Source organism: Mus musculus, chromosome 9, assembly GCF_000001635.26.
Source record: "Mus musculus strain C57BL/6J chromosome 9, GRCm38.p6 C57BL/6J".
In the NCBI taxonomy this organism is placed as follows: domain Eukaryota; kingdom Metazoa; phylum Chordata; class Mammalia; order Rodentia; family Muridae; genus Mus; species Mus musculus.
This window is the reverse complement of record NC_000075.6, coordinates 56,104,604-56,169,603: the sequence shown is the minus strand read 5'-3', so window position 1 is coordinate 56,169,603 and position 65,000 is coordinate 56,104,604. Positions and strand designations below refer to the sequence as shown.

Here is a 65,000-nt window from a genome sequence, read left to right as displayed (position 1 = left end):
ATAGGCGACCCCTACTCAGAGGCACTGAGAACTTTTATATATTTAGTTTTCTTTAATTAAATGGTTCTCTGTGAAATATGTAGTGCTCTTGCCCTTTTCTTTTGGGGATACTGAAGGTTAGACTCGGTGAACTGCAGCTATATCCATTGTCCTTTTGCTATTTATTTTGAGATTTGTCCTTACTCAGCTGCCCAGACTGGCAGGGAACTTTCGACCCCCCCCCCCCACATGGGTACTTGGAATTATGTGTCTGCAGCACCATGCCTGGCTCTCCTGATTTTTTTTTTTGTATGCCTGTTCGTGTACATGCACATGGGTGCTGGGTGGTTTTATGTAAACTTGACACAAGCTATAATCATTTAGGAACAGGGGGACCTCAACTGAGAAAATGCCACCAGGAGATTGACCTGTGGGCAAGCCTGTGGTGCAGTTTCTTGATTTATGATTGATGTGGGTAGACCCAGCTCACTCTTAGCAGTGCCATCCCTGGGCTGGTGGTCCCGGATACTGTAAGAAAGCATTGAGCAAGCCATTAAGAAGCAAGCCAGTAAGCAACACTCCTCCATGGCCGCTTTATCAACTCCTGCGTCAAGTTACTGCCTGAATTCCCACAGTGATAACATGTAACCTGAGGGTTGTAAACTGAAATAAGCCCTTTCCTCCTGTGGTGGTTTGAGTATGTTTGGCCCAAGGAGTAGCACTATTAGGAGGTATGTCCTTGTTGGAGTGGGTGTGGCCTTGTTGGAGGAAGTGTGTCACTGTGGGGGGCTTTGAGACCCTCCTCCTAGCTGCCTGAGAGATTCAGTCTTCTGTTTGCCTTGGGAACAAGATGTCAAACTTTCAGTTCCTTCTCCAGAGCCATGCCTGCCTGGACACTGCCATGCTTCCTGCCTTGATAACAATGGACTGAACCTCTGAACCTGAAAGCCAGCCTGGTTTAAATGTTGTCCTTTATAAGAGTTGTCCCGGTCGAGGTGTCTCTTCACAGCAATGGAAACCTTAACTAAGATACCTCCCCAAGTTGTTTATGGCCATGATGTTTTATCAAAACGATAGAAAACTAAGGCCATGTGTGCTCATACGAGAGCCTGAGTGCGTGCGCGTGTGTGCCATCAGAGGCCCGAAGTCAACAAGGGGCTTGTTCCTCAATCACTTAATCCACCTTAATTGTTGAGGCAGTCTCTCGGTGAAGCTGGAACTCACCAATTCTGGTAAGCTGGCTAGCCAGCAAGCCTCCTGTCTCCTGACACCCAGTTCTGGGCTTACAGGTTCTGCCTGATACTCCTGGCCTTTTCACATGGGTTTTGGGATGAAATTCAGCTATTCACACTTGCGCATTAAACACTTTACCCATTGAGCAATCTCCCTAGTCACTATCATTCCCATTTTGAAGAAAACGTTTGCAAATGATATTACTCATTTTGCAGATGAGGAAATGGGGGTCCAGGAAGTTTAATATGACTTAGCTAACGTCACAACACAGTTTGCTGAGGAACCAGAACCTAGAGTCATGTTTCAGCAGGTTGGTGTGATCTCGTGTTCTTTGCCACCCCACTGAGTCACGCTCAGTGCTGTTGCTGCTTCTCCGTTCCTGGAAAAGTGTTTCTCCAGCAGCACAGACATTCCACACTCGGGCACATCTGCACCATGTTTGATGGCACAAAAGACACTAACAGCTCCTATTGTGTTTGGCACTTGCCAATAATGCACAAAAATTTCAAGAACTTGGGATACTGAACTAGGAAAATAGCTGAATAAAGAGGCTTTTGTTTAGCCCAGGAGGATCGGAGTAGTGACGGACAGCACAATAGGCATTTCCACTGCCAAGACATAAGTGAAATGATTTTCTGCATCTTAAACCCAAATCCACTAGGGCTTTTTAATTGGCAAAGAATAATGCATTATGCAAATGGCAGATATTACCCCTAACACCTCTTCATATCTTTTTTTCCCCCTAAATTGGTCGTTTCTCAGTTAATTATGCATAAAACTGGGAACGATCCGTGTATTCTCAGCTATCATTTTTAGGAACTAGACCAAGTTTTTAGCAACAGTGATCACTGATTGGAGCTTTTTCTGCATTCTCGAATTTTTCTGTAATGAATATGTTTAAATTAGGCAAAAATGTGAAATCAGTTGAGTATACAATTTTCTCTGCCTGGACAAAGGACTTGGGAAGTGACCTGCCCCAAAAATTACCCCCAGAAAGAAACTCCAGCCAAGTGTACTGAGCACTCCCAAAGGCCAACGCAGTCCTCCATTGAGTCCCAGGGTAGTGGAGAGCAATTGCCTACCAGGTATGTCCAGTGTGGGGTTGGGGAGAGCCGTGAATGCAGCCCAGAACAAACTGAACAAACTCATTAAACATTACCTATTAAAAACACTTGTAAGGTCATGCTCTCGCCAACTCTGTAGGAAGTTCATTACAAGTTCCTTCCTATAGGCAGGATCATAATAAAGGCCAGAAGCCCTGGCACACACCTTTGAAAAAAATAACAAAACAGAACAAAAAAACACTTGTAAATGGATTGTTGTTTAGTGCTCGCAGGGATTTTTGCAACATTGTATCGAACTGTCAGAATCACAGGGTGGAAGGAAAGAACTGACTCTAGCCGGTTGTCTTCTCTCTCTCTCTCTCTCTCTCTCTCTCTCTCTCTCTCTCTCTCTCGCTCATACACACACACACACACACACACACACACACACACACACTAAATACAAGGTTAAAAACATTTCCCTCGGCCCATTATTTGCCACTTAATAAAATTAGAGGGCAAGCCGTTAGTTATCACCCATTTTCCATATAATTATATAACTACAACAATATTAGACTATGTAAAAGGTAAAAGACTGAAAAGCATTAGTGGATGTTTTGTTTTCTGGGTGTAGATTTTTTGTTTTTACTTCTACGTTTTGGAATTTTCCAATGTCAATCACCACATCTTGGTTATAAATGAACAATCAGACTCTGGCTGCCTTGGGCAGAGGGTTTACGGTGAGTACACTAGGCAGTCTCCGAAGTTTGCAGAGTATTGGAAGCTAAAAGAAGTTCAGCTGGAAAGGACAGGCAAGATCTGAGCTCAGGGACAAGCTGGTTAGGAGACTGTCAGGGGAGCTGGCCCCCAGCTGCAGTTGGGTCTCTCAAGCCCACACTGCCAATAAACATTTGCTGCCCTTTTTGTCACTTCAAGTCAGCGTTCTGGGCGGGGTCACCTGACTCAGCACTCCTGAGTGTTCTGGTGGTAAGACTGGTGCTTTTGTGTGGGTTTCCCCAAATGTACAGTGAAAGTCCTGGGGAACAGGAAGGCTGTCCCAGTGTGGGAAGGCTTCCAGGGCATTTCATACACGTGTTTTCGTTTAATGCAGACTCCACAGCTGGTCTAAAAACCAATAATACTCGCAAGCAAAGATGGCTTTTTTGATGGAGAGGGGGATCTCACTTTCTGGGGCAGGGGCGGGGGGAGAGGAATTTTATCTCACACACTGGGGAGTCAAGGAAAGTTGTTCACTGGGGCAACATATAAGTCGATAAAAGAAGTGACCTACGCCCACTCTGTTCTCTCAAGTTGGGGCTGGGGTTGCAGACTGTAGAGGAAGTGAGAGACTCCATTTGAGAAGTACTGAGTTGCTCCAGGGCCAAGTTGCTCCTCCACACTGTCCCTGTTTTGTATCCAGCAGCTTGCTCACTGTTCCCAATTGCAATTAAATCAATAATTAGGGTGGAATCTCTGCTTTGGATGGCAAGCTGGGGTGGAGGGGCATGGCTGAGGCCTAACCACCTCATGGCTATGTAGCCCCAACACCTGGCTCAGCAGCGTAGATAACCAGCACATGTGATGAGTTAGCCAACTAATTCACTGAGAGCAACACAGTGACCAGTTACTGCAGGGGCAGGGCATGATACGAAGGCGCCCCTGTGTGACAGTGCGAGCTCTGGAGAGCCCACACTTTGGTCACAGCCACATCCAGAGCACTGTGGGGAAGGTAGGTTGAGAAAACCAAGACTTAAGCCTGAACTTTGGGGAAGGGCTGTGAGGAAGAGAGGTCCTGGAGAAGCAATCATAGAACTAAGAAATGATGTGTTTACAGAGGGGAGGAGAGAGCTTTGGAAACAGAGAAGTCAATGGCGTCCAGTGTGCCAGGGCTTGTAAGATAATGAAGGCTGCTGCTCATGAAGCGTGTGTGTACCAGGAACTCACCAGCTTAATGCTTACAGCATCGGTGGGCACAGCATCATCACCATCAGCACCAGCAACATCAACCCCAGGCCTTCCCTACCAGAGCACAGAGAGGCCATGGTGTTTCGTGAAGGGTGGTATTGTGAACCTGGGCTCTGTGGTGAGTGGGGTGTGGGCTCTCCACCAGGACATGTCCTCCTGAATACATTTGTGGCTGGCACAGGATACTCAACCCTGGGTAAATTATACAGGAAAGCAAGTGGAGTTTTTGTATGCTTGTTTTTTGAAACAGCATCTCACTGTGGAGCCCTGGATGGTCTGAAACTTGCTATAATATATAGGCCATGCTGGCCTTGAACTCACAGAAATCCACTTGTCTTTGCCTCATGAAGGCTGGCCCACCACCATTCCTGATGAAAGCAGTTTGTTTTGGCTCAGTTCTAAAGGCTGGAGAGTCTAGGGTGAGATGGCCTCACACCCAGCTTCATCTATTGAAGTGACCTCACTCTACCTACCTAGTGCTGCAGCCCCTTTCATAGAATTCCTCATGTTGTGCTGACCACCAACCGTAAAATTGTTTTTGTTGCTACTTCATAACTGCAACTTTGCTACTGCTATGAATCATAATGTAAATATCTGATATGCAGATGGTCTTAGATGACCCCTCAAAAGGATCGTTAAACCCCTCGAAGGGGTCACAACCCATGGGTTGAGAGCCCATTGATCTATTATGGTGTCATGCTCTTTCAACTCACAGTGGGGAAACAGAGGGGCTAGTGAGCGCCATCAGAAGGAAAGTGTGCCATACAGCTTCTCTCTGAGACAAAAGCTCACTTTAAATAAACAGGCATTAATTCAGCCCTTCCAACAGTTGAATATGGTGACATAATCCTGTCATCCCAGCTACTGGAAAGGCTGAGTCAAGAAGACTTTGTTGAGTTCAAGACCTGCCCGAGTAATTTAAATAAACCCTGTCTCAAAACTAAAGAAGGGCTGGGGTGGCAGAAGTCAACATACGGGAAGCGCCGGGCTCCAACCCAGCTACCCACCATCTCACACTCAGAGGAAATGCCCCACAAAGACCCAGCGCTTCCACAGTAGCAGTCTTGAGAAGGGTTTGTTGAGGATGAACCCCATGGCAAATTGGCTGCCTCGCAGGTGTGTAATCCGTCCCTCGTAACTGGCAAGGGCACTTTCCTTGATACTGTGGGGCAGTGGCACAGTGGGGGACCAGAGCAAGTGGAAGCTTGGGAGTGGAAGTCAGAAGTACAGCCACTTGCTACAGACAAGTGTTCTGTTGCCCCGATGACACCTGGGTGCTGTTAGACTTGTACACCCTGAATCAGACCCTGCCCCTGAATGGCAGAGTCTCAAGTGACCTTACACCCAGAGAACTCAGAAACAGTGTGCAGGATGAGTCTTTCCGGAACTTGGGGGGATGGGCTTCAGGAAAGGAGGGCAGAGGGGGAGACTGAGTGGGAGAATCAAGTGTTAAGTGAGATTTTTGTTTCTAAAATGGTCAATACGGCTATGCTTACCAGCTCAGAACAGTGTTGTGCAACCCGGCAGTGTATTAGAGCTGTGAGGGATTTCCTGACACCCACCCTAGGAGAGTCTAATGAGGTGTTTCTGCACAGCCCAGGCGATTCCCCTGGGGCAGGGGGCAAGAAGAAGACACAGGGAAGCAGGTAGAATGGAAGAGAAGCCCTGGTAATGAGAAGAGATGGGCCCTCCCTGGAGACATAAGAGAGGTGGGGTGAAGACAGGGAGAACACACCACAGTGTGGGAGGCAAGGAGGAGAAATAGGAAGAGGGAAGCAGAGAGGAGTTGGGGTTTGGACGGCTGGGGCATCGAGGACATGGACTTTCAAAGTATACCAGAGACCTGTGATTTTCCTGTTTTTAAAAACTCGTATGGGGCAGCAAAAATGGTAGTTTCATAATTTCAATCAGACAATATCACTAGCCTGCTCAGAGATTGGAGCATCTTCTCTTTATACGCAGATTGGACCCAGGTGTGTATAATCTCCCCACATCATGCCTTTAATCCCAGCATAGTGGGCTGGAGAGAGGGCTCAGGGTTGAGAGCACTGGCTGCTCTCCCAGAGGATCTGGGTCCAATTCCCAGCACCTGCATAGCAGCTCACAACTGTCTGTCACTCCAGTTCATGGGGATTCTGACACCCTTAGACAAAGCACCCAAAGCACATATCAATCAATCAATCAATCAATCAATCAATCAATCTTTTTAAAACAATCCCAGCAAAGGGAAGCATATCTCTGTGAGGTCTGGGGCAGGTCTACATAGAGTGCAGGACATCGAGGGCTACATAGACTAACCCTTCCTCAAACAAAACAAAACAAAACAAAGCACACAGACATCTTCGAGACATGGCCTTGCTGACTTATTTCTCTGTGCTGACCTCCAGCAGCACACTAGGCTCTCTGGTGAGTTGTTTTTTCTTTTTTTTTTTCATAGAGCACAGCAACTGTGATCCTGCCCCAGGGCCTTTGCACTGGCCATGTCTATCTCTGGGCTGTTCTCCAAGTGATCGCTTGGTTTGTTCCTCACTTCATATGATCCTCCCCCAGAGGACTCTCCTTAGAGTGTACCCTCCTGGGGTACGGGACTATGTTCTGAGCCAAACTCCCCTATCTTTATCAGGTCAGCTGGGCCCCATTACAAAAGATCATCACAGCTGGGCTTGTTCACAGTTGACATTCTTTCAAAGAGGAGTGAGGCGGGCTCTGGGACCCTTACCTGAGCTGCCAGTCACTCTTCCCAACCCGTTGTATACAATTCTACCTTAATTGTGGCCTTGGAAAGGACTAGGGGAGGGGGTGCCATCTATTCAGTGGGGGTTGGGGGACATCATCCATGTTGGGCACAGACCTTTCAGAATGGCTGCTTTAAGGTCATCCATTCTCCTGTTCATAACTCCTCACCTTTTGCTCTCAAGTAAGTCTTATATTAGTGAGCATTGGTGTACCCAGGTTTGTCACTGGGACCTGGGGAGGAGGGGTGGATGTTATTTATATCTCTCCCTGAGAATGGATTTAGCTGCACCTGTCACTCAGTACAGTGTTCTAGGTCTGACCCAACCATCGCGTCTCATGTCTGCTTGCCTCTTTGCTCATGGTATATCTACCCTCTTCTACTGGAATGAAAACCCCACATGGGCAAGCATTGTCTTCTTCCTCATGGTGGAATGCCATCACCTAGAATAGGTGCAGAGTGAGGTCTTGGGAACATGAGTGGGTCTTTGATAACATGGACATTGCTTGATACAGATGAATAGGATGCTGAGGTGCTTGGGTATTTCTGTGAATGCCCAGGGAAGATGATGAACCAGGGAGGCTACAGGAAAAAGAGATGTTTGAGGACAGGTAAAGAGGTCCCGAGTAAGGGAGAGTGCAGGACAGTGGCAGAAGTACTGTGTGTGGCTGAGGTGGCTTCTGCATTAGATCACTCTTCTATGTGTGGCTGCAGGCAAGTTTGGCATCCTTTCTAACCCTTAATTACCCTACCAGTAAAATTAGTCTGACAGTCATCTGAAGCTGGGGGAGGGGTAGTGGCATGAATGAACTAATAGTTAAAAGAAGCTAATATGCATGCAGCCAGCAGAGCGGAGGTCACATTGCCACCAAAGCTGATGACCTGGGACCCACAGGGTGGAAGTAAAGAACTGACTCCCAAAGTTGTCTTCTGACCTTTACTTCTGTGCTGTGGGATGTTTGTGGGTGCACACGCACATGCTCACACAGACACACACACACAGACACACACTCCGTTTTTATTTTTAAGGTGCTAATTGCTACCATTCATTTAAGATTACAGGAAAGAGCGCACATGTCAACATGTATGAAGATGTATCTGTAATTGCAAATCTCAGTCCAAAGAATAGAGCTGAAAGGGTGGCTGCCTTGCCCAACCATCTCTGCTTTGCTAGTGCGCCAGTGTTTTCTCCTTTCCTGATGATTTTTTTTTATCAGAGCTAGCAGAGCTTCTGGCATACTAAATTCTTCATAATCGTGTGTTGATGTCCACCGTATTTCTTCCCAACTTATATGGGGTGCTGCTTAGGTATCATGCAGTCACGAAAATCCTCATGTGAGGTGGGTCTTTCTAGGGAAGAGTAGTTAACAGAACAGAATTCTGTGGTCTTCCAGTCATTTGGTCTTGTAAAAGTAACTCAATAAGACGGGGAACGTGTTTGTCCCACTAGAAATTCCCCAGAAGAGGATTCTACACTCAAGGACGGTCAGAGGCCAGAAGAAAAGGCGCGGAGGCGTCGGCTCCTTTAAGAGGCGAGGCCACCTCGTTCTCCGCGGCGCTGATTGGCAGAAGCGGCCGCAGACGCGGGACTTAGTTGCCTGGGAACGGCCTAGGGGGCCTGCGGCGGGCTGCACGCAGCTGCGAGGTGCTTGCTGGGGCGGCGCGGGGGTCTGCGGGAACGCGGCTCGGGCCCAGCAGTTCTCAGCAGAGCCGCCGGCGCCATTGCCTTCTCGCTCGGTGAGCGCCGCTCCGCTCGCCCAGCCGGGCCTCCGCCGGCCGCCGGCACCATGGGCCAATGCGGCATCACCTCCTCTAAGACCGTGCTGGTCTTCCTCAACCTCATCTTCTGGGTGAGCTGGCGGGGAGACCGGACAGGGGAGGCCTCTGTGCGGCGCGTGGGGACCAGGCGGGCGCGGGAGCCGGCCGAGGGGTCGCCCGGGCCCTGCGGCCTCGGAGCTCTTGGTGAGGTCCTTCCAGGGCCCAGCAGAGGCCAGGACGGTGCCGACCGGAGGTCCCGGGGGGCCTCCGGTCCGCTGGCACGGTGCCAGGGTTACGCGGGTCGCCGCGGCGTGAGCCTGCGGGTCGCTCTGTTCTCAGGGCTGAGTCTGTCGGGACGCCAGGCCCGAAATGGGATACTCCCCTGTGAGTCGGGTCCGCTGTCTTTGTCTGAGTCCTCGCAGAGCCAGCGGCTGTCCCCAGGTCATGTAGCAGCTACGTGGGGACGCCTGTCGAGTCCCGGGCCAGGAATTTCGGCTTAGAGCTCTTTGTATAGAGTTGGTTGGCTGGTAAGCAGCCCAGAAAACGGAAAGGATTCAGCGTGAAACAGCAGAGCATTTCTTTGATCAAGAAAATCGCTGTTGTGGGGATGGGTAGCCTGAGGTTATAAACCCTTTTAAATGTATCAGCTGCCAGGAGATTTTTAAAGCAACCAATTCACTTCTATAAAAGGTTGCTCTTTGGAGGGGCTCGGGAAACCTGGCCCCAGAGAAAGTGCTTATAACCGACCTGTCTTGAGTCAGGTCATTATCTCACCTGGGACTTTTTACTAACCTGTTGTTCTTTGGCCCTCTCCTCCGTCTTGAATCCTTCTGGACTTTGCACCAGGAAAAAAAACTATCAAAAATGTCGTCTATCACATCTTTTTTTGTTTCTTAAAAAAAAAAAAAAGAACAGCTTAATATTAGAACAGTTCAACCTTTTTACTTTGGTACTCTTACTTAAAGTCTGGTAGTGTACTGCAGTATGACCCACACACTACTGTTGGGTGTTTTCTGATAAATTATTAATTATGGGCACACTACTGGTGATTTGGGACCCAACTGACCCTCAGGTTCTCAGGCTGGGATCAAGTTTCCTTTTTCCCAGGTTTGTTATAAACATTTGCCATGGGCAGTTTTCCCTGTCCACAGTACTCAGGATAGTCTTTGAACAGTCCCACTGAGCATACTTTAGTATATCATCACCCACCCCCACCACTTCCCACTCAGCTCCTGTCTCGGAAAGTATGCACATCTATTCTGGAAAGACTTCCCATTCCTCTGGCCTCTAACAAAGAATGAAACCTTTCATGTCCCAATTGCTGGTAGCTTAAAAGGATGATCTGGATAACGAGGCACTTGTGATTATTTGTGCAGGAGACTTGTGATTGGCCTCAGACAGAGCTGTTTGAAATCACCTGTGTGACATTGGGATTCCTGAAATTTCATTTCCCATTTAGAACAGATGTTCCTCATACTTTAAATTACATGCCTGTTTAAAAGGAAAAGTACAATTTCAGAGATCCCAAGTGAAAAACATTTAGTAGCTAATGAGACCCTTAAGAGACAGATACTTTATTTATTTATTTATTTATTTAGGGACAGGGTCTTTCTATGTGGTGCTAGCTGCCCTAGAACTCACTCTGTAGACCAGACTGGTGTTCAACTCAGAGATCCATCTGCCTCCGCCTCTGCCTCTACTTGTGTGTGCCACCATGTCTGGCTTGAGGTAGATAATTTGTATCCATAATAGTTCCTTGTGGAGTTATGGCATTAACTATTTGGTTTTGAAGAATGTTTTTTAGGTGAACTCTAGGCCATTCACACTGAAAGCCTATCTGTGTTAATCTGAGAAAATCCTGGAAATACAGGAGTGGTTTTCTTTAAATAATCAAAAGATTATTATATAATGTATATATGTGTGTGTGTGTATATGTATATATGTGTGTGTGTATATATATATAATGTATATATATCAGTTAATTCTTAATTCTGAAAGATTGCTTCTGAATCTTTGGAAAATGTATAAATATATTCACTCTAGTGAAAGTTATGTTGTGAACTTCTTAGTTCTTGCTGAGGCCAACATTGTATTGTTCATATAGTATACCTTTTATTTGAGTTAGTAATAGTAAAACTTTTGTGAGTGTTGAGAAGGAAGTTAAGCAGAAAATGGGGGAAAATACAATACAGTATAAACAGAGACAGCAGTATTTTAGTGTCAGGGCCAGTGTTCAAACCCAGGTTGTCCCATTGCTAGAGCCTGTGGTGTTAGAGGAACTTGTGCCTTCACGAGACTTGGAAAGGGCATGAGACTTGGGGATGACAGTTGTTAGGCCACAGTAGAGGCTCTTTTCTCTAAAATGTACTACGTTCACAATAATGTTTAGAAATTGTACCCACACTTAAACTAGTTAGCTCACTTTGCTAAAGAGTTTAAGTCCAGGAGGAAGTGCATTGAATTGTTAACAGGTTCATCTTGAGAAGTTGGAATACATCCTTCATTGTATTGCGTGTGTTCTTAGAAGTAGCCCCTCCCTCCTTGTACACGGAGAAATGTGTAACTGGAAGGGCAGGGATCCTCTGTACAGACAGCTCATCAGGTTGGTCCAGTGTAGATCCCCTGGGTAGCTTGCTTAGACTGAATCTCACTGTTGGGACTGGCTGACCCTTGGTTAAGTGCTAAAGTTTAATTGCTTTGGCAGAGCCTTATATCTTGATATACTGGTATCAAGTGACCTGTGATATGGAAATACAGTCTTACCAGTACACAGGCTTTCAGTAATGTGATTGCCAAACCTGTTAATGTAGATTTAGTGTAGTTTGTACAGTGTATCTCTTAAAAGAGAGACCGTTGCTTTTTTTCTTCTGTGTGTGAGCATGCATTCAGCATCACATATGTACATTCCACAGCATGCATACACACATATGTACACACATATGTCCACAACATGCATATGTGTGGGTGAGAGGGTGGCTTACAGGGAGTTGTTTCTCCTACCATGTGAGCCCAAGGAGTAGTCAGTCTTGGTGGCTGTTTCTAAAATTCTCTTCTTCAGCAAATTCCTAGGATATTAGTGCTTATAGCTTGAATGATAGTTTTGGACAAGGTTTTTTATTTTTTTAATGGCAACTTAGCACTTTAAAAACGTTTTAAAGCAGGGCATGGTGGTGCACGCCTTTAATCCTAGTACTTGGGAGGCAGAGGCAGGCAGATTTCTGAGTTTGAGGCCAGCCTGGTCTACAGATTGAGTTCCAGGACAGCCAGGGCTACACAGAGAAACCCTGTCTCAACAACAACAACAACAACAACAACAAAAATGTTTTAAACATTTAGAATGTTATGTGTATGGGTGTTTTCCTGTGTGTGTGTCTGTACCATTTCTATATCTGATATCCATGAAGGCCAGAAAGAGGGTGTCAGGTCCCCTGGAATGGGAGTTCAGCACAATTGCGAGCTGTATTATTGGTTCTGGGAATTGAACTCCGGTCTTGGGAGACCAGCGAGTGCTCTTAATCTCTGAGCCATCCCTCCAGTTCTGAATCTTGTTTATATAGAGCAGTGTAGCTTTAAATATAAGAGTTTTGTTGCTTGATTCATGAGCATTTATTAAAGGGACATGGGTTTGAGGTGAAAGACTACATCTGAAGGCTGTTATAATACCAGTATAATAGACACCTTTGTACAGAGGTCAGGTAGGACTCAAGATTTACTTTGCACATATTTGTTAGGCTTTACAGGGGCTATAAGAGAAAACTTTGCCCATGCTTGTTCTTGCTAATCTCGAGTGTCTGTTCTGTTTGTTGTGTTTCATCTATAATGAGAAGGAATTGTAACACCACAACAGCTTGAGGTTTAGGGAGAAGTCCAGCCAGAGTGTCCAGTACCTGTGCTAGCATCATTTATTCATAGGAAATAACCTCTGCATAGAGAGGCTGGAAGCTATATAAAATGTCTCCTGTTTTTAAAATAATTCATTTCTCTGTGTGAATGTATAACTAAGGAGAATTGCTTTGTTAAGCAAATATGAACATTTGCACACCTGTTCTTACAAAAAAGTTTTTACAGAACTTTCAAGTGGAACAAGACAGGCAGTAAAAGTACCAGTGAGGAAAGCCAGGGTGTGGATGTGACTTGGTGGCCGCTTGAGGTTGGCAGAGGCTTCTTTGAGGAAGTACAGTTCAGGGTGGAACAGAAGAATCCAGTGTGGGGTGATTGAGGAGAGGTAAGGATACTCAGTACTGAAGGAGTAGCTAGGCCATAAGCCAGGGTATACTTGGCATGTTCATATTACTAAGTAAGGGCATATAGGTTATACGTCAGTGCTCATGGTTAAGAACAAATAGGGAAAGGGGCTGGAGAAATGGCTTTGCATTTAAGAGAAGTTGTTGCTCTTGTAAGGGACCCACGTCCTCATGGTGCCTTGAAACCATCTCTATCTCTAATGACCTTTTCTAACCTCTGTGGGCACCAGGCATGCATGTGGTGCATAGACATGCATGCAGACAGAATACCTGCGTATAAAATAAAAATAGACAATTTTAAAATAAAAAGTTTACAAGAGAAAAATATTTTCCAGTCTTGTGACAAACCACGTTGACTATAGACCCTTTGTGTCTGCTGCTGTGCCCTGTCTGCTTAGGGAACGCGAGTGGGATATGCTAAGATCCTGATGTGCTTTTCCGTTTCCTGTGCTCACGCTGACTGTGTGACTGTTCTGAAAAGATTGTTATTATAACACATTGCGGCCAACAGGTTGTTTATTAAAATAGATTTTACAGTTTGTTAGGGAAAGAAGTTTAATTTTGTCAGGAAGCAAATCATGGAGCATACTGGAAATATGTTTAACTCTGTTTTTTCGAGACAGGGATTCTCTGTGGAGCCCTGGCTGTCTTGGAACTCACTCTGTAGACCAGGCTGGCCTTGAGCTTAAAAATCTGCCTGCCTCTGCCTCCCGAGTGCTGGGATTAAAGGCGTGCACGACCATATTCAGCCTCTTGTTTTTTTTTTTTTTTTTTTTTTTTTTTGACATGAAAGGATTTCTGACCCCACTGCATTATTTTTGGGTCATGGTTGAACAATCATTTAGGGCAGTGGGTCTCAACCTCCCTAATGCTGCAACCCTTTAGTACAGTTCCCTGTGGTGTGGTAACTCTGAACCATAAAATTAAGTTTGTTGCTACTTCATAACTGTAATTTTGCTGCTGTTACAAATTGTAACATGCACATCTGTTATGCAGGCTATCTGACTTGTGACCCCCAAAGTGGTTGTGGTCCAAAGGTTGAGAACCACTGATTTAGATAGAACTTAGAGCCCTCAGGAGAGCTCGGATTACAGTTTGAGAAGTCTCTTAGAATATTTATATTTTTAGAACTGTGTGGTGGTGGTACATGCCTTTCATCCCAGCACTTGGGAGGCAAAGACAGGTGGATCTCTGAGTTCAAGGCCAGCCTGGTAGCCAGGGCTACACAGAGAAACCCTGTATGAATAAACTAAAAAAAAAAAAAAATAAAAAAAATAAAAAAAAAACCTTTTATTTTTTAGACTAATTATTGTTCTTTGAAGTATTTTAATGCCACAAAATCTGATTCTAGGTAGAGTTTTTGTTTTGTTTTGTTTTGTTTCCCCAGAAAGTTCCATAACGTTTTCTTGGTACAAAATGGGTACAGTGTAAGAATTGTGTAGCCAGAAAGCAGTTGTGGAATGGCTGCTCCGCCTGTCTCAGAAACAAAGACAGTGTCTCTGCTGCTCAGCTAATGAGGAGAGAGGAGAGAGTCTTAACAGAATTTCATATCTCTGGGCACCCATTTATATCCATGGGCTGGTCTTTCTTTAGAAATGTGATCTTAATGGTTAGCAAACATAATTAATAGATTCAGAACTATAAATTGTCAATTTCTCATTATAAGTTAGTATTTGGCTTGAAAAAAAGATCTTTTCTTCCTGCCCCCGCTCCGTCATCTCCTTTTAGGTAGTTTATCAGTCAGGAGATGAGAACACTTTCGGGCTTATGTATTCACTTTTACTTGAAGAAGACTGTAGCTGACATTATGTATTTTACATTGTTGCTGCTCCCGATGTGAGCACATAGCTAGACTCTACCATGATAAAGCTTAAGCACTCCAGACTCCCAAAGTAATAACTGACTTTTTATACAGTTAGAGTGAGATACAGCAACCAAGAGTCTCAAAACACAATTTAAATTCCATGATTTGCTGGACCTTGGAGCCTGTGAGTCTGAAAATAGCCAGTTTCCGCACTGTTGCACTAGTTAGCCTGTGGCAATTAGTCTGACTCCAGTTTCATTGGGGTCTGAAATTTGGGGCTGTCAACTGATGGTAGGCATATACTGGATTAATTGAATCAACAATAAATATAAAAGACCAAATGAAAAGTAAAAATTCAGTAGAAATGAGGATATGACCTTTGTAATATCAACTTAACAGCTGAAAGGTATTAATATATTTAGGAATAATGGCAATGGTGTCAGTGATACAGATTGCTGAAGTAGCTTGTTGACACTCCAAGGAGGTTTTGACAAAGTTTTCTTTCTTTCTCTCTTTTTTTTTTTTGGTTTTTCGAGACGGTTTCTCTGTGTAGCCCTGGCTGTCCTGGAACTCACTCTGTAGACCAGGCTGGCCTCGAACTCAGAAATCCGCCTGCCTCTGCCTCCTGAATGCTGGGATTAAAGGCCACCACGCCCGGCTCTAAAGTTTTCTTTTTAGTAATATGATAAAGAAGTGTTCATCAGAAACTATCTAAAGGATGAATCAAAGCCAGACTTAAAAATAGCAATAAGTGGAAGCAAATGACAGGCACCTAAAATGTGGGATTGAAAAGAGACCTATTTTATGTGTTTAAGGGCAGACAGATCTAGGAATTAATCTGGAAAAAAACCCCCACACAATATAGTCTTAATTTCAGACATAATTTTAAATGTATTTTGCAAGTGTGTATGAATGTGTGTATATATGAAAACTTGAATATATTAGGAACAACTAAACACTTATAATTGCATCACTCAGACAGTATAGCTTTTCTTGAAAATGGTTTTGCACTAAGATGGGTAGTTTTCCCCCATTATAAATATACTAAGTTACAGGCTCACAGTGTTTCCAGGCTACAGTGCAAGCTCACCTCTTAGGGTTTGGGTTTTTGCTTTTGCTGTTACCTTTTTGTGGTGCTAGTTTGACAAATGTACAAGTCTTTGTTTCCATCTTCTGTACTTAGAGTTCTAGAAGTGTTACTAGGTATAAATGCTAAGGTTGGTGTGCTACAGACTGATACATTTTTATCACTGTACTTCCTCTGGTATAAGTTGAATTCTGCTTTACTCCATTACTGACCAACTTGTCAAGTAGAAAATGTCATTATCTCAGTAGCTTCACAAGGTCTTACGCAGAGGCGGCCTTGATTTCTCAGAGAGGGTTGCGGGTCTCTGGGGTAATCTTTTCCTGGTTGCTCTTGGAAAGATGGTAAGAGAGTGAGTGAAATATGTCTGCTGAGACTTAGTTATCTGCTGGATAAATTGTGCTTAGTGACACGAACCATTTTATCAGAGTAATTAGGCTGATTGAAACACAAAGGTTTACTATTTCTTAGGTAGTCTTAATGGCAGGAGGGTAAAGTTTTTGGGAAAGTTTCTTCAGGAAACGAATTGGCAATAAATTCCTTGCAGGAAGGTAGTGAGGTATATCCAAATCTAATATGGCTACACAGACTCAGAAGTAAATGTTAAACTGTGTGTGTGTGTGTGTGTGTGTGTGTGTGTGTGTGTGTGTGTTGAATACTTCTGACTCTCCCCTGCTTTGAACTTTTACTTTCTATAGTGTTTAGAGTACATAGCATTTTCTAGCCAGTTTTTCTCTTGACCATTTCTTCCTCCCAAGTTCCTGTTCTTGTTGATTCTTTGAGGTAAAAGACACTCTGAAGGAGCTGTTTACGCAGGGACACAGGATGAGGCTCTGGGCTTTGAGGTGAAGTTGAGTTGGTCTCCATTTTTGCCAGTTATAGACATGATTCCTATGAGCATACCCACAGTGACTTCGTTTTTGCCTCTGTTTGATTCGCATGTTCTATGGCACATTTCCAGAGGGAGGTTTCAGAGTGCTTGGTGAAAAAGGAGCTAGTTGGTGGGTTTTAGGATTTCACCGCCCTCCCCCTCTCTCCTCCATCCATCCCCCATAGAGGAGTTAACCTTCCCCCAAACAAGCAGAAACCACCAACCTAAGTTTGTAAACATCCTGACAGCAGTGTTAGGTAAGAATGAAACTTCTTACTTGAGCACATTCACATTTGTGTAGATGTAAAGAAAGACTAAAAAGACAAATAATGTCATTTGAACCTAAACAGCTCAGTTTATAGAGGAACAGTTCAGTACACAGGAAAACACTGGCCTCTCTAAACTAAAGCTTTAAGCTTCCATGACTTAATTTAAAATGTGAGCAAATTGAAAGAATAATTTTTGTTTTCAAAACCTCAGCCTTTCCCCTAAATTTCTCCTTACGTCTTTGTAAAAAGGATGGTTATTTTTAGTACGCTGCCCTGGCACAGATCCTCCTCATAGGCCCAGATTCTCTCAGCTGTGACTGTGGCTACTCAGCAGCTTCTAAGTTCCACTCTGCCCTGCCTGCTGCTGCACCCTCCTCCCTCCCCTCCTCCCTCCCCTCCTCCTCCGTAGCTGCTTTGTTGGCAAAGTCCTGATCCAGTCTCATTACCCTGCAATGATGCAAATTATTTACCTTGTTTGTTTAGCTCTTTTGATTGTCATTAAGGCAGATACTTAAAATTATTTAGGTTATTCAGCCACTGTTTGAAATGAACAATTACTCTATTTTCAGAAGTCATTTAGAAGAGACCAGCATTCCTGTTTATGCGGTCCTGTCAGCAGTGAGTGCAGCCCAGGCCTGGTGTGACTAACGGCTACATTACTTCCTACTGATGTTGAAGAATAGGCACTATTGCATTCTCTCCTGTGAGAACTGCCTGTTGAATGGTTTGCAGCAGCACGGACTGAGTAATCTGCCATCTTGCAGACAGTAAACAGTATTACCGAGTGGGATCCCATACCTTGGCTTTCCTTGGCTTTCTTACATCTAGTTTGGATTTGTTCTGCTTGAATCTCCCACTTAATTTTAGATGATGTGTCACTCTGGTCAGAGAGGAGCCTAAGAGACATGTCACTTGGCCCATTCCCAGGCACACTAAGTGTGAGTTTTACAGAAACCTCTTCAGGATAAACACTCATCTTATTTCCAAAATGCAGGTGGTTCTTCAGTATACCCTGTACTTTATATTAACTTTGGAATATCATTATCTTCCTGTTACATTTTTTTATTCAGATTTATCTAGGCTAAAACTTCATTTACTATCTGGTCCCTGTGACACAATCTGTTAGTACGTTATGTTTAAATAGAAACTTTAAAAAAATTGAATTAATTTTAAGGGATTTACTTTAATTATGTATACGTGTGTGTGTGTGTGTGTGTGTGTGTGTGTGTGTGTGTATGCAGTTGCCTGTGGAGACCAGAAGAGGGTACTGGATTGCCCAGAACAGGAATAGGAGTTATGGACAGTTTTGAGCTACCCAGTGTGGATACTGGGAACCAAACTTGTCATCCTCTGGAAATGCAGTACACATTTCTCTAGTGAATTCATTTTGAACAGTATTCATTTTTTATTTAATAGAGCATCAACAGACTTGCTCCAGTTGCGGCAAGACAGCCACTAGTCAAGAATTGCCTCATTTCATCTACAGACATAATACTGTCCAGGAAAAGGACACAATTACAGGTTAGGACAGTTTAGTTCTGCCAAGACAGAATAGGCTAGTCCTTAACTTCCTGTTTCTCTAAGGCCTGTCAAAGGATCTTAGGCCAGAAGGCTGAAGACAATGGATGCTCCAACTTCCTGACTTACTGGGGCTGTATAGGTAGGCAGCTGTCTCTACAATTTGTCTCAGTTCTGGAAGCTGTGGTAGGCTTCCTATATATTTTCAGTTAATGCTGGCCGTTCTCAGATTTCTGATGGGGTTGAAACACTACTTACAGTCTCACAGCCAAGCCAGGCTGTTTACTTTGAGAGAGTAGATTTGAGAGGACGGTTTTCAGATGGCATACAATCTAAAGCCAAGACGTAAGTCAAGGTAGAACCATAAGTCTTTTAATTTAAGATAGAAAGTGTGTGTATGTGTGTGTTTGTAGGGTGGATGTATTTGTTGGATCCCTTGGAGATGTGGGTGCTAGAAACTGAACTAAGGTCTTTTAAACATTTTTTTGTTTTATTTTTGAGATATTTGCCACATTTTTCACTCAGGCCCCTACCCTTTCTTTTTGAGGCAGGGTCTCATTGAAGCCCTCATGTACCTTGAAGTACTATGTGGACTAGGCAGGCCTTGAGCGCGTAGAAATCTACCTGCCTTGGCCTCCTAGATTCTGGACTTAAAAGCATTGCTACCGCACCTGCACCCTTCCCTACAAGCCTTTTAAGAAATAACTTTAAAGGATCGGTTCTTAATGAAAGCAATAGGCACAATTTGATTAATTCATGTTTAAGATTTAATTCAATTTGAAGACTGAATTATTTTCTTTAGTAAAATGCATTATGTATGTATGTTTGTGACATAAATGTAGTTAAGAAAATGTTTTAAAACGAGCATTCATGCTGGGCGTGGTTGCGCATGCCTTTAATCCCAGCACTCGGAAGGCAGAGGCCAGCCTGGTCTACAAAGTGAGTTCCAGGACAGCCAGGGCTACAGAGAAACCCTGTCTCCAAAAACCAAAAGAAAAAAAAAAAAAAAGAGCATTCATTATTAAAAACTCCACATACTTCCAGACTGTTAGGGCTCATCTTCATTGTTACAGACTCCACATACTTCCAGACTGTTAGGGCTCATCTTTTTGCTCATCTCATAGTGACATACCCCCAAAGCAAACCTGTGGGTGAATCCCTCACACCTTGTAGCTCTTAGCATAGCATTTGTTTTAAAGGTAAACTAGTAATTACAACTTATAGTCTGTTATAGAGATGGTGGCCATCAGAATCCAGTAAACTGAATTAGTTTCCAAATTGTATTTGAATAGTGGACTGACAACTGTGAGCATTGGCTGGACTGGTGAGAAAATATGTACAAGCCAGCCACAGCCAGCTGCCCTTTACGTAGAGGTGGAGGTTATGGTGAGATTTACTCTGTAAATTTTGATACCTGCTTGCATCAGGCAGTGTTTGGATACTTATGGTGGTGTAGAGCTGAAAGAGAAGCAGGCACAATTTGTGCCCAGGAGGTATATAAGAAATGAAGTATGAGTTTGAGGCCAGGACAGTCGAGGCTACATAGAGAAATCTTGTCTCAGAACACCCCACCTCCACCCCTGTGGTTATTTAAAAAAAAAAATGTTAAATTGCAGCCATTGTGGAAAATACCATTTGTGTTTGCTCAATATGTGAATGGATGAAGGGTGAATAGTTAAACCCTCCATAACGGGGCAGCAGATGGCTCAGTGGTTAAGAGCACACTGTTCTTCCAGAGGTTCTGAGTTCAATTCCCAGCATCCACATGGAGGCTCACAACCATCTATACTGAGATCTGATGTCCTCTTCTGGCATGTAGGTGTACATGCAGATAGAGCACTCAGATACATAAAATAAATAAATCTTTAAAAAAAATATCTTGACCAACAACCAGATAAGATGCAGAGAACTTATTTAAAAAGAAAAAGAAAAAAAAGCTTCTGTGAGGAAGCGGTGATCCTTAAGCTGCCTCAGAATTAGTGAGGCAGCAGCCGAGGTGTGAAGAAGTGAGAGGGAGGGGACGTGTATGTCAGTTTTACGTTTGAAGTATATGAGGGTGAAGTCTTCAGAATGCAAAGCAGACAAGACAGTTAGACCATTAACATTTTCATAATCCTCATTTTATGTGTTAGGTTTTGCCCTGTTCATATTTTTTAACAACAGTAACTATGATATAGAACATATTTAGGGGCAAAGAGGAGAGTCAGGGATTAAGGTTAAGGGTTGAGCAGGTTAATACAAGGGCTTCCGTAAGGCAACATAGAGTATATTGAGTGCTGGTTAGCTGGGACTTCCAGGCAGAAGTGAGGTGTGACAGCAGCACCCTGGAGCTGAAGACCCCATGATGAGAGGAGACATATCAGGAGCCAGGGAAGAGAAGAAAACGAAATAGAGGAGAGATGATGTCAAACAAACAAACAAACAAACCTTCTTTATTCTTATTTTTATTGTTGTTAATTAGTGTATTCAATCATGAAGCATAGTTTGAGTGTACAAATAAGGGTGGTGGGTAGGCAATACTTAGAGCACTGCCTGAAGTTTCTTTGAATTTAAAAAAAGTTGTGTGTGAGGTGGGCTCTGATGGCATACACTTTTAACCCCAGCACCTGGGAGGCAGAGGCAGAGGGATCTCAGTTCGAGGCCAGCCTGGTCTATAGATCAAATTCCAGGACAGCCAGTGCTACACAGAGAAACCCTGTCTCAAAAAACAAACCAAGTAAGGGGTGTGTGTGTGTGTGTGTGTGTGTGTGTGTTTGTGTTTGTGTATGCATCAGGTTACCAGAGCTGCCTTCTCCAGATGTGATTGTGACGCTGTGCTGTGCTGGGTCTGTGGTGTCTCAGCAGGCGCTGGACCTCTCTGCCTCAGACTGAGTTTTCAGGTGGAGAGGATTGAACAGTCATTAATGGTACTGTGGGAGCTGTGCACTAACTTGAAGATTTATACATTTAAGTGTTCAGAGATGAAGTAATGGTGCTTGTGTCAAAGTGCTGTGTGTTCTGCTCCTTAGAGCAAACAGTTTAGCGTAGCCTGGAACTGTGTCTGTCTCTCTGTATGCAAGTATCTGAGCACAGAGCTGGGGCCTCATGCTAACGAAACCAAAAGTGATAAAGAATGTGTGTAGGCCCCCTGGAGAAGGAAGGGGCCTGGAGCTGCAATAATGCTTTCTGCACCCGTGACTCCCAAGTGTCCAAAGAGTTTTTAATAATGAATCAGGAATGTTCTAGCTTTACTGACTTAAGAGTGATGGGAGTTAATAACCTCCTGGGTTGAAGACAAGTTCAGCTGCTAGAATGTGTGTATAATATGAGCAAAGCTCTGGGATAGAGCCCAGCACATCACCTCAGCTGAGGTGGTTGGCAGTGCCCACTGCAATTCTACTCTTGAAAGTAGAGGCAGGAAGAACAGAAATCCAAGGCTGGCTAGGATACACAAGACACAGTCTCAGAAAAAAAAATGCTAACCTGAGCAAGAGTAGGAACTTCGGGGTTGGGACTCAAACCAGTGTTTCACCTGCTCTTACAGGGGGCAGCTGGCATCCTCTGCTACGTGGGAGCCTATGTCTTCATCACCTATGACGACTATGACCACTTCTTCGAGGATGTGTACACGCTCTTCCCTGCCGTGGTGATCATAGCTGTAGGAGCCTTGCTTTTCATCATTGGCCTGATCGGCTGCTGTGCTACAATCCGGGAGAGCCGCTGTGGACTTGCCACGGTAAGTTAACACTCACTCTCCAATGTCAGACTATGGAGGGCTGTTTATCTGGACCTCTATCTTGAATGGAGAGCAAGTTCTGTAGATGTAGATGTCTTGGCTCTTCTAACTATACCAGAGTATTAACACATGCCTTAAACCTCTAGAGGTTGCCCCATAGTTTTTTATGAAGGGAATATTTAGAACTTTTTAAAAATTTTACTTAATTTCTGATGTTTATTTACAGTTTGTCTTCATCCTGCTCTTGGTTTTCGTCACAGAAGTGGTTGTTGTGGTTTTGGGATACGTGTACAGAGCAAAGGTATGTTGTCCACTGCGCCTCACCCAGAGCCTTGAAAGCTGGCTTAAGCTTTGCAGGTAGAGCAGGTTCACTTGATCAAAGTCAGCATTGCCATTGTCTTACTGCTGCTCTAATATACCTACGATTAACTGGCAATGACTTATACAACTTTTCTCAATTAGCTGGGGACAGATTTTTCTTTTTCCTGTAGACATTTGATAGATGCATGTGGGACATTGCCCAGTGCGTAGATGCTTGTCCCTTTTGAGTGGCTTGTTATGCTGGCTTCCTTTGCATAGTCCTTTTGAAGGCTATTAGCCAATGTGATGTAATAGATGTGAACTGTTTGCTGCTAGTTTGAATCTAAGTGGAACAGGAAGTCGTCTTCTCACTGTAAATGTACAGAATGCACTGGTAACACGTTGGGACCCGCCTCAACTGGTGTCAGGGAGCAGGGCTTTTGAGGGACGGACTCCTTTCTTGTGATTCAGGTGGAGAACGAGGTTGATCGCAGCATTCAGAAAGTGTATAAGACCTACAACGGGACCAACTCCGACGCTGCCAGCCGTGCTATTGACTATGTGCAGAGACAGGTGAGCTTCCCTGATGGTGTTCACCCCGACACTAGCTCGTCTCCTCCTGTGATGTGGGCTGTGTGAACCTGCATAGCCAGGATGAGCTCCACAGCTGTCAAAGCGCGTCCGCAACCCTGCCTCCACTTTTACTGCTTTTTCACAGTCTTCAATTTTTTCCCCTTTATTTTCTTAAAGTAAGTCCCACACATTTCAAACAAAATTTGTTGAGCATTTTGCCATTGGAAATGATACTTAATTCAGCTGAATATTAAGTATGTGAGGTATGAGTGTACAGGGGCTGAGCAGCTCGGCGGCTAGGAAACTACCTCTTTTTAGGAGATGTACTTTTCAAGTATAGATCCTAGAACTTATAATGATATTTAAATTGAATTGAATTCAGTTCTTCAGTCACACTAACCAGGTTTAAGTGTTGGTTCATCCCCAGTGTGGCTAGTGGTTACATGTTAGACTGTGCAGATTTGTGTTCTTCGATGTAGAAAGCTCTGCTGTGTATCACCGACCTGGAGTAGCTTGTTAAAGCTCTGTACTGCACGGAGCTCAGTAGACACCTGCAGCTTACCTAAGGAATCTCTCTCTTATCCAGTTGCACTGTTGTGGAATTCATAACTATTCAGACTGGGAAAATACAGATTGGTTCAAAGAAACAAAAAACCAGAGTGTCCCTCTTAGCTGCTGCAGAGAGACTGCCAAAAGCTGTAACGGCAGCCTGGCCAACCCCTCTGACCTCTACGCCGAGGTGAGTGTGACCTGATTGTCACTTTCTAGTCACTGCCTGGACTTTTTCAGTCTTTTTAATATGTTGTCTTTTGTTTTAATTGTGTGTCTGTAAATTGCCTTGATCATTAGTGCTCATTTCCATTGTTGTCAGTGATTAGTAGTAATCTGTGTGTCTGCTGCTTTCTCTTTAAAAACAAGTCTAATGAGCCTATGTGTTCCAGGGCTGTGAGGCTCTTGTTGTGAAGAAGCTACAAGAAATCTTGATGCATGTTATCTGGGCAGCGTTGGCCTTTGCAGCTATTCAGGTGAGCATGGCTGGCCAAGGAGCTGTTGTCAGGGGTGGTTTGTCTCTTGAGTCAACTGTAGTAGCTTAGCTACAAAGAAGCAGAGTGAATTTTCATGTACCAGCCACCAGTTTCTAAAAAACCCAGAATGCTTTAAAGAAACTGGTGATCTTTGTGGGGAGGGATTGTGTGAGGGACTGTTTTTTTTTTCTTTTTCTTTTTTCTTTTTTGAATGGTGTCCTTATTAATCAACTCAGAGGTAAAAAAGGCAATTACATTGTAGGTGTCTTAGGGTTTTACTGCTGTGAACAGACACCATGACCAAGGCAACTCTTACAAGGACAACATTTAATTGGGACTCGCTTACAGGTTCAGAGGTTCAGTCCATTTTCATCCAGGCAGGAGCATGGTAGCATCCAGGCAGATGTGGGGCTGGAGGAGCTGAGAGTTCTACATCTGTTCCTAAGGCAGCTAGGAGAACACTGTTTTCTGCAGCTAGTATGAGGGTCTTAAAGCCCACCCCCACAGTGACACACAGACTCTAAACAAGGCCATACCTCCTAGAAGTGCCAAGCATATAGGAACCATCACAGTGTGGCTATTCCTCTATGTTATTTTGTCAGACCTCCGCACACCTTTTTAAAGTACTGGTGTATCTCAGTTTGGACGGGGGACGCTTTCACTCTGGTGTTTGTGCACGGTTTCACTTTCTGCTTCATGCTTTTCTGTTCTTGAGTTTTGTTTTTACTCTAAAGGTATTTTTGCTGTACTGTAAATCAAACCTAGAATCCAATGTTTGCCAGACAAGTGCACTCCCACTGAACTATATATTTCAAATCATTACTTATAATTTTTTTAAAAAATTACTTCTATTTTACCTTACTTTACATATATGGGTGTTTTGCCTGTGTGGATGTCTGGGCGCCATGTGCATGCTTGGTGGGAACCAGCAGAGGGCATTGGATCCCCTGGGACTGGAGGTATAGGTGGTTATGAGCAGCCATGTGGGTTCACTCGAAGGGTACCCAGTGCTCTTAACCATCGAGCCATCTCTTCAGTCCCTCTTACTTGTAATGTTTAAATTATTTTACTTATTTATTTTGAGTTAGCCACTTGATATATTATCTAGGCTGGCTCCAAACTTCTGGGCTTAAGAAGTCTCAGCCTATCTGGCATAACAGGTGCACATGCTGTGCCTGATATTCCTTCTCTTCTCTCTTCTCTCTTCTCTCTTCTCTCTTCTCTCTTCTCTCTTCTCTTCTCTCTTCTCTCTTCTCTTCTCTTCTCTCTTCTCCTCTCTTCTCTCTCTCTCTCTCTCTCTCTCACAGTTTTATTGTTTTATAGAAAAGATCTTCCAGTAAGATTTGAGGCTCAAGCCTTCTCTATATTCGTTGACTTAGTTGTTTTAGACATACTATCATGCAAAAATGAAGCCCTGGACATCACTTGGCAGGCACCAGGGTGTGCTGTCCATTGTTGGCATCTGCTCTCCCTACTGCCAGTGAAAACAGTCTCTGTATTAAAGTTGGTAAAAGTATCTGGTGCTTGCTTTATTGCTTACTGAATTGCCTTCCATCAACCATGCACCCTCATTTCTTAGCCTCATAGGAAAACCATTAAGCTAGAAGGACAGACACCTTGCATGCAGCATAACTGTCCACATTCCTAGGTTCTTGGGTATATGTAGTATATCTTACAAGTTAAGTTGGGGCTAACATTTGGAGTCTAATTGAGAATAGCCAGCTATTTCTAAAACTTTTCTGTCAAATCTAGTCTGGGGGTTTTTTGATTGTGTGTGTGTTTTGTTTTGTTTGCTTTTTGTTTTTTAAGACAGGGTTTCTCTGTGTAACCCTAGCTGTCCTGGAACTCACTCTGTAGATCATGCTGGTGTCAGACTCTCAAAGATCCTCCTGCCTCTGCTTCTCAAGTGCTGGGATTACAGGTGTGTACCACCAGCCCAGCTTCTGAGTATTTTTCAAGGCTTTTAGTTCTTGAAATAGGAGTCTATCCTCAAATGTATTTTAAGACACCTTTTAATTGTTACTTTAAAGCCAGCATAATTGCTAGTTTAAATGTGAGTTGTTGCCAGGCAGTGGTGGCCCATGCCTAAAATCCCAGCACTTGGGAGGCAGAGGCAGGCAGATTTCTGAGTTCGAGGCCAGCCTGGTCTACAGAGTGAGTTCCAGGACAGCCAGGGCTATACAGAGAAACCCTGTCTCGAAAAACAAAATAAATAAATAAATAAATAAATATTTAAAAAGTGAGTTGTTTAGCCTTCCTGCTCTTTGCATATTTGAGCAGAAGCTACTATATATACTGGAAAGTATCTCTAAATGGCAAAGAACAATTGTTTGCTTTGCTGGTATTCAAACAGCAATGAAATGGTTCACTAAAAAGCCTAGCTCTGTATTTGCTATGGTCTCTGCCATCCTACAGATTTACTCTGTGGCTCAGAATAGCAGTAATCTAGCAGGGATATATTCCACATTTTGATTGTGTATGCGGGCACATTCATTTAGCCAAAAACAATAAAATAGAGCAGTCTTCCCAAGTGGAATTCTGGCCTGTTCATTTTTAGTAACTTTGATGACAAAGCTGTACAATTAGAACAAAGCAGAAAGCTTTTCGGTTGTGTAGTGATTGTTGCCCAGGAGATACACAGATGGGTGTGGAAACTGATAACAGGTGCCTATAAATGTTTCAAGGCTCTGATGTTCAAGATGTGGTGTGTTCTGAGTGTGGAAAACTGTGTCAGTAGCTTTTATACTTGTAACATGACATGGAAAAGAATAGAGATTCACCAATCCATTCTCCTTTGTTTTCTACAAATGTTAGGACAAGCAGGGTAATAGGACCATCACACAGGCAGTGGGAAACCAAAGCTGGGACTCTAGATTCCATTAGGATTGGAGTTTTCAGATGAGACGTATAAATTCTTATTTTGAACGCTGACAGATTGGCGCTGTAGCTGGGTAAGAATAGAGAGAAAAAATGGCACAGGTGAATAGATTCCTATAGAGACCAGGTTTCTTGGCTCAGAAAGCCTAAAATATTTACTATGTTTCTTTAAGAAAACATTTACTAACCATTGCTCTGGCATAGTTAAATGATCCAGACTTGTGTAGGATCAAAAAGAAAGAGAACCATGAAAAAGAAAAACCCTAGCTAATTAAAAAGGAATTTCAATATAAGCAAGAGAAATTTAGGATTTTTTTTCTTACTTCCCTTGTCAGCTTATAAATCAGCATGGTATTATTCTTTGCAAATAGACAAATGATTAACTAGGAATTTCGTATCTAAAGTTCTAATAATAGTTCAAGTCAAGGTTTTTTTGTTAAGGTCTTGAGGGATTGTGCTGAGCAGGCGACATGGGGAAGACTGGCTGCCAGTCTTTTCTTTGGAGTCTTCCGGTGAGCGTACCCTGAAGCATGTCCTGAGCGATCAGGAGCAGACTTTGGCAGAGGTGAGGCTAGGGGAACGGTTCAGTGGTTAAGAGCACTGGCTACTCCTCAGTGACCCCGGTGTGACACATGCCAGCACCCACTGTCTGTGACTTCAGTTTCAGGGGCTCTCATGCCCTCTTCTGGCCTCCAGGGTTACCGGGCTCACACGTGGCCCTCCTGAGGTTTATACGGGAAGTGGCAGTCTGAGCTTTGGTCTTTCCCTTCATGGCAAATACTTTTACTGCTGCATCATCTCCCTAGCCCTTTTGTTATAGAGGCAACTCACTTCTCTCACTGTCCATGAGTTTGAGTAGTAGTTGGTACTGGACAAGTATTCAATATTTTGGGGGCATATAGAAGCTTACAGGTTGTAGCTTTGGTCATTGCTTTTTGTTTTGTGGTAATTGTAGATAACACTTTGAAATAATTTAGTGAAATCCTTTTATTGTTACACCACCTTCAGTGATAACAGCATGCAGAGCTATACCTTAACATGACCGGGATATCAGCATTGATAACTCTACCAATTTCATCTGGATTTCTCATTTATATATTTAGTCAGTTCTGTAAAATTGTATGACCTGAGTAGGTGTCTATATCCATCACCACAGTCAAGATATCAAGGACTGGTTAAGAGCACTTGCTGCTCTTGCAGTGGACCCCAGGTCAGCTCCCAGTACCCATCTTACGGCTCACAACCACCCAGAATCCAGTCCCAGGAGACCCCACACCCTCTTCTAACCTCCTGAGCACCAGGCACACATGCAGGCAAAACAAAAAAGATTTATTTACTTTATGTGTGTGAATGATTTGCGTGCATTCCTGTCTGTGCTTGTTTGATCCCCTCACACTCGGGTGACAGATGGTTGTGAGCCACTGTATGGGTGCTGGGAGTCAAACTCTAATCCCCTCAGGAGCAATAAGTACTCTTAACCACTGCGCCATCTCTCCAGCCCGTCCTATGAAACCAACGAGACAAGTGGCTCCAGTACCTCAGCGTTTCCTCCTGTTTTCCGTTTGATAACTCTCCTCCCACCACAGTTCAAAGTGAGAATAAAGAGAATCAACTTGTACCTTGTTTCTCAAAATCAGATTGCTGTCTTTTGCATGAATCTGTACCTTGTTCATGACTATGTCCTATCTTGTTGTAGGGCATACTTTAAGGGATGTTAATAGGCACTTCTATAAGTCTTGTTATAAAACTGCAGTGCTCATTCTCTGTTCTGCACATCATAGTCTATTTATAGCAAAGTGTGTGCTATAAAACTGAAGAGTTAAAATACATGAGTCGGGGCTGGAGAGATGGCTCAGCGGGTAAGAGCACTGACTGCTCTTCCAGAGGTCCTGAGTTCAGTTCCCAACCATATGGTAGCTCACAACCATCTGTAATGGGATCCGATGCCCTCTTCTCATGTGTCTGAAGACAGCTGCAGTGTACTCATATAAATGAAGTATATCTTTATGTGTGTGTGTGTGTGTGTGTGTGTGTGTGTGTGTGTGTGTGTGTGTATGAGAGAGAGAGTGGAGAGTGGGTTTTGATAGGTACTTAGCAATGTTTCTCAGTAAAGGGTGCTTTCAGTACAAAAGATTTCTCATGACAGAGTTTCTTGGTGTAGCCCTGGCTGTCCTGGAACTTGCTCTGTAGAACAGGCTGGCCTTGAACTTTTAGAGATCCACCTGCTTCTGCCTCCAGAGTACTAGGATTAAAGGAGGATTAAAGGCGTGCACCACCACATCTAGCTACAAAATTTTTGTCTTAATTTTGTGCAAGAATACCTACTTTCTCACACTCCATATATATAGAATATCATAGAACATTTTATTTAGTAATTTTATGTAGTAAGCATTTATTTTTTATTTTATTTTTATTAGGTATTTTCTTCATTTACATTTCAAATGCTATCCCAAAAGTCCCCCATACCCTCCCCCCACCCCAACACTCCCCTACCCACCCACTCCCACTTCTTGGCCCTGGCGTTCCCCTGTACTGGGGCATATAAAGTTTGCAAGACTGAGGGGCCTCTCTTCCCATTGATGGCTGAGTAGGCCATCTTGTAAGCATTTATTTATGTGTTTTTCTTTTCTTTTCTTTTTTTTTTATAGAGTTTATATTTGGTGTTTTACTTGGTCTAGGTAGATTGCTTCCCATGACTTGAGGGGACATTTTTCATTTTAAGAAGTAATAGTAAAGCTACAATATTCCTGTAGTATTTCCAAGTCTATTGCACATTTTCAGCAGTATCCTAAGTGGTTCTCAAATACATCATGGCAAGAATAAGACATTTCTGGGTTAACTTAGTGTTGTTAAATGGATTCATTTCCAAACAGTAAAGTTTTGTTGTTATGCCTTTTAAATTGCTTTAAAGTCAGTACAAGTTAGCTTAAGTGAAATAAAAGAGCAGCTAGACAAAATGTGTTTCATTTTCAGGCTGTGGCCCTCAGCAGAAGTTATCCAGCTAAGGTGAAGTGACCTGTGGCCCTCAGCTGAGGTTACAAACATGGATATTCACAACTGAGAGCTCCTCTTGGTAGATTTTTCCTTTGAGTGTCCTTCCTCATCTTTTTTAAAATTAATTTTTGTTGAAAATCTATTATGTTAGATGTTAGAATGGCTACATCAGCTTGTTTTTTTTTTTTTGTTTTTTTTTTTTTTTGTTTTTTTTTTTTTGTTTTTTTTTTTGGTCTGTTGCTTGGAAAATGTTTTTCCAACCCTTTACTCTTACGTAATGTCTGTCTTTGATGTTGAGGTATATTTCCTGTATGCAGCAGAATGATGGACCTTGACTTCCTATCCACTCTTTTAACCTGTGTCTTTTTATTGGAGAATGAGTCCATTGATGTCAAGAGATATTGATGACCAATTATTGTTAATTCCTGGCATTTTGATGGTGTGTGTGTGTGTGTGTGTGTGTGTGTGTGTGTTTACGTAAGTGTAAGCTTCCCTTATTTTGGTTTTGCTGGTGTGAAATTATTTCCTGTTATTTCTTGGATGTAGTTAACCTCTTTGGGTTGGAGTTTTCCTTCTAGTTTCTCCTCCATCTCGGTGATTGAAAGTTTTGGTTGGTATAGTATAGTCGATGTTGGCATCTGTGGCCTCTTAGAGTCTGCAAGGCATCTGTCCAGGTCCTTCTAGTTTTTAGAGTCTTCATTGGAAAGTTGGGTGTAATTCTAGTAGATCTGTCTTTATATGTTAACCTACCTGCTTTCTTTCCCTTGCGGCTTTTAGTATTCTTTCTTTGTTCTGTACATTTAATGTTTTGATTATTACGTGGTGGGGCTTCTTTTCTGGTTCAATCTGTTTGGTGTTCTGTAAGATTCCTATATTAGCATCTCTTTCTTTAGGTTAGGGAAATTTTCTTCCATGATTTTTGTTGAAAATATCTTCTGGCCCTTTGAGTTGGGAATCTTCTTCTATTCCTTTTATTCTTAGGTTTGGTCTTTTCATAGTGTCCCAGATTTCCTGCGTAGTTTGTGTCATTTTGTATCACTATCTTGTACACCTGAGATGTGTTCCATCTCTCATTGTGTTGGTGATACTTGAGTCTGTAGTTCCTGATCGCTTACCTAGATTTTTCCATCTCAAGGATTCTTTTGGTTTGTATTTTCTTTATTACATCTATTTCCATTTTCAGGTTTGAACAGTTTTATTTATTTCCTTCACCTGTTTGGTTGTGTTTTCCTGAATTTCCTTAAAGATTATATTCATTTCCTCTTTAAAGCCCTTTATTTATCATCTTTATAAGACTAGATTTAAGGTCATTTCCTTGTACTTCAGCTCTATTGGAATATCAGGGCTTCCTGTAGTAGGATTGTATCAGGGTTGTAGTAGTGCCATATTGCCCTGGCTGTTGTTGATTCTGTTCTTTCCCTGGCCTCTGGTTATCAGGGTTTGGGGTTATTACAGTTTAGGTGCTGATTTCTGAGTTTATCTTTGTTAGATGGGTGTTTTTTGGGTGGTTCTCCCTTGGTTTCTGTTTCTTGTCTGATCTTGTAGCCTGAGTGGACTGGGGTTCTAGCAACCAGTGTCAGTCTTCAGGTCCAGTAGAGTGTCTCCAGTGGGGTTTTGTGGTCTGTTGACCTCTAAGGTTTGGGGTGCCAATGTTGCCCCTGGGGTTCCTAGAACTGTCATGGCCCCCAGGAAAGCTTCAGTAGCTTCTGCAGTAGTTGTGTGACTATGGAGTCCAGAGCACAGGGTGAACTTTAGGGCTGTTGAGTGTGCTTTAATAGGAGTTGGTAGGCAGAGGACAGGGTTTTACCTAGTGCTCCTGGTGCTTATGTGCCCTCTGGGAAAAGGAGCCAGAGTTGTAGGTGTAAGTCCCGTCCCTGCCTTTTAAATTCAATAACTGAGATTCTTCACTGTCCATGAGGACTTGGTATGACAAAGGGCAAAGTAATGTTTGTCACTCTCTGAATTTTATGAGAGATTGGGTCAAGAATTCTGGAATCAATTCTTTTTTCTTTTCTTTCTTTCTTTCTTTTTTTCCCCCCTTTTGTTTTTTTGAGACAGGGTTTCTCTGTGCAGCCCTGGCTGTCCTGGAACTCATTCTGTAGGCCAGGCTGGCCTCGAACCCAGAAATCTACCTACCTCTGCCTCCCAAGTGCTGGGATTAAAGCGTGCGCCACCACTGCCTGGCTGGCATCACTTTCTTTAACATGTCTCTATCCCAATCTGCTACTCCAGAAGGACTAAAATAGACAATTATGAAGGAGCAGTGGACCTTGGCAAGAAATAAGTCAATAATGCCACAGAGTCAAAGGTAGTAAATAATAAACAGAAACCTTCAAAAGACACTAAGGTTGTCTTTCCTCTATTATGAGTTTTTTGTGGGTTGTTAATGAAACCTTTCTCCCCCAAGTCCAGATGCCTAAAAAGACACAGTCAAACAGGTTTCTCTAGACTTGTTCCTGTCCAGCATGGAAGCCACAGCCACATTTAACTGAAGTAAAAGTTTAAAATCAAATTCAGTGGCACTGACTTAAAATGCTTAGTAGACGTGAGTGCAGACACAAGCCATTTCCTTCACCATAGAAGCTGGTTTGGGGAGTGCTACTGCACACTGTTAGTGGGGATTCTCCGTAAGCACGCCTGCCTTGCCTCGCGCCTGCCTCACCTCGCGCCTGCCTCGCCTCACACCCGCTTCAGAGTTCCTGGGTATAAAGCAGGAGCTACTTCTGGTAAATAGTATGTGTTCATAAGAAGCTTCCTTTTTCATTGTTACTGCGTTTTGATAATTTGAGGTTATTAAAGCTTGAACTAATGTCATTGCCAAGAAAGAAATACACACTTGCCAGGGGCCGTCAGCCTTGATTCACACTGTTTTCTTCCTGCAGCTGCTGGGCATGCTGTGCGCATGCATCGTGTTGTGCAGACGGAGTAGAGATCCTGCCTATGAGCTCCTCATCACTGGCGGAACCTACGCGTAGCGGACAGCACGTGCCTGAGCTAATTTGTAGTATCCTTGTTCTGATTCAGAAGGTGAATTGAGCAGGCCTGCAGCAGTTGGCTCCTGAGTTCATCTAGTCAAAGCACACGTACACTGGTGTTGACTAGCAGGTTGGCATTTCATGTACCCACCTTCCTACCTGCCCCTCTGGCTTTCTTACCCTTGTTCTAGATGATTCTCCATGCCCTTAATTTCAGAACCATTTACAAGTTCTGTAATGTGGTAGAGCTATAGGAGGGTGTGGCCTGCTTCTGTCACCTCTGAGGAGTAATGGACTGTGTTGTGGTATCACTGGGCCCTTTTCGTCTTCATAACGAGAACTCTTGGCCAAAGGTTTGAGGGTAAAGAGGGAGGACGCCAGCTGTCTGGTGCCGCACACCAGTGTCCTTTTAAAGAATATATACTGTAGTACAATAATATAGCAATTGTACAAAATGGCTAACATAGATTTTAGAATCAAACAGTATGTGTCTTTGTTCATCTTCAAAATCAGAGACTGATCTTTGAAATTAGTGGTTTTTAATCAAAGCTGGCTTTATAGGAAGACTATAATGTATGCACTACTGTTTTAAAGCAGTTGGTGTGAGTGTGTGCGTTTCTCTGTGTGATTGAACCCATTCATCATAAGTCTTACACTCGTTAGAGATAATGTACCCATGGAGACTAGCAAAATAGTATGTAGATGTGATCTCAATTGTAAATAGAAAAATTTAATTCAATAAACTCTGTATCAGCCCTACCATGTACATTTTAATTATTTGGGGATATTTCAGTTCCACAGCAGCAGTATACAGCAGGATAATGTTTCAAATGCTGCTGTTGACTGCAGTTCTCATGATTTGCATGGGCTTCTATTATATGCTGCCAGATTCTAAAGGCTGTGGTATTCTGCAAACCACAGGTGCTTTCTGGAGTATTTAGAACATCTGCAGAGTACAAAGGCCTAGGGGATAGACAGTGATGGCGCTGTCCTTGACCTAAGGACTCTGAACTCCTAACACAAGAGACGCATACAAGAGCAGGAATTTTTATTAGTGCAGTAGTGGTAGTGTAAAAGAACAGGGCCCAAAGGAGACACCCAGAGAGATCAGGGACGTGGCATTGCGTAGAAGGTTTAGTGACATCACTTATGAGCTCCTGGAGGAAATGCCCAAGCATAGAAGCTAGAAGGCTCTGCAGGGGTCTTGGGGGATGGTATTTAAGACATGGTTAGACAAAGACCCTCTTTGGTCATACAGATCTTGTGCAGGTGAAACCTGACATACTGCTGGTGGTATCAAGCCTGCCTTGGTCCCTCAATCAGAGGATGGATTGGTGGGAGCCTGGTGCGACTTCCACTAGGATCATACAGTAGGGGATTATTAGGGACCATCAGAAGGAGGAAGGACTGTAAAGACGAATCTCAGATTTCCAGCCCCATCTGTCAGCTGGGGAACCAGCCAGTCACAGAAATAGAGGACAAATGCAACTATACCTAGGGCTATATGTTCATGTTCAGCGTAGGGTCTTTTAATGTTGGGTTGCCTGAATATCTTCTAAGTCTTTCTGAAATGGAGATGTGCAAAGAAGAGGCATTGAACCGAATCCTGTGGAAGCAGTACAGATGGCTCTGACTTCAGAGCTGCTGGGATTGGTGATTGGTTCCCAAACTGTGTCCCCACCCTCTGCCTGTCCATAGTAGGGGATGCTTATAACCTGTCACTGAAGCCTCCTTCCTCAGCACAGTCACTGAAGCTGTTGCTAAGAACCATTCTAAGGCTCTCCTGTCACAGGCTGGGACTGAGCCCAGCAATGTGTAGTCAGCAACATTAGTTGCTCCTTTTCCGCGTGATCCAACTAGCTCTAGAGTAGGAAGCTGCTTTGATAGTGTGCCAGGTGGTAACCCATTCCTTGAATTTGTCCAAGAAACACACTTCACATTCCTTTGATGCTTAGCTGGAGAGCATCATCTTCCCTGTGCTCTGCTGGCAGACCCAGAAGAGCCATGTTAGCCGGGAGCCGGGGAATCACTGAGTTCTTGCCCTTGCTAGCTTTACATATTATTTTCCTTGGCTTGTTGGCCAGAGCCCTTCAAATTAAACTTCTCTCTGCTTAGCACTTGCAGCCTTCGTGGTCCCACGTGGGGCAGAGGGCAGTGCTTGCTTTTCAGATTGCAAGGAGCTGCTTCTCAGTAAAGCAAAAGCTCTCCAGGGGTCTGCACAATGAAAGCACTTGGTGGAGTTAGAGCTGCGGAGACCAGGCCCTAAGCTGTTAGGTGTGTCCAGGGCTAGCTGTAGTTGAGAACCGCTGCTGCATCCTACTGCCTTTATATTTTTATTTAGAAATAAATTTCAAAGGCCATAGAAAGTTGCAAGAATAAAAACTGAAAAGCCTAATTGTCCTTTACCCGGGTGTGCCTGCTGACCTTTGCACTACTTAATGAGTCATTCCTGTCTTCACATATGTATGTTCACTCTCTCCATAGACACCGGGCCCTCAAGTACTCCAGCAGGTGTTTTCCAAAAATAGTGACTGACAATCACAAGTACGGTTGCCAGATTTGGTACCTTATAATCCTGATGAAATAATCTCCCCCTCACAGCAGTTGGCCTCACGATGGCCTTTTTGGGGTTGGGTCCTCTGCAGGTCCAGAGCCAGGCTGGAGCAGATGTTTGTGTAGCTCTCATGTCTGATCTTGAGAAATCCCATAGTTCTGTCCCAAGTGATGTTGACATAGACTACATACGGAACATACATATGTACATACAGAACATACATACATGTATCCATCCCCTTTTAAATGTTGCCTCTCAGTTTGAGCTTATCTCCTGTTTCTTCTCCTGATGAGGCTTTAGAATTCCAGGTAGCTAGAAGACAGACTGAGCTCCAGGTTCACCCCGGGTGTCACATAGGAGGGCATGAAGCCTGCCCGCCCCCACTGCCTGTGTGCTCATTGTGAGCCCCTGGTCCAGTGAGGAGATGGTGTGAACAGGAATGTTTAAAGAGTTTACTCTGTAAAGGGGCTTTACTTGCTGGAAGGAGTAGCAAGGACCCTGAAACAGCCCAGCAGAGAATGGCTTCCATCCTCAGGATCCTGCAAGGAGAAGAAGGCCTGAGGAGCCGTGGTCCTGCTGGTGCTACTGATGCTACTGGCAAAGTAGCATTAAGAAATGTAGTAAGTCTAAAAGGACATTCTGTGTCCTGTTCAGGGACATGAACAGCAGCAGTGTGGTCACAGGCTTTGGCTTTGCTCTTAATGAATCTTGTTCTCTAGACTGTCTTTTAGGCTAGACTGTGTAGATCTGCCGGTGGTTTGTGTTTGTATCACGGCCATCTTAGACAATGGTTAGCCACTGTACCAGGTGGTGACTTGCCTCTGGCTTTGCTATGGTGAGCATGTCCACCTACAACCCAGTCTCACATGGCTTCTCAACAAGAACATGATGTTCTTCGAAACATGTTAACTTTGACTATGCAAACATGAGTGGTTAGTCAAGTCAGTCCACAACTGAAGCGTCTGCTGGTGTAGCACAACACGGGAGACAAGGTTTGCCTAAACTCACTATATGGGCCAGGCTGGCCTCACACTTGCTTGATCCCCCTCCTTCCTGGGAACTGGGATTCCAGGTGTAAATATTCCGCTGGTCCTGGCCACTTGTTCTGATAAATGGGAAGCACATGGATGATAGCGGGCAGTCATAGATGAGACCTGGTGGTAGAGCCCTGTGGTTTGGCTGCCTTGGGATCTGGGCCAGGAGGATTGCAAGTTTAGGGCCTGACTAGACTACAGAGTGAGGTGAAGGCCAGTTTATGCAACTTTGTGAGACCCCATCTCAAAAAGTAAAAGGAAGATTTGAAGAACTGGAGAGATGGCTCTGTGGCTAAGTATTTGATGAGTGGCTCTTATAGACTCTTGTTCAGTTCCCAGCAGTCCTATCAGGTACAGCTGTGATGTCAGCTCCTGGGACTGAAGGTCCTCTGGCCCCCTGTCTCCCTCTCACACACAAGGAAAAATAAACAACTCATGTTGGTGCCGAGGCCTTGCTAGCATGGTGGTGTAGTTGCCAGTACCATTTACAACAGTGGTGATTACAAAGTTCAGTGTGTACAATTCCTGCGCCTGGTGTACAGTGTTTCCACCTCAATCCGAGTTTGTATTCTGTGCACAGCTATGCTCTGTTGGATGGCAGGCAGAGACCAGCATGACCACAAACAGGATGGTGGGACATTGTGCCTCAGTGCGAAGACTGCTGTTACATCACCAGTGATGGGAATTTTTCAGCTCCCTTGTCATCTCGCATGTGCCCTGTATTGTTGATGGAAACAGATGCCACATGGACAGCTGGCAGGCCTTCTGAGTCGATCTCTCACAGCGTAACACGATCCAGTTTAAACAAACCACACTAGTGCTGTACAGCCACCAAAAGCCTAGTTTCAAAGCAGTTTTCGTCCCGTGTCAGCCTTTTGTGCCTATTAAGGGTTGTAGTAATTCATTCTGTCCCCCAAAAGGTCACATTCAGTTTTCACAGATGCGACCCATTGCTTTCCAGAAAAGTTTATACCAGTGTATGTTGTCACCGGCCAGGCATATAAATGTGCATTTCTCCCACACCCTTGTTGACCCTCAGGGTGTTGGCCTGCCTTTATCTTTCTTCTATTCTGGTAGGTGGAAATGTGTATTTGGCTGTTAGTCCTGTCTCCTGAACCTTGGGCATAATCCCTTACCTCATTTGATAAGGTTTCTTCTGTTTCCTACAGATCTTAACAGTGTGTAGGCAACTTTTCTGTGAGACCTCCATGGTTTGCTAATACCTTTCCTAGTGGTTGCTCTGGGGGACAGGGGCACTGCACCTGGTTTTTAAATGTTAACCCTGTATCCAGCATCCTTGCCAATCTTGAAAACAGTTGTGTGTTTTCCATGGCTGTCTCTTGTTTCTTTGGGGTCTCCTAAGGTTGCTCCAGAGGGACCACTGAGTTTAACCACTAACTTTTAGAGGGGAGGGTGACTCATACAGACCATGGGTATGAGACAGACATGGTATGGTAAGGACAGACATGGGTATGAGAACACAGGAGAAGCGTCCTAAGGGCCTGACAGACACCTGGTGGAAGGACACTCCTGGTTTGAGGCAGGAGAGTGGTACCACACAGTGTTTTCAAATTTGGAGAGAGAAGCCTAGCCAAGGCCCATTAACCAGGAGGTTCTTGACTGCATATCGGAATCACCAGGAACATGTTTGGAATACAGGTTGCACTGCACAGTTCCCTGAGCGGCCTGTTGGTCCAGTGGGTGAACCTCAAGTGCAGCTAGAGGCCAACTGAGCATTATCCCTTGGCCCTGTGGTGGGCTCTGCTGAGCAGGGTTGGAACAGCCCCATCCCTGTGATCTCAACAGCCTGAGGCACCTGAGGGCACTGTATGTGGTGACCTTTTAGGAGCCATGGTGGGAAGTAGCCAGACCATGGAGTAGGTCACGCTAAGCTGGCTTGGCCCAAGAGCAGCTAGGGGAAAGTGGTTAAGGGTTAGGTGCTGGGCACCAGCCGTGCTGCTGATGTCGGTCCCCACTGGGAAACGTGCTGAATGAGCTGTTGCTTCTTCCCACAGCCAAGATCCAGAGGTGTGAGCCCGGCCATAAAAAGTGACACCCCCTTGCTTTTAATTAGTGTTTGACCAGTTTAACACTTTGAAGTCGTGCCTTGCATAAGACCTGTTGAACCCCTCCTACTGGTGATGGATATTCAGGGATAATTGAGGCTTGCCCGAGACTGCCTGTGGGTGAGCTGCTTTAGAGCCTGATGCTCTGACAGGAGAGGCCACATTCTTCTCTCTGCTGCTCTCTGTCTTTGAGCCACCCTCCCTCTGACACGACAGGGAGATGCTGTAGTTATTTATATACACAGTTATGCCAGCCCCTCCTCCATCTGGCATTGACCCCCTGTGCACTGACGTTGTGACCTGATGCACAGCAGATGCAGGAAGCTTATGTGGCCTTCTTCCCCCTGGTATATAGATTGTGATCCCTGGGTCTCTTTCCTTTCTCTGGATGCCTGGAGAGCAGGCTGTTACCTATCGCACACTGCTTACCCATCATCCACTGCAGCCTACTGACACCGCAGTACCTGTCAGAGAGATGATGAATTTCTAGGCCAAAGGTTTTTAAAAATCTTTGCAGTGGAATGGGATGATCAATCAAGATGACAAGGTATTTTCTAAGAATAAAAAAAGCTCTGATAGAGAACTTTCCACTCTTCCCTCTTTACTACCAAGAGTCAATCTGCTTGCTTGTTCTGCCTGCCCCAGGTCCCCTGCTCCACCTAGGGAAGACCTGCCCACCTGGAAAGGTCAGAGTTTGCACACCTCTCCTCTTCCTCTCCCTCTCCTCTCTCCCATCCATTTGCACACTCCAGACACTACTATTGCCATTCATTTCTCTGTTCACCTGTGTTCTCTAGTCCAGTGGCCGCTTTGCAGACAGCCTTCATCCTGTAGTTGGAACCATCCCCTGACCCCACTGGCCATGTGCCGCCCTGGAAGAGTGAGGTCAGGGCACCTTGGCAAGCACCAGCCCTGTGACTGTCAGGTGCAGGAGTCTGGTTGGGCCCAGCAGGGTAGGACAAGGGTGCCCGGGGCACTTTGGTTTTCTGGACCAAGCAGGTTTGTTGTAGCCAAGTCTTTTATTTGCAAATTTTGCTGTCCTTCAAGGGAGGGGACCAAGCCCTGGATTAAGTCACTCTCCAAATATCCCTGTGTGGATATTTGATGTGTCACAGATGGGTGTGGTGTTTGGTCACCTCACAGGATGTTCATGAGAAGGAAAATGACATTTCCAGTCAACATCAGCCTGGTTCTTTCCAGTCGCTCAAAGCCTTTTCCCATTCTGTCTGCCACATACTGTGCCAAGAAGCAGTGATGGCAGACGCCTCAGAACAGCTAGCCTGATCCTCAGCCCCAGAGCCTTGGTTCCAGGCAATCTGCTGCCTGGACCCAGCCTGTAAAGTGCCCTCATGTCTGAGATGGATAAGAGAGCACAACCCAAAGGCGGCCCAGCCTTGTCAATCTGCATGGTTGCTTAGCCAAGCCTGCCTTTCTGCTCCGGTGAGGATCAGAGAATGGAGATGCATTGGTGATGAACATGGAGGAGCCTTGCAGCAACCCCCTCCTCCCCCCTCTCTAGACCATACTTGCTCACAGTTTCACCTCTGGCTGCTGACATTTGCCTGGTACATGGTTAGGCCTCTATTGCTGGCTTCCAGGTGGGCAGGCAGGGAAGCCACGGGCCCACAGCTGGTTCCTGTGAGGTAGGCACAGACATGACGGGGTCGTGTCAAGGAGGAACACTGAGGGCTGTGTGCCGCCTCCAGAGCCACCAGCACTTTCTCGTCCCCAGCAGTCTTCTTATCCCCTATGTTCTTATGTATGCTCAGACATTTGCCTTCTGGCAAACGTGGCTGCTGCCGCCTCTCCACATCCTTCTGTGCCCCACTTCCCTGTCACAGGATGCCTCATCTCATTGTGGCCCTCCTGAGCCCCTCTCACTTGCATCTTCCTGGCTGTCCCAAGTATGAATGTAGCTCTGGCAGCCTGGGAGCTTCGGGCACCTGGGTCGAGGCCTCTCCTCTGTCCCTGGCTGAGACTGGGCCTGACTGCTCCTGTTAGTGGCAGAGCTCTGTTCTCCCAGCCTCTGTATACTCTGGCTCTCTGGATCGAGGCCCTGGACACTGGGTAAGAGAAAAGGACCCCAGCAAAGGAAGAATGTGCCGCTTTACTCCTTCTGGGAGACATTTATTGAGAGTAGCCAGCACCCAGCCCATTCCCAGCACCACCGGGCTTGGTTCTGGCCCCGTGAGGCCTGGGCGGTGATGGAAAGAAACAGTCCTGACCTCACAGTCAGGGCGGAGGTATGTGGAGACTGCTAGCCTTTCCTCAGAGCTTCTCCAAGTACGACCCAGGGACAAAGCCACGTTGTCCGTTCCGCTCCACAGTCCACCAGCCATCCTCCCCTTCCAGGATGACCGCCAGGATGTCTCCCGCGGAAATGTCCAGCTCATCAGAATTCTGGGCAAGAAATGGCAAGTGTGTGAGATGGGAGGAGCCACCAGGACGGGGTGCTGTGCTCTGCGGCCCCCACTTTGGCAGTGCATGTTTGTCTCCCAGGGCAAGCAGTCTGCTGAGTCATGCTAAGGCCTCCAGAGTGGTTCCTTTGCAGATAGACAGGCTGTGGGGTTTCCCCAAAGGCACTTGGCCTCCTAACAAGCTCAGGTTGTCATGGAGACCTCCCATCCTGGACTTCTCTCACTGCTCCAACCACTGCAGCTCCTCAGAAGTGCTTGTCACAACGTAAGGGCAAGCTCTAGACAAATCACACAGCAATCTACTGCTACCTGAGTACCCTGTTACTGTCCAGGTCTGTACCCCTGAATGTGACCTCAGTACAGCCCCATCTAGCTTGCCTACATGTCTGCCTATATGTGTGGGTGTATTAGCCCAAGTTCAGGGCCTGCCTTCCAGGTCTACCCCTACCCCCTTAAGCCCAGGGCTTGTGTTGGACTTCAGTCCATCTCAAGCACAGATGCTCTGTGGGTGCCCTGCCCACCTTTCTCCAAGGATGTCAGGAAATAGTTCCAGGGCAGCTCAAGGACTCATTTTTGGTCATTGTGCACAAGGCCTGATCTATCCACAGCAGATCCTGGTCCAGCAGATGTCCACTGAACTATTCCAGTCTCTGGTGCTATGTAAGTGCTCACGCCCCAGGCGTGCTCCCAGGCACAAGGGGAAGCCCTCACCTGTGCGGTGTAGTCGTAGAGTGCCCGGTAGTCCTGGGCTGATGAGTTAAGGTTTCCCTGGGTCGCCTGCACTTCGATGGATGCGTAGACCAACTCATTCCGCTCAGGGGTGGGAGTCAGAGTCTCTGTGGAAGCTGAGAGCAGGATGAGGCCCGAATCTGAGACTGCTGGGGTGGGGCTTAATCCTACACCATCCACACTCTTGGACAGAATACCTTTTCCCTCTGGGACATTAGTGTTCCATCAATGCTATACAGGAGTCCTCTCATCCCCACTGGTGGGAGACATGTCCCCTCTCCCATTAGCCCTTCCCCCTTATTTACCAGCAGGAGCAGAAGGTGTGGTCTTGGGACTTCCATGTAGCAGCCCAGAGAACCTGGTGGTAGGGAGGAGAGAAGAGGGGTAGGCCTTGCCTTACCTCACTGGAAGCAAAGGGGATAATTGGGAATTCTCAGCGCTTCAGGACCTCTGCCAACCTGCTACCACCACAGGCCTCCATGGCAGCAGGCCTCCCCACAGCCATTCCTGATAGTCCCTTCGTTCTCAGCATCCTCTCCTCCCATGGTCACTCTCCTGGTCATCTCCGCACCTGCAGCCAGCAGGGCCCCATCCCCACCAGATCCCCAGCCCCAGGCTCTGTGGGGAGGAGGAAGCTACCTTTAAAGTTCAGCTCCCACATATCTTGCCAGGCCCAGCCAGTGTGGGCCAAGCAAGTCGTCTTTTCCTTGGCTGCGCAATGACTAGGCCAGGTCACCCACAGGACACAGAACTAGGGCCTTGGCACCTGACTACAGCCAGGCCAGGGAGATGGCCCTCTAAAAGCCTGGTGAATCCAAATGTCTGGGCTTTGGGCCATTCATAAGCCACCTGGAAGTCACCCGTGCTACCTCTCAGTTAAGACACTACCCTGCCTCTCAGTAGGGCCAGACAGACAAGGAAGCCAGAGTGGGCACTTGCCCGGGACTCTCCGCATAGCCGTTGGTGAATAACTGGAGTGTGAGTAATTAGTACTTGGATGCTCTTGGACCCGGGGCGCTCTGACGGTAGTTTGATCCTGGACTATCTCAATGGGATGGCCAGCTTCTGAACAGGGTACCAGACCCACAGGAGCTGTTCAGCCATGAGATGTGGAAGTCAGGCTGACCCCGCGGCTGTGTCCTGATCATATGCAGTTCATCGGGTGCTCACCTCTTTATCACACCACAGGAGGGCTGGACGCTAGGGCTGCCAATCAGTGGGGTCACCTCCCTGTCATAGTAGTTCTGATAAGGCACCGGAGCTGCAGAGAGCAAATGCATGAGGCCAAGAGCAGCGAGGACCTCGTTCAGAGGACCACCTGCCTCTGCCACCCCATGCAGGGATTAAAGGCATGGAACACTGTGCCTGGCTTTTTTTTTTTTTAAAGATTTTGTTTTAGCCGGGCGTGGTGGCGCACGCCTTTAATCCCAGCACTCGGGAGGCAGAGGCAGGCGGATTTCTGAGTTCGAGGCCAGCTTGGTCTACAAAGTGAGTGCCAGGACAGCCAGGGCTACACACAGAGAAACCCTGTCTCGAAAAACCAAAAAAAAAAAAAAAAAAAAAAAAAAAGATTTTGTTTTATTAATTTTAATTATGTATAGATGTGTGTGTATTCATGTGGAAGCCAGAGGTGTTAGGTGCCTGGTGTGGGTGCTGGGAACTGAATGGGTTCTCCAGAAGAGTAGAACTACCCTGTGCCCCAGCCTGGGCCTGGTCTACCTCCATCCAGTAGGGAAGTGTGAACCACCCGAGCCTGGCCTGGTGTAGAGCTAGCCAGACCTGGCTGTGGACACTAAGCTGCCCTCAGGCAGGGCCTTACCTGGGGGCTCTCTGCCAGTGCTCTTGGACTGGATGAAGCCATTGATGTCACCTTCCACATCACAGCCCTCAAGGGTCAGCCGCACTTCCTCATAGAGCTGGGGGTAGGGGTGAGCAAAGGCTGTGTTCAGGCTTCGCCCCAATGTCAGCCTGACTCCCAGCCTTACTATAGTCCTGCCACTGACTCTGAGCCAGAGGGACTGAGGAGAGGCCTCGGCTCACTCCTGTCCTCCGAGGTCCACACTTTAACCTGCCTTCAGATGAAGAAACACAGGAAAGTGACCTGCTATCTTGGTAAAGCTGGGCTTTGGGCATGGGAATATCTAGAGACCACACTTTCTGCTGACACGAGAAAGCCACCAGGATCAACTAGCCAAGGGCAGGAGGGGTCAGAGGTGCCCCTAAAGCACCCAGAACCAGAGCTCCTGCTGTAGGTGGTAGCCCCCCCTAACCTGGGGTATGATGCACTATGGCCATCCCTGAGTATTGGATTTTATAAGGCGAGAGAGGGAGGAAGAAGTACCCTGGCCATCCCTGAGAGAGGGAGGGGGGTGAGGGAGGGGTGTAAGAGAGCCTGGAGCAAAGCCCCTCCACCCCCAGCAAGTCTCTGCTGTGTTGGGGAGAATAGATGGACACAGCCCTGAAGGGACGTAGGAGGAAAAGGCAGAGGCGGGGGACCAGAGAAGCGCGCTGTTCCCATGCTGGAGGCCAGGCCAGAGGCCATGTCAGACTGCTCTGTGTGAAGTGCAGAGGTGGGGGACACTGAGCTTGCCATGCTGCCCTCCCTCCCCTCAGCACACACCTCATCATCCTTGACACACTGCATGGAGAGCTGGTTACAGTGCACCCACAGGGCATTGCGGAGGATGGTGAGCCGGTCAAACTCCTGCAACTGGAAGGCCTAGTGAGGAGAAAAGGGAGAGAACTAACTATGGGGCCAGGCCTGGCAGCCCACCACCACCGCTCAGCTAGGTGACCAGTGCAGAGCACCCTGCTGCAGCCAAGTCTAAAGCAAAGGCAGCCCAGAAGATCCCCACCCAGAGCGGCTGGAAGGAGGCTAGACTGTTAGGAATGCCTGTTTGCATCTCCATCGGTCCCTGTCCTAGAATGGAGGCTGGGGGAAGCTCGTGAAAGGTACAGGACTCTGCCCTGGTCTTGACCATCAGTAGGTCCCAGGGTGGAACAAAGGGATCCAGGGCATAAGGCCAGATAGTATGGGGAGAGACCCAGCAGGTGTCAAGTGGAATGAGGGAGTGTCTCCCCAGCCCCAGCTCCAGCCCCGTGCTCCCCCGCGCCCCGCCACAGGTAGGAGGAGCTTGTGGAGGAGCAGGCTGCTTGCTGGGCCACTTGCCTCACAGGTAGTCCGGTGCTCCTGCTCCCACTCGGTCCTCGCTCTCTCCAGTTGTTCGATATTTTGCCTGTACACTCTTTCTACAAACACAGGGGAGCCTTCGGCAGGCCTGGTAGCCTGGATCTCCTCTAACAGTTTCCAAGACAGTTCCGTCCTCTGTCCTTCACTCCTCCAGAGACCCACCCAGCACAACCTCCCCAAGTCCCGGGAGTCCCCTCCCCGGGGGCCTGGCTAGCTGTTGGTCACCACACACAGCCACCGCACCGCCCTTCCCACTTCCCCACTATGCTGTGAGCTCCAGGGGCTGGAGCAGAACTCAATATGCAGAGGTGTTACTCCACTTTACAGATGGTAAACTGAGACTCAAGGAGGGCACCTCTATAAGCTGTTGTGCTACAAGATAGCAAGCTGAAGTTATGACTTGGTCTTGTGGCACCTGCTGAGGGAGGAGCAGATGTTGGAGAGGTGGAACAGAGGGAAGAAGGATGCCATCCTGGGATGGGAGGATGGGGGGGGTGGCCAAATGCTGGCATCAGGCAAAGGACAGGAGCCAGGAAGGCTGAGTGTGAGCGTTTGTCATTTTGAGCTAGATGAAGGGATGTGGCCCTGTGGATCTGAGGCTCTGAAACCCAGTGGCTTAGATTCAAATGCTGTCAGCACCACTTAGCAGCTGTGTGACATTGGGTAGCTTATCTACGTGCTTTGGGTGCCCGGTTCCTTATGTTATGGCTGTGTGCAGTGGCTAAGGAGGAATGGTCTCTGGAGAGCACGCCTGGAGAGGCACACAGTGGACAGTGCTAGCAGGTGGGACAGCACCGTCTGGAGGAAGAGGACCGGCTAGGCTGCCAGACAGTCTGGGAAGGTGGCCAGGGCTACGTACCTGCCTCTGTGGCTGACTCCTTGCACTGCTTGGCTTTGTTCTGGCTCTGAGGAGACAGGAGAGGGACACTGAGTCCAAGCCCAGGAATCCTAGCCTCAGAGCTACTCAGAAGTGACTGGCACCCTCCCTGGCCACCATCCGGAATCAGAGTATGGATGGGTGAATTCTATCATTCACCAGCAGCCTTACTGCTGAGGGGCTCAGGCCGGTTCCACAAGGGGGAAATAAAAGCAGAAGCCTGCAGACCACCAGGAAACACAGAGAATGTAGATGCTATGTGTCCTCTTCTGCATCGCTGCGCAGAACCTGGACTATGGTCAGCCTGGATTCAACTCACCCACAGCCCTCTGCCCTCTCAGTCTCAGCTCTGGTCTGTAACAGGTACTATGTTTAAGGGCCTCCCCTCCCACCCTCACCCCCACACTATACACACCTTTTCTACTTGCTTCTGGTGGCCATTGGCACTCACACGCTCGAAGGCCTGCTCAGCATCATCTGCATCCCTGCACTTCTGGTCATATGCCTTCTTGGACTGAAGGTGTGGAGAGGCGTGTCTGCAGGGCTGCATGCCCCAGTGTGGGAGGCTCCCTAAGCCCAGACTCCCTTCCCGGGGGTGGGGACTTTGGTAGAATTGGCATCACTCCCAGGGACAGAGATGCAGAGGCTGAAGCACGTTCCCATGGAGACTCGACTCGGCCCTGTCTTCTATACTGCCCTGCCCTCTCATGTGTCCCATATCCCTGCTACTCTGGGCTCCTCAGATGACTGGATCACTCATGGACTCCTGCGTGTGGGACTGTCCCTCTGTTCTTCAGGCAAGGCACTGAGGGGCTTGTGATGATAAATAGGTCCTGGGCCTCGAGCACAGCCCCCAACAGGCCGATACATATAATGAAGAAAGGTCTGAGGCAAGCCTGTCCCAGAAGTCCAACCCAGGACTCTCAGAGGGACTTCCAAGGCCCTCCCGTTTACCTCCATGGTCTTCTTGTAGAGCGACAACTTGCTCTTCTGGACACGGTCCATGATGGCCTCATACTGCAGGAGACATGAGGCTCTGAGCTGGGGGCTCTGGCCTCAAAACGCTTCCCTAGGCCAAGAGGATGGGTTGTCCTTGTCCCTGGGACATGACACCCTCTGAGCTCATTCATAAATGCGTGTGTGTCTGTGTTGTGTGTGTGTCTGTGTCCACCCTCTTCTAGAGACACCTCCTTCAAAATAATACCAGCCAGGTATTTAATCCCAGCACTTGGGAGGCTGCGGCAGGAGGATGTCTATGAGTGTGAGGCCAGCCTGGTCCACATAGCCTGCTCCATGTCAGCCAAGGCTATATAGTGAGACCTTAAACAAACAAACAAACAAACAAAACTGCAATACTCAGGACAGAACAACAAAGAGAAGCTTGGGCAGTGGCTATGTCTAGCGTTTCCTTACTGTGGGACTCAGTTTGACTTGCTCTCCAGCCAGAGACTCCCCACCTCCACATATACACATCACATGAGTCCTGAGTCTTTCATTCACAAGCCACACTGAGTGTGCACTGGCATATACGTGCACACCTAGTCCATACTCAGCCCCATCGCCTAACTGCTCATATTGCATACCCACAGGCCACTAGTACATACACCACACTCCAGTGTTCACCCGTTAGTGACCGCAGGCCAGACATCACGCATGCATGTAGCCACACCACAGGCACAGCACAACCTTTACCGCCCCCACCCCCGGCTCCCTGTTAGATGGATGGAGGGGAACGGCCAGGGCCGAGGCTTACAGTCAGGAGAATGGGGGTAAATGCCTCTGGCTTTAGGATTGGAGCCAGTTTGTGCCCGGGGGTCCTGGGGGAGGCTCTGGCAAGCCACCTGATTAGAGGCAACAGCACAGTCAGAGACCTGCTTGTGCATCTGGGTAGCCGAGGACACCATGTGTCCCTCTCCTCGTGGACAGTGTACAGACTCAGGCTCTGATGGCAGAGTCTGGGTGTTTGGGGGAGGAGCTGTTCGGATCACAAAGCTCAGAGTCTAGCCCATGTCCCCTGACACCTGTAGGTTTTCCACATGCTCTGTAGCAGGCCTCGGAGCAGAGGGGTCACCTGTTCGAACACCAAGTCCAGGTAGTTTTGGGGGATAGCTTTGGGGGCTCATCTGTTCAGGAAGGCAACTTAGATTCCTGTAAGCCTGAGCTGTCCGGATGGGTAGCAAGGGTGCATAGCTATACAACGAGCTAAGTTACTGCCTTATAGCCCTGTTTGTGAAGGGCCAAGTTCCCAAAGCAAGGGATGTGAACAAGAGGGATCTCATACAAGAGAGAAGCAGGCACAGGAAGGGGAAGGGACTTTCCTGGCCCCTGCTGTGAAGTAACCTCTTGCTCTCCAGGTGGGCTAAGTGCTCAGCCCATCCATCCGTCGCAGGTCTGGGAGAGGACTTGCCTACCTCCAGCTTTGTCAGCCTCCCTGCAGAGCATCCCCCAGCCTGTGTTTACACACCACCAGCCCACTAGGAGGAGCTCACTTCCTGGCTATGTAGCCACTCCACGTGTGGCCAGCCATGCTCTGTGTATTGCTGAGCAGAGCTTCAGATGCTGAGGCAAGTCTGATGCCTGCGCTTTCCCTCGGAACTGTCTCCCCGCTCCTTGTTGAGCAGCCATGCAGACTACGGGCCCCAAGTCTGCCTGTCTCCAGAACCAGCAGCCCTAATCCTTGTGTTCAGAGCCAGCTTCCAGGGGCCACTCAACTCAGGTTGGATACTTAATCACACAGTATGAAGGAGGATCGTCTAAAAGCTCCACACCCTTTCTCTTCCTGGCTCCTGGCAGCTCTGTGGTAGACCTGGGCTATGTGAGAAAACCGGGGCTGAACATGAGCTGGGAGCAAAGCCAGGAAACATTCCTTCTCTCGGTTCTGCTCCAGTTCCTGCCTCTAGGTTCCTGCCCTAACTTCACTCAGTGATGGAGTGTGACCTGAGAAGATAAACCTTTCTTCCCAAGTCAGGGGTTTATCACAGCAACAGGAAAGCAAGCTAGAACATACACACACTCTCCCCCCTTCATCAAGCCATGCTTCCCAACTGGCCCCCAGAACAGTGAGTGGGTGGCCTCTGGGGGGGTCCCCCACCTCCCCTCCTTCGCCCTCCCCACCCCCTCACCTTCTTCCGCTGCTCTTTCTGTCTCTCTCGGAACTCCTCCAGGCTCCGCAGCTCCTCACGCAGGGCCAGGGCCAGCTGGATGTGTGCACTGCCCACATTCTCTGTTTCTAGGGTGACAGCGTGGCCTCTGCTTGGACCAGTCTGTCTCCCTCACCCTACCTCCCACCCTCACATCTTCCATCAGCCTTTCAGCCTGGCACAGAGCTGGACCACAGCCCAAGCACATAGCTCCTAACTTAGTCACCCCATACAAGGGCTAAGGGTCTTCCAGGAGACCCTAATGGCCCTGCTGCCCATGTGGGGATGGTTGGAACTTACGCTGCTTCAGGGAGTCAAAGGAGGTCCTCAGGGAACTGCAAAACAGAAGTCTAGGTCAGTAGACAGCATGCTGCAGGAGCCTGGCGTCCTGCCTGACCCATGGTGTTTTATTTTGGAGGGAGGGCCCTAAGCCATATTGACTACTATGGATGCAAGGGACCTTTGGCCATGGTCATCATTCATGTAACCCCCAACTGACATTCTAGAAAACAGTTTTCTTTGTAAATTAAAAAGCAGTGGAACCTTGCTGTGGTGGGAAAGCCTCCTTGCTACGGCAGTTCTGTCCCCCACTTTCTCACTCCCCATGTCTTTGCAGCCCAGAGAAGAGGGGTGTGTCCACAGGAAGCTCCCAGCCTCTATGAGACTTCCGCCCATGCAGGCACCTGGTTATACTCAATATTGCCTGGATGAATCTGACGCAGGGGAAGGTCTTTATAGCTCTTTCCAGCAGGTGGCATGGAAGGCATAAGGAAAGGCTGGGAGGTGGGCAGGGACAGAGCCAGGGACAGCTATGGCATCTGCTTCAGGCTGGGTACCAAGGGGAGGGGAAGGAGGAGGCTGTATGGGAGCTAGAACAGTGCTCAAGCAGGAGAGGCTGCCAGGTAAAGTGGAAGCCCCTGGGCAAGTGGGGGTGACACCTGGGCAGCAGAGGCAGACAGGCCACAAGTTTAAGGTCATCATAAGCGACCAAAAAAAAAAAAAAAAAAAAAAAAGACTCTGTCCCAACTGCTCCCACCCCCTTCCCACAGAAATCCCCACTCTGCTCAGTTTACTTGAACAGCACACTGGGCGCCCTGGATTCTCTCCGGCAGCCTTGTTCACCCCAGAGCATGGTAGCGCTGAGGGCCAAGCAGAGATGCCGGCTCGGCCAGCACACACTGCTGTTTATCGGTGGGTATCGGAGTCCTGGGGCCAATACGGAAACTGTGAGCGCGAGTCCAAGCTCTCAGGAGCAGGGCCCTCGAGAGGCATGTGCTCCATTCAGAGGAGGGGGCAGATAGTGTGTGTGGGAACCAACCTAGGAAATCTGCGGTGGCCTCTTACTCCGGTCTCCACACACAAAAGCAGCACACCCTGTAGCCAGATGGCCAGGCTCTACCACTTATTCACTGTGTGACCCTGGGCAAGCCACCTGGCCCTCTGCCTTGACTTCCCTTCTATGGTGAGCAGTTAGCAGCACAAAGTGGTTTTGAGAATGATAGTCCACTCACTATAAGGCATCGTTGAAGCCTGGCGCAAGTCAGGAGCTTAACATGCCTGTCACACTCACACATATGCAAACTCCGCCAGTCCCCAGGACATCCCCCAGGCACCAGCAGCCGAACTAGGTCTTCCTCTAACCCCAGTTGCACTTTGGAAGAGTTTTCCAGTGGCGCCTTCCCAGAAGCGGCATCCTTAACTTCAGGTAGGAGGAGTCTCTGCCTGGCTACACCAGCTTCCGTCCTTTCCCAGAGCCTCTCCGGCAGCTGAGTGACATCAGGCCGTGCATGTGAGGGAGATGTGCCTCTGCGCTCCCAGCTTGGGCTTAGGGGTACTACGTCTCTTAAGGACACAAAAGCAAACGCATGGTGGCACAGCCTGCTCCACGCTCAGCATCGAGAGCTAAGTAGCGCCCTTGTTGCAAGCTTTCACTGCCTCTCTGCAGGGCGCTCTTCCGCCCCCTGGTGGTAATATAGTCATGTGGCACCTGTCACATAACCAATTCCCTGGGTGAACTGTAAGGGAAGCCCACCTGCCTGTGCTTCCTTCCGGGGTAGGATGAATATGTTCCATGGGGGCTTCCTCTTCTCTCTGAACAGTTGGGGACATTGAGGCCAAGGAGGAGTGGCAACCTGAGAGGACCCCTGGAGATCCAGGCCCTAAGGAGGATTATGGGGTCCTAGTTACTGCCAGGTGTCTTGCCTGACAAGACCATGGAGCAGTAGCAACAGCCTGGGAGCCATGAGATATGCAGATGTGCAGGCCTCTGCCAGTGACCAACCGCTGACCACTTAGTCCTAACCTTCCAGTGCTGACACACTCAGGATGAGGATAGCCTGAATGGTTTCCGCCTCGGGCCCACAAGCCATTTACAGATAAGGAAACTGAGTCACTGAGGCCAAAAGCCATCCAGGTGGTAAGAGGCAAAACCTCAAGGCCAAGGGCTGCACTTATCGATGGCTCAGGGGTTAAGAGCACATTTGGTTCTTGCACCCACATCAGATGGCTCGCAGCCCTGTAACCCCAGCCCTAGCCATCACCACTGGCCTCCACGGGCCCCTGCACACATCCGCACAGCAGACATACAAATGCAAATCCTAAAAGATAAAATGTCAAGGCTAGCCTTGCAGAGGAAGGTGACCACAGGTTAGAATGATTCTGACTTTCGGCATTTATCACCAATGTGCAAACGTGCAACACAACCTGCTAGTCTGTAGCTTGGCTCTCAGGAGACCTGGAAACTCTAGCTGAAGTCTAGTTTCACAGTATAACTGCTCCTCACTAGGAGACATGCCTTCACCCTGATCTCAGTGGAGCAGAGATCATAAAACACATGAAATCTCCTCTGATGGGACCATCTCAGCACTTGTGTTTAGGAGGGGTGAAGGTCAGGTGGGCTTTAAGGTGCCCATGGGCTAATGTTGCTCATCTGTAACCACAGAGGGGCTCACAGGACATTGGCCAAGGTCCACTCTGTTCTCCAAGGCACCCACAGCATCCCTCCTGGTGTGGCAAGAAGAAGAGTGGGAGGAGGTGACTACTTCTTGAGCAAGGTGAGGGTCTGGGCAGAAGCAGAGGACCAGACAGGAAGGCTGATCATGGTGTGTGCGGTATCATGACAGCTCCTGAAATACCTAGCCTGTCCTTACAATGCACCAAAAGCCACACAGGGGCTCAGGCAGGTTCACTACGGTAACAGGAGTGAGGAGTGAGAAAACTCATTCTAAGGTGTGACTAAAACTTCCTGTCATTTATGGGGACCCTGTGAGACCCTAGCTAGTGTGAGGCCTGAGGCAGGAATGCTGGTTTGAGGGCTGCACAGGAGGAGGTAGCCAGTGGAGCTCTCTCAGTGTGGGCTAGTCACGAAGTCACTTCACCCCCAGGCCTTTGTCTCATTGTTTACTCAGCTCTGCTACCCTGTCTTGTAGGCAGAGAGGACAGCTCCTCAATCCAGGGAGCTGGGTGTTGGAGGATGGCCACCAGCTAGGCCCTTTCCTAAGGACCAACACTTCCCACCCCCAAGCGACTAGAACAAGTGTTGTGGATCCACTTGCATTCCCTGCTGAGGGACTAGGTGTTTGGCAGATCTCTAACAGGGTAGGCAAGGAGCGGGCGTCCCAGATGGGGGTTCAAAGATGGGTGATGAGGAGGAAGACGTTCAGCCTCTTCCTCCTAAATGGAGGTGCAGCCTGGTGGGCTCTGTCTTCCCAGTGTGCCCCCTACCCCTGCTAGCAGACCATCCAGCAAGGTGGATCAGGACCTTGTGGTCCTATCAGCCATCCCTTTGTTTAAACTGACCCCACAAAGGTCCCTAAGGCTCCCAGCCTGGGTCCTGAGTACCCTCCTCTGCTTTGTATGGGATTTCTCTGTTGGCCTTGCTGTGTGTACTTAACAAAAGCTTCCCTGTAGCAATTGATTCTGTCTGCCACGTCTGAGGTTTTGCCTGCTGCTACTTCTTGTGTTCCAGATTTTTTCTGCCGTTTCTTTCTTTTTATTGAAAGATTTACTTGTGATCGTGTTCTGCCTGCATGTACACCTGCAGGCCAGAAGAGGGCATCAGATCCCATTACAGATGGTTGTGAGCCACCATGTGGTTGCTGGGAATTGAACTCAGGACCTCTGGAAGAACAGCCATTGCTCTTAACCTCTGAGCCATCTCTCCAGCCCCTGCCTTTTAATTTCTTAACTGTCAGAGAAAATGAACCTGGTCCAGACCGCTAAGACTAACAACACTGTAAAGAGCCCTCCAGGTTGGCATGGAGAGGATGACCCTGTCTGAGCCAAGCTCTTGACAGTGAGGCAAACCTGGAGGCCCTCTTGGAAGAAGTGCCTTGGGGAGAGTCTGCTGCAAAATGCTACAGGAGGGGGTCATCTCAGTGGTTTGAGTTCTTAAACTCCCTTGACAGTCCAGGCCATGACATATAACAGATATCCCATAAATGCTCACTGAAGGCATGCGCTGATGACAAATGCGTGGTCCACAGTTACACAGTGCCACATGGGACAGCAACATCACTTCCGGATGCACCTATGTGCAGGGGTCAGCAGGACTTGCAGGGGGCACAGCTCTGAGGGAAAAGGTAAGGCACACGGGCTCTAAGTGCGCCTGATGTTGTCATATCTTTGAGCCTTTGTCTACAGGTAGTTAAGACAGGAATGCCCCTCCTCCTCGGGGAACCCCAGACAGCCCTGCTCTCCTGCTCAGACCTTGGCCTGCTCTGGTCACTTTATCTTGCCCCTGTGGGTTTGCTTGTCTCCGGGGTACCCCTTTGCATGAAGCCTACCCTAGGGTCCTGCTCCCCAGCTCACTGTGTGGCTTCCCCCATGGCCTCAGTACTAGCCAGCCTGAAGGAAACAGCTCAGGAAGCCAGCCACACCTCTGAGTGAGCAGCAGAGTTTATCTGCTGTGCGGAGGGGCTGGTGGGTGGGACAGGTGAGTCTCCAGAGACCCCACTGCTCACTGAGCATATCTTGCCTGTCACTACAAGCTATCTCCTTTCACAGACAGGGACTTGGGACTCCTACAAGGCAGACAAACACTGTTCCTCTAGCCTTCTATAAGAAAAAAAGCAAGACCGACCCAGAGCCTCAAGCCCCGCAGCCATCCTTCTACAATGGGCGGGAGATTGTGGCCTGACCCCCATTCACAGGATGCCCAGCTCAGACACACACTGTGCTGGCTGTTGGTAGCATCTCCCACTCCACTGTCAGCCACAGGTGACTCACAGCCCACTGAGTATGCCTCACACAGACTCCCTGCAATGGACAGGAATAGTGCCTGTCACCTGCCCCTCCTGGTTGGGTAAGGTGAGCCCAGTGTGTCATATACTCTGCTCTTTCCAGAGCCCTAACTAGTACAAGACCCTGATCTCAGGCACCACGTGGCTCCAGACCCCCCTGTCCAGTTCCTGCCCAGTCTACCACATCAGAAAGTCCCATGCCCTGAGTAAAGCCCAGAAGGTCCCTCAGAGGAAAGGTAGAGCCGCCAGCACTCTTACTTCATCTCTGTCTGGCCACCAGCCTTGCGTGCAATCTGCACCAGCTCCTTCCCGTACCTCTCCTCCGCCTGGGCCCTGTAAGGACAGAGCAATCATTATGTCCCGGTCACCACTGTCGGCTGGCCGTGGCCCCAAAATATGTGCAGAACCTAGGTTCTCTTGTCATACTCTGCTGGCAGGACCATCTCCTTCTGGGTACAAATGTCAGTTGGAAATGGGCCTGTCCTAAGGGCTGCTGCATGGTATATGCCCCTGGGGGAGGCCCAGGCCTAAGGGCCACAGGAGACAACAAGGGGCTCTGGCTTTGAATGTGTGTGAGTGTGAGATAGGGGTGTGTGTGTGTGTGTGTGTATGTGTGTGTGTGTGTGTGTGTGTGTGTGTGTGTAAAAGAGAGAGAGAGAGACAGAGAGAGTGAGCATAAGTACAGGTACATAGGTGCACATGAGTGTGCATGAGTGCACAAATGCACCCGTAGGGGTCAAAGGTCAACTTCCCTATCCCCCTCCCCCTCTAAGATTTCATACATACCTATACCATATTTTGCAGAGACAGGGTCTCTGTTGTTTACCATACACCATGGTAGCCAGCCCATGAGCTTCTGTGGATTCTCCTGACACTGTATCCCCTCTTGCTATAGAAGGGGATTTGAACTCAGGTCCCCATGTTAGCTTAACAGGGGATTGACCCACTGAGCCACCTCCTCAGCTTTGGCTCTTAGCTTTTGACACATCCTGAGGGCAGCTGGGCTCGAGGGGGCATAATCTGCCCCCTCTGCCCTGTCCTGCCCACCAGCCCCGCCCTGCTTACCTCTGTCTGAGCAGCTCCTCCACATCCTTGCACATCTTCCTGCCGTCCAGCAGCCTCTGCAGTAGCACCTCATACCCTGTGTGGGCCGTGAAGTCCCTGCACTGAAACACACATAGGACCCTGTGAGATCCCGGAAGGGAAGCAGGAACCCTGCTGAGAACAGCTTCTCTCTGACCTCCATGTCAAGAAGGACCCTGCTGAGCCTCCTCTATGGCCGCAGCACCCAGTTCTCTCTCGTGGAATGCCTGCCTGGCGTTGCTCATGCCCTTATGACATTGTGACTTTAGCTAAGTGAGGAAGCAGGTTCAGGAAGTAAAAGTGACAGACAGATGGACGCAGCACCCCAGCTGCCTGGCTCCAGGTCTGCTGCACCCCAGCTGTGAGTTACCTCTTAACTGGGGTGAAAGGGCATCTCTGTGAATTCTGGGATGCAGTTGACCTTGTGCTTAGGCCTTGCTAAGACGTCCAGGTGACCCCTGACTAACTTGACACCCATGTCCCCCATTAGTGGGTTCTGAGCATGTCTGAGCAGCCAAGTGTGGGCAACCAGAGGAGGACAGAGAAAGTTCATGGAAGTTTCTGCAACATGCCACACCCAGGCCTCCCGCTGCAGCAATCCCGGGTCCCTAGTAGGTGACTCACTACAGGCAGTGGGACACAAATCCTGGAAGAAAGTAGGAGACATCTGTCTCCCTTTGGGGGCCTCGTATTCATCAACCCTCCACCCTTGGTGGATAGGGGAGATCTGGCACCTCCCTGGTCTGTCTTCTGTGTTCCCTCAGATCCTCTCAAAGCCCCAGTGATTGAAAGGAACCCCAGCTTCCCTGACCGCACATCCAAAACTGCCCACAGAGCCTGTCAGAGGTCAGCGAGTCTTTCCCGGGCTCACCCATACTTAGCCTGACTCCAGCCTATGCTCCAGGCCTCCCCTCAAATTACAAGTGTGTGTGAAGCACGGGTGGAGTTAAAGTCAAGAGAGGGGCTGAAGGTATGTCTGGCTTAGAGGTAGGGTGCTTGATTGCCTAGCATGCGGGTAGCCCTGGCTTACAGCTCCAGGAAGCCCTGCAGGGGGTGCTTGGCACACATTATGGTCTACAGAGAATCAAATGTTGGGAGGACTACAGAGGAGAAACATAAATGAGCGCCACACTCAGCCAACTTGGAAATATTGAATCTCTCTAAGGTTTCAGCCCCCAAGCTCACGTCCCCCTTCTTTGAGCAGCTTTGCAGAGGGCTGGGCCAGGACCACAGCCCACAGGCCACTGAGACATGAATCTAGGCCTTAGCTGGCTATCTGAGACCCCAGCCTGAGAGAGTTGCCTCTTCAACCTGCTGCAGGCCCATTTGGGGCAGGCATCTCCTACCCCCCCAACCCCTCCCCTCCAGTCCAGGCTGCACCATCCTGAACCAGGTTCCTTTAGTTTAAAGTCTTTTAAAGGGCAGCCACTTTTTTGTGAGCTAAGATCACAGCTTCCCACTCTCGGCCTCTGCCGTCCTAGGGAACTCCCAGGTCAAGGCCTGTAGCAGCAAGGAAAAAATGAGTGAGAAGCCACAGACCCCCACCCCCACCTTTCCCTGTGTGGTCCCTGAGCTGAGTGTAAGCATTCAGGCAATAAAACCACAGACCCTAGAACTGTGAAGGATTCGTTCAGTGCCCCTGAATCCTGGGGCCGGAGAGGTGGCTTAGTGGTAGGAGCTCTTCCAAAGGTCCTGAGTTAAATTTCCAGCATCCACATGGTAGTTCACAACCATCTGTAATGGGATCTGATGCCCTCTCCTGATGTGTCTGAAGACAGCTACAGTGTACTCATATACATAAAACAAATAAATTTTCAGGAAGGAAGGAAGGAAGGAAGGAAGGGAGGGAGGAAAATGAACCCTGAAGGAGAGAAAGGCTTACTTGGGGTCATATTACAAACTTAGGAAACTTTGCAGAGAGGGCTAACCAGGGTCTATGTTTCCTGTCCCCACATGCCCAGTCCTGACTCTCTAGAGGGATCTTTTTGTCCTCTGAGCCCCAGAGAAGAAAAGGAAAACCAAACTAGACTTACACCTGCCATGCTGGAGACATGAAAGGCGGGAGGGCACCCTGTAGTCCAAGTCTTCAGGAGCTAGAGTCCCCACGGCACCTGCCTTAGGCTGGAGACTCCTATCCAGCCCCTGTCTGCAACTGTGGCATCAGACAGAATGAGCCACAGTCACAAGTGACCCAGCTGTTCTAAGGAAGTGCCAAGTCCCTCAGAGCTGCCTGTCTTGCCTCCCATCCCTGCCCACCCCCATTCGCCTCCCCCTTCACCCCCACACCAACCTCTCAGTGGATAGACTTTTATAGGAAAGAAGCTCTCAATCTGAAGTCCACCATCTACCCAAGGCAGAGTCACCCGGGGTGTCCTAGCTCCTTCTCTTCTCTCACATCCTCCTGTACACCCTTAGCCTGTCATCCAGATCCTGCCCATGATTGGACCTTAAATTAAAGCATGAAAATAGAGCCCTGTGTGGGGCTTGAGACGGCCCAGAGCTTAAGAACACTTATGCTCTTGCAGAGGACCAAGTTTAGTTCCCAGCACCGATCCCAGGTGGCTCACAACTCTGCTCCGGGGAATTTGACACCCTCTTTTGGCCTCTGCAGGCACCCACATGCACACATGCATATAATGGGAAATAATGGGACAAATCTTTTAAGAAAACAAAGCCCTTCCTTGATCCACTACAACCTGCTGGGCATTTGCCATGAGAAGGGCTTCGCCTTGTTAGTGTGGATCTTCTGCAGTCCTGGGCAGCACTCCAGGACCTGAGCCATTCCCAGACACAGCCATCCAGAGCCTATGACCTCCATACTTCCAAGACACCATGCAGGATAGCCTGCCTTTGATAATCACCAGCCAGAAAACACTGAGGCCTAGCTTCATCTACCCTTGTTAGCATGTTAGCATTCCTTCTAGGCTCTGCCCAACTGTTAACCTTGCGACAGCCAGGTAGGCCTGGCTTGCTATAAAAGGGACCATTAGGCCTCCCTTTGCTCTCTCTGACCCTTTTTCTCTCAGAATCCTTTTGCCCCCTCTCCCCTTCCCCTTCTCCCCCTCTCTCTCTACATGTTTCCAGCCAGCCTCTCCTCTCTCTCTCTCTCTCCTCTCATTTTCTTTCTCTGCCTCTACTACCTTCTCAACCCCCTTTCCATGCCCCCCAAATAAACTCTATTCTATTCTAGACCATCCTATGGTTGGTACCTCAGGTGTGGGGAGAGATGCCTGGCATTGACCTGCTGAGCCACCCCCTCCCACCACACCGTACCATGCTCTATGAAACATATCCTTGGCTTTACAAAGCATACCAACCCCCAGCGGCCCCTTTACCATTCCCTGTTCTGGTTGAGCCCCTGTTCCCTCCCTGGTCACCCATTTTTAGTTTAGAATTTGATGATTCTAAAGGTCCCACAACTGAGCTGTATATCATCAGTTCCCATGATAACTTCGCTATCCTTTCACCGCTGAAGAGCGAGGTGAAAATTATGCTGTGGGCCACTACTCAGGAACCTGATGGCCATTTCTGTATAGAATCACTGTTCTTCACCCGAGTCTCCACAGGTGTCACTTGAGTGACCCTTTACCTCAAGAAGCTGAAGTTCTCCTCAGATAAGTTAACGCCCCACTTTCTGGCGGTGAAGGGCTATAAATTTTGCACATGTGCAGACCACAGATTGCTTTGTCCTCAGTCACTGTTCCCCATACCTCTCTTACCATCCTACCTCCTGACTCATAAATAGTCACAAGTCCTATCCCAGGAGCAAGCAGATGAGAGACTTGGGGCTCAGTCTCTCTTAATTCACTCCTAACAAAGGTTTCTGTGGCTGGGATGCTGGGCCACGGGGAACACAGCCTGGTAGTAGCAAGCTCTGCTGAGCATCTGCCCCATGGTATGTGGATACCACGCCAGAACATCCCAGCCTTTGCCCTGATGAAAACACCCAGACCCATTGAGGGAGAGAGGACAATGAGGACACCCAAGGAGGGTAGGAGACTGCCCAAGCCAAGTCGACAGAAGCTGGAGTCTTCCAGGTTGGCTGCACCCCAGAGCCACAGTCCCACAGACATTCAAGCTGAGGAGGGCCACTGTGCGCTCAGCCCAGAAGTTATTTCACTTTTAAGCATTAAAAGAAAATTAATTTTAAACAGATATCTTTTGGTGTGGTTCAAAGCAAAACCCTGTTCCGGAGCTACATGGTGGGGGTGGGTGGAGATAGCTTTTGATATTAGAGATAAAGTGTTTGATATGCAATCATGAGGACCTGAGTTTGATCTCTAGTGACTGTAGTTTTAAAAGCTGGGTATGCAGGACACAACGGGGATGTCTATAGCAGAGAAGGGGAGATAGAACCTGTAGAGACTGCCTCCAGTAGATAGGCACAGTCCCTGGTCGAGGGATGGGGCCACCTACCCATCTCAAAGATTTTAACCCAGAAATGTTCCTGTCCAAAGGAAGAACAGGAACAAAAAATGGAGCACAGACTGAAGGAAGGACCACTGCCCCACCTGGGGATCCATCCTGTCTGCAGACACCAAACCCAACACTGTTGTCAAGAGGTGCTTGCTGACAGGAACTGGGTGTGGCTGCTCCTTGGGAGGTCGGGCCAGCAACTGACCAATGCAGAGGCGGACTACCCAGTGCTCCCAAGGGCTAGACCACCAACCAAGGAGCGTACCTGGAGGAATCCATGGCTCCAAATACATATGTAGCAGAGGATAACCATGCCTGGCAGCAATGGGAGGGGAGGCCCTTGGTCCTGTGGAGGTTTGATGATGGCGGGATAAGTGGGGGAGTACCCTCATAGAGGCAAAGGGGAGGGAAGAGAGGGAGGTTGTGGGATAGGGGACTTGTATTGTGGAGGGGTAACCATGGAGTGGGATATCATTTGAGATGTAAATGAATGGAATGATTAATAGAAATAAAATAAAAAAAATAAAAAGCTGGATATGATGGCACCCATTTGTAACTGTGGCATGGGGGAAGTAGAGACAGGCAGATCCCTGGGGCCAGCCTAGCTGAATTAATGAGCTCTGAGTTCCAGAAAGAGACTCTGTCTCAATAAACAAGGTGAATGGCCTCTCTCTGGTCTCTCTCTCCCCCTCCCCCTCCCCTTCCCCTACTAACATCCACAGGCTTTTGGGGATGCACATGATGACACAATGCCTGTAACTCCAGTACTTGGGTGACTGGAGTGAGAGGAGCATGAGTTCAAGTCTGGCCTAAACTGTGGAATGAGACCCTGCCTCCAAAAGCAAAGCAAAGCAAACCAAAACACACTACAGCAAAATATAAGCAACCAATGCTCCAGGGCCCAAGCCAGAACAAAAGGTATCTTTGGAAAATGATGACACAAGTTGTCTCCACCTCACAACAAGGCTGTATGTCAGGATTTAACCCAGGTGCCACGGGCTCACAGGTGTGCCAGGCTGGTCACAGCAACACGGCCTATCTATAGAGAAAGGAGCACTTGAAAGCAACTAGAAGCCACACCCAGCCTGGTGGCCAGGTAATAATTCATGTCAGGCCAGGGTCCCTGGTGGTTAGTAGAGACAGTGCCTTCAGCTAGAAGCCCCCCTGAGCCAGCTGTTGGGTCACCTTTGCCATGTGGCATGTGGTCACTCTAAATAAACTCCAGGGGACCAACCCAGGCCTCCAGGAGGACGGGCACAGGAAATCTGAGGGCAGGAAGATGCATCTTCTGCCTTAGCCTTGAGAGAGTATAGAAGAAGTCCAGCTGCCTTGCTATGCAGGGGTGGCCTGCTGACCCCTCTGGGATGGGGGTAGGAGTGTGCCACTTCAGACCTGTGAGCTGTCAGAGCCCACCATGTCTCACTGATTGGGTGGAGAAACGACCTCCACCCCCCTCTACAACTTCCTCCTTTCCCTTCCCAGATCGCTCTTGGCGGCTATGAGGGTTAGCCACGATGACCAGGCCCCCTGAGCAAGCTACTTCCCCTTCTTGGGCCTGCTTTCCTCATCCAGGATGTTTGGGCAAGAGGCTTTCTGTAGGCTAGACCTTCTCAGGGTCCTGGAGGTCAGTATCAGCCCCTGGAGTTCCACAGGCTAGTCCTGTGGACAGACTTGTACACCGTGGCCCTAGCTGTTCCCAGCCTCTGCTTCCTTCCCATGGAAATGGTCTTCCAGTTCTCACTACATAGGTGGTCTGGAAAGCACATGAGCTAGGGTGGCAATGTGAGGAGAGCACACTGGAGTGAGTCCTGAGGCAGGCTCTGGGGTCCAGGTAGTGACTCCCTCCCCTATTGGCAAATAAGGAAAATGGGGCCCACATAGGTTACATGACTTGAAAGATACAATCAGCCAGATGGCCCAGATCATAAGCCTTCATTTCCTTCCTCTCCCTCCCTTCCCCACTCCCCCAGACCCATACTTAGGACCCACCACCCGATGGCTACTTGGTCAATGCGCGCTCTCTCTCTCTCTCTCTCTCTCTCTCCCTCCCCTCCCCCCATACTTAGGACCGGCCACTGGATGGCTGCTTGGTCAATGCTAGCTTCCTATGCCTGCTCCTCCTAGCTAGCCAACACCCCTTTACCAGAAAGAATGCTCCACATACCATGGCTATGTGGCCTGGCTGGAGAAAATGAGTCATGCCGCCCTCCCCCCATCCCAGATCCACTTGAAGGAGGGGAGAGCCATCTTCAAAGGTTCCCCTGAATAGAATTCCAGAACAAAGAACGTGGGAGACAGAAGCATGTCTAGCCTTGCAGGAGGCCTGAGCTGATGTCACCTATCTCAGGCCTTCCAGACTGGGGAGGGGACACAGAGAGAGACTCTCAGTAGCTCTCCGCAGGGCGCTGATCGGAGCCTAAGCTTCAGCTTCTGTTGGACCAGTGGCTTCATCTTCCCTAACAGTTCAGCATAGGGTATGACTGCAGCTGCCCACAGAGTGAGAGAGGAGTGGGGCCCGGAGTGTAACTGTTCAGCAGGAGTTCCATCTCTTTGAAAATGGTTAGAAAAGCCCTGGAGAGGCTTGAGTGTGGGGTGACACCTTACAGACAAGTGAAACCCTTCCTGGGCTTGTTTGGTTGGTTGGTTTTTAGTTTTTGTTTTTGAGATTTATTTATATAATTTATATGAATACACTGTTTCTATCTTCAGACACACCAGAAGAGGGCATCGGATCCTATGATAGATGGCTGTGAGCCACCATGTGGCTGCTGGGAATTGAACTCAGGACCTCTGGAAGAGCAGTTGATACTCTTAACCACTGAGACATTTCTCCAGTTCCTAGTTTTTGTCTTTTGACATAGGATTTCTCCATGGATCCCTGCCTGTCTGGGAACCATAGATATCTGCCTGCCTCTGCCTCCTGTTCCGCCTCTCCTCCCTCCGTCATTTGACTGACGGCAGGGGCCCTGCAGCTACTGGGCTCTTTCCTACACTAACAACTGCTTTCCTGTTTCTTGTCCCTGTGGTCTCAGAAACCCAACCACAAAGGCTACTGAGGAGCCTGATGTGGTGAATACATGCCCTGACAATGGTGAACTCCAGGAAGCCATTCCTTACCCACCCCTGTGTCTGACCTATTAGCCTTGAGACTATCAAAGCCTTTAAAGGGTAGCCCTGGCAGGCCACCAGCTTCCACCAATTCCAAAGCTAAGAATGCCATTAGATAGCATTTACAACCTAGGCCAGCTTCCCTCCTTTGCCATGACGCGTCTGCCTGTATCACCACCAATGCATTTGGTAAATGCCTTGATTTATGAGAGCCTTTGTTCTGCAACTAATAGTGTTTGTGTGTATACCCAACACTGTTTGAAGTGCAAAACACTTCCACATGGGCCATATCTTTTGGAGCAACTTGGCCTGGGGCCAGAGTCATTCATATTTGGCTTAAGAATAAGCTATTGCTCTCCTTAAGGAGAGAGTTATTCTGTGTCCAGTTGGGCTAACTAAAGCTTAAAGCTAGAAAGAAGTTACCAGAAGCTCCCACCAAGTTGCAGTCTGATGGCCTCCTGTGGCCTTGCAGGGACGTTCCTTGGCTTCACTAACCTGTCAGGATAGTGGGTGGGTCCACACTACACTCTAAACTACAGGGGAGCCATAGGGCTGTGGCTGACCTGCAGCCTCAGGACCTCAAAGGAGAGAGAGCACTTCGAGTTTTCAGGCCTGTTCAGGAACCATTACCTGAGGAGATGTGAGTGTGGAGGTGGGCCTGCTGTGCATGAACTCAGTCACACCGAACACAGGGTGTGGAGTGGTCCTGAGGTGGGAAGTGGGTGTGAAGGGGGCTGCACTATTGGGTGAGCATACCTACTTTTGAATAAGGACTAGCTGATCGACAAGCTTTTTGCTTTCAAATAGGCCTCCATGGCCAGCGTGACATACGCCTTTAATTTCAGCATTTGAGAGGCAGAAATAAACAGATCTCTTGCATTCAAGGTCAGCCTGGTTTACATAGCAAGTTCCAAAACAGCCAGGGCTACATATGAGACCCTGTCCCAAACCAAACCGAATGGGTCTCAGTTGTGAGGAATGGAAGGTAGCGGTTTGCCTTATAACAGTCCCTTTTACAGCGAGTCAGGCCTGCATGGTCCTTGAGAGACCGTTCTGTGAGGTGCTGCGGTGCCCTACCTACTCTGCCTTGTCTAAAGGGTCAACTTGACCGCTGTTTCTGTCTCCTGATTTACGAAACCAGAATGTTAGAAATGGGGGGGGGTGGAGGGACAGGGGGGTGCACTGGGGAGAGAACAACTGCGCAGGTAGAGGGCAAGATGGAAATGAATCCTTTGGGTAGAGAAGTCTATTCTTATATCCACTTTCAAGGTAGCAGCCAACGGAGAGAGGGAGGAGGAGGAAGAGGAGAAAGAGGATGAGAAGGAGGAGGAGGAGGGGGGGAGGAAGTGGAGAAGAAGGAAGGAGGACAGGGACAGACAGAGGCAATAGAGTCTAAAGAAGTAGTTCACAGCTGGTCAGAGCAGAATCACATCAGGCAAACTGAAGGATCAAATCATTCCAGAGAACACGAAAGAAAGAGGCAAATTCTAAATTCGGAAGGAAGCCAGTGCGGGTGTGTGTGTGTGTGTGTACAGACCAGCATGAGTCAGGTGCTCTAGCCACAGGATCCCTCCTAGTCCTCATAGAGCTTGCAATGTTAGTTTGTGACTGCCTCTCTCACTGTGTGGTGGCGCTGAGGGTCATCAAGGCTAATGATCTGTGGGGAGCTGGCCCTGCCATGATTGATGGTCACTCCAGAGCTCACCAGGGTCTGGCGGAGGGACAGCAGTGTAGGAGGCAGATGCCTTGGGAGGGGGGGGGGTGAGTCAATCAAGAAGTGGTGGGGGCGTCGGAGAAGCAGGAATGATGCCTCCCCTGATGGCCCTGAGACTAGGAATGGACACAGACCCTACAGCAAACCTGAAGGGTCCCGGCTGTCTTCAAAGGAAGGACAGATGCTGCTTGTGGCATGCATGCTCTTAACCGGTCCACACTGGGTCCCTTTCTATAGCCTATGAGGGACTTTTCCACCTAGAACCAGGCACCAAAGGCTGAGACATTGTCTCTGGAGATGCCATCCCCAGGTATCACGGCCCCTCCCTTTCCTACCAGAGGCTGTCTCAGAAGAGCACTGGCCTGAGAGGAGGTCCTGCAATGGACACAGAAGTGCTGATCACTGGGTTCTGAGTCTGCTAAGTCCCACTAACACCTACGTGACCTTGGGCTTGTCACTTAACCCCTGGAG

General features: G+C 47.9%; 2 protein-coding genes across 7 annotated transcripts in view; one reads left to right on the top strand and one right to left on the bottom strand.

The window, feature by feature from the left end:
- Positions 1-8,533: 8,533 nt before the first annotated feature.
- On the top strand, positions 8,534-33,720 carry Tspan3 (tetraspanin 3). Its single transcript, NM_019793.3, has 7 exons — positions 8,534-8,804; positions 22,026-22,217; positions 22,444-22,518; positions 22,989-23,090; positions 23,677-23,829; positions 24,032-24,115; positions 32,869-33,720. The coding sequence occupies exons 1-7, from the start codon at positions 8,742-8,744 to the stop codon at positions 32,959-32,961; spliced, it is 762 nt and encodes a 253-aa protein (NP_062767.3). The 5' UTR covers positions 8,534-8,741; the 3' UTR covers positions 32,962-33,720.
- Positions 33,721-40,713: 6,993 nt separating this feature from the next.
- Pstpip1 (proline-serine-threonine phosphatase-interacting protein 1) overlaps positions 40,714-65,000 on the bottom strand; it is a 50,446-nt gene continuing 26,159 nt past the window's right edge. For 2 of the 6 annotated variants that reach the window (XM_011242677.3, XM_006510865.3), the window contains exons 2-15: positions 55,274-55,374; positions 54,467-54,541; positions 49,269-49,303; positions 48,951-49,057; positions 46,783-46,845; positions 46,244-46,342; positions 45,811-45,856; positions 44,931-45,010; positions 44,382-44,480; positions 43,581-43,677; positions 42,932-43,022; positions 42,067-42,119; positions 41,744-41,877; positions 40,716-41,015 (exon numbers count right to left, since the gene is read on the bottom strand). In XM_011242677.3, the coding sequence (XP_011240979.1) occupies positions 40,884-41,015; positions 41,744-41,877; positions 42,067-42,119; positions 42,932-43,022; positions 43,581-43,677; positions 44,382-44,480; positions 44,931-45,010; positions 45,811-45,856; positions 46,244-46,342; positions 46,783-46,845; positions 48,951-49,057; positions 49,269-49,303; positions 54,467-54,541; positions 55,274-55,374 (1,212 nt within the window). In that variant the 3' untranslated portion in view covers positions 40,716-40,883. Of the gene's footprint in view, positions 41,016-41,743; positions 41,878-42,066; positions 42,120-42,931; positions 43,023-43,580; positions 43,678-44,381; positions 44,481-44,930; positions 45,011-45,810; positions 45,857-46,243; positions 46,343-46,782; positions 46,898-48,950; positions 49,058-49,268; positions 49,304-51,000; positions 51,128-54,466; positions 54,542-55,273; positions 55,375-57,324; positions 57,480-65,000 lie in introns of those variants that run through there. The other 4 variants (XM_006510866.3, NM_011193.3, XM_006510867.1 and 1 more) reach the window with 4 other exon arrangements.

What these genes read in the sequence shown, in the direction of transcription:
- Tspan3 (NM_019793.3), top strand. Translation starts at nt 8,742, where the DNA reads ATGGGCCAATGCGGCATCACCTCCTCTAAGACCGTGCTGGTCTTCCTC. An exon ending in TCCTCAACCTCATCTTCTGG is followed by an intron (nt 8,805 to 22,025) that starts GTGAGCTGGCGG and finishes CTGCTCTTACAG; the next exon opens with GGGGCAGCTGGCATCCTCTG. An exon ending in GATACGTGTACAGAGCAAAG is followed by an intron (nt 22,519 to 22,988) that starts GTATGTTGTCCA and finishes CTTGTGATTCAG; the next exon opens with GTGGAGAACGAGGTTGATCG.